This window comes from Lithobates pipiens, unplaced genomic scaffold (genome assembly GCF_037356315.1).
Source record: "Lithobates pipiens isolate NorthernLeopardFrog02 unplaced genomic scaffold, aLitPip1_a1.2 Scaffold_3, whole genome shotgun sequence".
NCBI classification, from domain to species: Eukaryota; Metazoa; Chordata; class Amphibia; order Anura; family Ranidae; genus Lithobates; species Lithobates pipiens.
Window position 1 is genome coordinate 272,931,194 of NW_027507790.1, and position 72,089 is coordinate 273,003,282.

Below are 72,089 nucleotides of genomic sequence, written 5' to 3' on the forward strand. Positions count from 1 at the left end.
GATTGGCGTTAATTCTGTCACGGAGTAGAAGTTGCATGAGACCTCTATTGACCTGAGTGACTGAGGGTGTGGAAGCAGATGTCCAGTTGGCTAATATGGCCCGTCGTGCCAGCAGGAGGCAGATCAAGGCCCATTCTTTGCCTTGTGGGCCAGGAACATTTGACCAAGGAAGTAGTGTAGGATCCCAATATCCGAAGATAAGTAGTAAAGGGTCTTTGGGTAGTTTTAGCAGTGTAATCCTAAAGATGAAGGCCAGGATCTGGTCCCAAAACACAGAGATAAAGGAGCAAGTCCAGTAACGGTGTGCGAGAGAGGGCTTAGGTTGGTGGCACAGAGGGCATAGTGAAGACGGGGTGGAGTGTGGTTGTTTGGCAGGAAGAAAGGGGATGTGCGCCCAGTGAGCGATTTTTAGTTGCGTTTCCCTCCAGGATTCATTTGGGACCAAGTTGTAGAGAGTGCGGAGGCCTTGAAGGATCTTGTCCACTATGTCTTCCTCCGGGAAGTCTTTTGCCCAATTGGACACCGATGAGGAATCCAAGGGAGGTGTCGTTTTTATGAGTAAAGGCTTATAGATATCCGAGATTTTGTAAGAATCTTTCTGTATAAGTATCTCGAGGAATGATGATGCGAATCTCGTGGATGCGACTCTGCAGGTTTTGTGGAGAAAGCTGAGACATTGGCCATAGTGGAAAGTGGAGGTAGTGGTGAGAGAGAATCGAGCAGCTAGAGTACGGAAAGGTAATGCTTGACCAGTATCAGGATCACAAAGGGAGAAGAAGGTGGTGAGACCCTTTTGCCGCCAGGATTCATAAGGCTTGTGTTCCAGACCTGTAGAAAAGCTCGGGTTGCCTTGTATCGGGAGGAATTTCGAGATGAAGGGGGAGAGTCAGAGGCTTTTCCTTACCTCCCTCCAGGCTATAGCAGTGTCTCTCAACAGAAGGTTACGTTGATATGGTGTTGGTAGAGATTTCCACTTACAGTGGAGAAGGGCTGTTAGGGAGTAGGGGTGGACCATTGCAGCCTCCAGTTGATAGTTAGAGCATTTGGACTTTTGGGTTATCCAGTCCAGACCTACCCTCAAAAGACAAGCAAGGTTATACATTCTAAGGCTCGGGAGACTAATACCGCCTTCGGTCCTGGGAAGATGAAGTTTCAAGAAGGCTATGCGTGGTCGCTTGTTTCGCCATATAAATTTTGATATCGCAGAATTCAACAATTTAGAGTCTTTGTGTCTTATAAGTAAAGGTATTGTCTGGAGAGGGTATAGCAGGCGTGCGAAACTGACCATTTTCACCAAATGGCATCTTCCCAGGAGCGAGAGGGGCAGATCCATCCAGTTATCTAATTCCTGGGTGATTTTGGCAAAAAGTGAGGGGTAATTCAGGTGGAGAGAGGATGGGAGTTTCCCTATTTTGACTCCCAGGTATGTGATATGGGACTTGGCAATAGTAAAGATGGAGTTTTGAACCCAGGTTGGTGGGGGGAGGGAGCCTAGGGGCAGAATCTCGCTTTTGGAGTCGTTTATGCGCAACCCTGAGCATTTTCTGAACAAATCAAAGGTGTATTTTATTGTGGGCATGTCTGCGGAAGGGTCAGCGGAGAAGATGAGGACATCATCCGCAAAGAGAGACGTCCTCAATTCCTGGTCCCCTATTCGTATGCCATGCATCGGGTCTACCGTTAACAGATATCTAGAGAGTGGTTCCAGAGCTAAATTAAAGAGGAGTGGGGATAGGGGGCAACCTTGTCTCGTGCCTTTGTGGAGGCGAAATTCGTTTGAAAGGAGGCCAGCGGCTACAAATCTAGCTGCTGGTGAGGTGTACATGGAATTGATTAGATGAAGGAAAGGGCCAGAGAATCCCATTTTATGTAAAACCATGGCGAGCCAGTCAAAGTTTACATTGTCAAAAGCCTTTTCAGCATCAAGAGTGACAATGGCATAGTCACCCTTTGGATGGCATCTGGCGTGTTCTAGCGCCATCATCACCTTTCTGATATTTATCGTTGCCGTTCTGCCTTTCACAAAGCCAGACTGGGCAGGATGGATCAGAAAAGGGATGATGTTGGCCAGTCTTGTGGCTACAATTTTAGAAAGAATCTTAACATCAAGGTTTAGGAGTGAGATAGGTCTGTACGATCCAGGTTCCTGGGGGTCTTTCCCTTTCTTTTCTAGTAATTTAATTATTGCCTGATTGCCCGTGGGAAGGTAGGGGCCACCAGACCACATACGTTGATAGACATTGTGAAGAGTGGGTGCCAGGAGAGGGTTCAGGGATTTGTAGAATTTGCCTGTTAGGCCATCTGGGCCAGGCGCTTTAGAGGAGGCTAAATTTCGTATCGTGGCAGTGATTTCCATAAGAGAGATAGGGGCATTAAGGGATTCTAATTGGGAGGGAGATATTTGTGTCAGAGTCACTTTGTCTAGGAAGTCGCACGCCGTGGGTTTGTCAATGGGATCGGCTGCATATAACGTAGAATAATAGCGCAACATGGCCGAGTTTATGCCTTTTTTGCGTGGTCGTGACAGAACCATCTGGCTCACGGATGGAGGGGATGATAGTCGGGCGATAGGTACCCTTGCTAAGACGGGCTAGGAGCTTACCTGCCTTGTTTCCAAATTTATGGAGTGTGGCGTCTAGGTATGCTCTCTTGGTAGATTCCAAGGTGTCTGCCCAGGTGTCAAAGGATTGTTTGGCCAGTTGCCAAGCAGCCCGGTTTTCAGGGGAGTCATGAGTGTATAGTGCTCGTTGAGCCATGTGAAGTCTGGAGCTGGAGGTGTTGTAGTGGAGGTGTGCATTTTTTTTAAAGGACGACGCATACAAAATGATGCGACCCCTGAGAAAAGCTTTCCCCGCATCCCAGAATAGATTTGGGTCGTCAGCGTGTGTCGCATTCGTTTGCGTGTAAAACTGCCATTCTTTAGTAATATAAGTTTGGAAATCCACATTGTGTTGGAGGAAGGAGGGGAAACGCCAAATTTTAGGGTTGGGGTGTATGTCCGGGGTCTCTAGGGACACAGATATGGGAGCGTGATCAGAGATGGCTATATCGTGTATCTCTGCTTCTGGGATTAGAGGAAGTAAATCATTGGAGCAGAATAGATAATCTATCCTGGTAAAGACATGATGTGGGTGCGAATAAAAGGAGAATTCTCTATCGGTCGGGTGGTGAAATCGCCATATGTCACGAAGGTGAAGGGTTTCCATTGTTGCTGCAAGCATTGTGGGGTTTAAAGATGTCGGGAGCGGGATGGGGCGTAGTCACGTGGATTTGTCATCTATCTGGTGAATAACAGAGTTGAAATCACCCCCAATGATCTGAGGGAGGTGTGGGTGTCGTAAGAGCCAAGTGGTCAGTGTATTGAAAAATTCCTTTGTGGGGCTGTTAGGGGCATAGATGTTAGATATTATTAGTTCCCTTGTCCCAATGAGGACACGGATAGAGATAAGTCTGCCCTGGTCATCTGAGTCCGTGGATAGGAGTTTACAGGGGAGATGTTTGTGAATGAGGACAAGGACTCCTGCTTTGCGGCCTAAAGCCTCAGATCCTACAACCGTACCCACCCAAAGTTTCCTCATCCGAGCAAAGTCGGGTGAGGAAAGGTGGGTTTCCTGAAGTAATGCTATATCTGTGTTCAGCCTTTTGAGATGTCGAAGGACCTTCATCCTTTTAAAAGGAGAACGAAGGCCCTTCACATTCCACGAGACTATCCGCAGCATGGTGGGAATGTACTGGGGAGATGTTGTACAAGTATTAGAGCTACTAAGACATTGGGGCCTGGGTAGGATAGATAGCTAAAAGCTGCAAATGAATTAGCTCGTCAGGCCCTAGGAAGCGGGGTAGTAAATGGTATCAAAACATTAGCGGGCCCTATGGGGAGAAGGAGAGACAGATGGGGAGAGGGGGAGGACTGGTATGTGTACCAAAGGTAGAGTATACAAAAGTGAACATATTCATTAACCAACTTCGCTTTTTTCCGCATGGGGGTCACCGTGAGGACCAGCTCCCATAACCAGCCCTGTGTCTGATGTGAGGGTTTCCGCCCTTCAAATAGAAAATATGGGGTATCATCAGTATCTGCAGGGAATTGGAGCGTGGTTATAGGTCCGCACAATAGCGCCCAGGGGAGGAAAACATGAGTACACGTATAATGGAATCAATATCTAGGGTATCATTAAAGACATAAGAAACCGTGCTATAAACTGTATCAAGGAAAATACCACAAAAGAGAAACAGAAGATAAAAGAACAAAAACGAACCGAGATGTCGCTGGTGACATCCCCATAACCGTTTAACTCTTATCGAGTAATACCTGAGAGGTGTGGACAGTCCAGGAAGGGGAGTCCAAGAACAGTTCACCTTGACCAGGTCGGGTGTGGGCCAGGTAAGGCCATCCGGAAAGCGGGCAGTTAGGCCATGTTGTGTTGGGCCCGAGGCCCTAAAGCTCTTGGGAGAGTCTTTCCGCGGGCTCCATTGATCCAAGGCTCGGTTGACTGGTGGGGCTTTAGGTGCGGGACTGAGGTGGGAGCCCGAGCGGGAAGATTTCAAGAAGGACGCCGCCTCCTCCGGATCTTGAAAAGAAAGTTGTTCCCCGGCGGGTGTTTTGATCCGCAGAACGGCCGGGAATGCCAGGGTGAACTTGAGTTGACGTTGGTGAAGTTCTGCGCAGATGTGCTGAAAGGCCTTGCATTTCTTGGAAACGTCCGCCGAGTAGTCAGCAAAGATTAGAATTTTGATACCATCAATCTGCAAAGATCTGGACTGTCGGTATTGTTGCAATATGGCGGCCTTGTCGGAGTAGTTGAGGTATTTGGCGATTATCGGGCGTGGTGTTTTGCGTTCAGAGTTAAAGGCTCCCACTAGGTGAGCACGTTCCACTGTGCAGGGGCCTCCCAGGCCCAGTGCCTCAGGAATGCGGCGGGCACAGAATTCTGAAAGAGCAGACTGGGGAAGCGATTCGGGGAGTCCTACAAACCGCAGGTTGCTCCTCCTGGACCTATTTTTGAGGTCATCGAGTTTTTCCAGTATGTATTTGTTCGTTCTGTCTTGGGCATGTTCAAGGGATTGCGTCTGGTAGAGTTCTTCTTCAAGATTTGATATACGGTGTTCTGCTTCATTCAATCTGGAGGCATGTTCCCCTAGCTGGACTTGAATCTTTTGCATGCCTGCGCTGACAGCCTTCTCCACTGATGCTGCAATCATAGGGGAGAGAAGAGCAGCCACAGCTTGAGCCAGAACCTCAGTGTGATGATCCTGCAGTGGTTGAGGTATGTGAGGCATATGCTGGGGTGTTGCAGGGCCGGAGATTTGTGGAGGGGCCTGGGGTTGTGGAGACATGGAGTCTCTCTGAGTAGGGTGTGTAGCTGGCTGATCGCCTACCTCCATAGCTGGGGCCGTCTCCGCTGGATAGGCCGCGCAGGCCGGTTCCGTGTAGGCCGAAGCCGGGGCCTCGATTTGCGGCAGGGCCGACCGCGCTGTAGCGGCCGCATATGATCGCGGCCCAGTTTTTTCCACGAACCAGTCCATCTCGCGATCGGATTCGTGGAGAGGGTAGCTGGGGTCGTTTCTAGTGAAAATGACGATTTTTTAGGCAGTTTTATAGGGCGGGAGCTGTGAGGAGAGACAGCTACTCCATGCAGCGCCGGAACCGGAAGTAGTATTCCCATTTAGATATAAATATATATCTCTCTTGGGGTTGTACTTGCTTAATCTGACAATCATCCAGATAGGCAGCGTGTGTATCTCGCCGCTCTATATCTAGGTCACTTCCCATATCTCGAGCTTATCCCAGTTGAAGTCACGAGGCACGTGACGTAACGCGTAGGACACCAGAAGTGATGTAGTACGCACGAGTGGACCGCTCTGCGTTTGTTTACATGTGCAATTACTTCTTTTAACTTGTGAGTAGCCTGTGTTTTTTAATAAACTATTCTGGTTTTAAAAAATACTACACTATGGCCGGCTCCCTTTCTGACTTCTGAGTACTCTCCCTTAGCCACCACGGACATTGTGTGTCATGATTAGAGGAACTGGACGTTGGTTTGTGTGTTCCCTTCTCTCCATCCATTCCAGGAGTTATTATTTATGCTGTTTAAACCTTACAGCTGTGAGGTAATTGTTGAATTCATACACTGGTTGGTAAACACTCTGGATATTTCTGGCACTAGTCACTTGGTTTGGCACAGATGAATAACTTCTAGCAACATTTAGAGGATTTTTCATTGATTGCGATATAATTTTATTTTTATTTTTTTTGCACTTTATGTGACACTGTGTTTCCTTTTCACTGATTGGGATATATATCACGATATATATTCACATTTTATTAATTCTACAGTTTTTTTTGTCTATTTATTCACTATTGCACTTTATATATATATATATTTTTTTAATATTGATTCCTGGTATTTCTAGTGTTATATATTTTATTTATTTATCACCATGTGTTTATTTATATTATAGATATTGTATAATTTTGGTATTCTGATATTTTTTATTCAATTGAATTTATGCCAGAGATGATCTTTGGATCCCCCTAAGCTTTCACCTTCACGGCAGAAGCGCAGCACCATTTCTATTCATAATGTATGCACTTTCTATGAGATTTGGTTTGGCTCATACGGTGTGTGCAGCATTTGCTTTACGTGATTACTTCACCCACTACTCCTATTAGCGCAGGAGCCACAATCATCACATTTAGTTGTGGGTCCCAGTGCCCAAAGATAAGGAGCAAAGGATCTTTAGGTAGTTTCAGCAACATTATCTCGAAGATATAGGCTAATATTTGGTCCCAGAAAGTGGAGATAAAAGAGCAGGTCCAGAAACGGTGTGTCAGCGAGAGGCTTGGGGTGTTGGCAAAGAGGACACGTCGAAGCTGATTTCAAATGGGGTGTGGAAAGGAAGGGGATATGGGCCTGATGAACAATTTTCAATTTTCAAACCACGTCGAGGTTTAAGAGCGAGATGGGCCTATAGGAGCCAGGGTCTTGTGGGTCTTTCCCTTTTTTTTCCAATAATTTAATGATGGTTTGATTTCATGTGGGTAGATAGGGGCCGCCTGACCACATGTAATGGTAGACGTCCTTAAGTGTAGGTTCTAGGAGTGGACCTAGCGTTTTGTAAAATTCGCCTGTCAAGCCATCCGGGCCTGGGGCTTTAGAGGGAGCGAGCCTACAAATGTCAGATGATATTTCAGAGAGGGAGATGGGTTCGTTTAAGGCATCCAATTGGGAGGGATTTGAGCAAGGGTCACTTTCTCAAGAAAAGTAAGTGCCATAGATTTTTCTTAGTCGATTCTAGGGTATCAGCCCAAGTGTCAAAGAACTGTTTAGCTACCTGCCAAGCTGTCCGGTTGTCAGGGGAGTCATTTGTGTATAGGGCACGTTGGGCATGGTGAAGTCTGGAACTGGCCGTTTTATAATTCTGTAGTGCATTCTTTTTGAAAGAAGCTGCATAGGAAAAGATGTGTCCCCTAATAAATGCTTTGCCCGCATCCCAGAATAAATTTGGGTTATCTGCATGGGCCACGTTAGACAGTGTGTATTCCGACCACGCTTTTTCCATATAAGCACAGAAGTCAGAGTTGTTTTGGAGGTAGGAGGGGAAGTGCCATATCTTAGGATTCGGGTGCAGATCAGGCGTCTCCAAGGTCGCCGAGATGGGTGCATGGTCTGAGATTAGATTAGATGTCATGTATGTCGGCGTCAGGAATCAGTGAGATCAGGTTATCTGAACAGAAAATATAGTCAATTCTGGTGAACACATTATGCGGGTAGGAGAAGAAAGAGAATTCTCGGTCAGTCGGGTGATGTAGGCGCCATACGTCATGTAGATAGAGAGACTCCATCGTTGAAGTCCCCGCCAAGTATGTGTGGGAGGTGAGGGTAGCGGAGTAACCAGCTAGTCAGTGTGCTGAACAACTTCTGTCTTGTGGGGCTGTTGGGAGCGTAAACATTAGAAATCATGAGTTCCTTGGTCCCTATTTGTACGCGTACAGATAGCAGGCGGCCCTGGGCATCTGAGTCAATAGAAAGGACCTTACAGGGGAGATTCTTGTGGATAAGAATAAGGACTCCTCCTTTGTCGGAGCCCACCACCATGCCCACCCAAAGTTTCTTCATCCGTTGAAGGTCGGATGAGGAATGGTGGGTTTCCTGCAGAAGGGCAATATCGGCCTTGAGCCTTTTGAGGTGTCTGAGAACCTTCATTCTTTTGAAAGGGGAATGAAGCCCCTTCACATTCCAGGAGACGATTCTCATATTAGTGGGCTATGTTAGGGATATGAGCTGATTTTACAGGGGAAAATTGAGCACGTGCATGTAAGGGTGATAAATGTAGGTGTGCTGAAACATAGGAGGCTATATGGACTGGGCATGGTGAACCAGCGATTGTTGATGCATCTAAGGTAGAGGGTGGGGGTGTGTGGGAAGAGTGTGGGGTGGGAAGGAAACCATACAAAAACAGTAGAAACCATACAAAAACAGTAAAGAACTTTGTTTTTTTCCGCATGGAGAGAGATCCCAGTACCAGGCCCCGTGATTGCAGCTTTTATATCCGCACATCAGGGGGTTAGAGTACGCTGTCGGCCTGGGCAAATGCGTGGGGAGTGCAAGTAGGTCCACACAGGGAGGCCATAGGAACATCTTACAACTCTAAAGAAGGAGAACAGAGCATAAATAAAACAAATATGGACACGAACACAGTTAACGGCATTTGGAATTCTAAAGCAGAATAAGTAACTAGCCTACCCATACTTGGTAGTTCCTGTGGGGAGTGGATTGCCGCAGGAAGGGGGCACAATTTCAGTCCACATCGCCCAATTCGGATCGTTAGGACGATCAGGCCTCAAGGGTGGCAAAGGTCTCAACAAACATTTAAATGGTGCCATCAACGGGGTACGGAGGCGTTTTGAATCAGGCCAGAGGCCCTGAAGTGTTTCGAGGGAGTCCTTTCGTGGGCTTCTTTGGTCCAGAGCTCGGTTGATGGTAGCCGTTTTGGACGTGGGGCTGAGATGGGGGCCTGAGCGCAGTGATCTCAGAAAAGCTGTTGCCTCAGACGGTTCTTGGAAGGAGAGCTGTTCGCCATTTGGGGCTTTGAGCCGAAGGACGGCAGGAAAAGCAAGAGTGAATTTAAGTTGTCATTGGTGGAGCTCCAAGCAGATTTGTTGGACTGCCTTTCTTTTTTTGGACACTTCCACCGAATAGTCAGCAAATATCAGGATTTTCACTCCATCGATCTGCAGGGATCTGGATTGTCTGTATTGCTGTAGGATGGACGCTTTGTCCGAGTAGTTCAGGTACTTAGCAATAATCGGGTGAGGCGATTTGCACTCCGAGTTGAAAGCTCCCACGCGGTGGGCACGCTCTACGGTACAGGAGCCTGTGATGCCTAGTGCTTCAGGTATGCGTCTGGTGCATAGCTCTGTGAGGACAGATTGTTGTAGCGATTCCAGGACTCCCACAAATTGCAGATTGCTCCTCCTGGACCTGTTTCCGAGGTCATCTAGTTTCTCCAGCACATATCTGTTTATTCTGTCTTGAGCCTGTTATAAAGATTGTGCCTGGTAGAGTTCTCCTTCAATGTTGGATATACGGAGCTCAGCCTCATTCAATCTGGAGGTGTGCTCCCCTAGTTGGGCCTGGATTTTTTGCATTCCTGAGCTGACAGCCTTCTCCACTGATGCAGCTATCATAGGGGAGAGGAGAGCAGCTACTGCCTGGGGCAAGAGCTCCATGTGGTGGTCCTGTGCCAACTGTGGCATAATGATCTGCTGTATAGGCAGGGTTTGGGGGGGGCAGTGCTCTGTGGTGGGGCAGGGGTCAGCTGCTGGGTGGTGTCCTGCTGTGATGTGTGGGGTGAAGTGCTGTCCCCTACCTCCATCTCTGGAGCTGCTTCTGCGGGAGGAGCCGTGTAGGCCGAGGCTGGGGCTTTGATTTGCGGCTGTGTCGACACCGCCATAGTGGCCCGTTCCATAATGCGACCGGTAACGCGGGGAGAGGCTGCTGGTTTTCGTCGGGCGGATTTACAGTTTTTTTAGGCCGATTTTGGGGTCGGTCTGTGGGAGCTGTGCGGAGGGACAGCTACTCCATGCGGCGCCGGAACCGGATTCTAGTTTAAAAATTTTGTCTGTAATTTCTCGTAATCTTTTTTGCTGCTGGCTCTTCGCCCTGGCCCCCAGTTTTATGAAGATCCCTCTCACATATGCCTTATGGGCATTCCATAAAGTAAATTTGTTTTCCACAGAGGAGTTATTAATAGAAAATAATTATTTTAAATGGTCCTCAATAATTTGTTTAGTTTCTGGTTGTTGCATGAGAAATGAGTAAGCTTTCCACAATGGGGCTGAATTGACTGTTGAAGCATTGGATAGAGAGAGTATTATGGAGGCATGATCAGACCACCTGATGTTATTAATGGATAAGGAAACAGTTCTAGTCAAAGTTTGTTGGTCTACTAGAAATAAGTCAATTCTTGTGTATATACAATGTGGAGCGGAGAAGAATGTAAAGTCTTTTTCTCCAGGGTGTAAGCACCAACCCACATCATATAGATCCTCTTTGTAGAAGGTTTGTTGAAGAGCTGTAGTTGGACGTTTCATTTTTGTCGTAGTATCTATGGTAGGGTCTGGCACTACATTAAAGTCTCTGCAGGGCACCAAAATGCCTTTTCTGTGAGTATTTTTTTTTCATCAGTTTATGATAGAAGCATGTGTATTTGGAGCGTACACATTCCCAATGGTGTACGTTACCATGTTAATGTCACATACTAGGATCAGGTAGTGGCCGTGATGATCTTTGTATTCTGTATGTAAAGCAAATGCTACAGTATCACGTATTGCAGCTAGCACTCCTCTAGTTTTAGAATCTGCATTGGCAGTAAAAGTGTATGGGAAGCTCCTGTGCTTACATGATGGAGGGGACACTTTACCAAAGTGGGTTTCCTGAGCACACAGAATATCACTTTTATATAGAAACAGGGCCTCTTTCCACAATGATTTCCTTTTTATAGGGTGATTAAGACCCTTGGCATTTACAGATAGGAAATTTATAGCCATGGTGATAAGAGTTGTAGATGTGGTAGACTTGATCTTTGCATGAGAATATATAGCAGTCATGGCGAACCTTGGCACCCCAGATGTTTTGGAACTACATTTCCCATAATGCTCCATTACACTGCAAAGTGCATGAGGATCATGGGAAATGTAGTTCCAAAACATCTGGGGTGCCAAGGTTTGCCATCACTGATATATAGTGTTTGTGCTCCCTCTTGTGGTTGTTGTGAGAAAGGTAATGCCATTTGTGTGTTATGTTTACTCACTGTGGTTTTGAATCCACATCTGGGCATATAACATTTCCTCCATATCTTGGCTCTGTCTGGTTTCCACGTTTTGTAAAATCTGCGATAATTTCTACTTTGAGGTTTGACACTCGTGCAGTTCCAGAAATAAAAAAGAGAAAAAAGAAAAAGGACCTAAAAAGATAAAACATAGTTTGTTAGGTAACATTTCAACTTTCCTTTAACCATATTGTGTCCCATATGGAGAAACTCCTCTAAGTGGGTTCAAAGGGTTTTTACCCGTGTGTAGCTAACGGCTACTCAAGTGGGTTGGAGGTGAGTTCAAGCCTAACGGCTGTTCCAGGTCCCCTCGTAGGGACACATAGTAACTCCTGTTCATTAATGGAGATTAATTATGTGATTTGGCGATCCTTTGTGTTACTGTTTTCCAATCAGGAGTGGGCGTTCGTCTGTTGGTTTTGTCATTGTTGTCATCACTGGGATCCGGAAGAATTTTCCAATCCTTCCGCAGGGAAACACCTTTTCCAGAGAATCTACAACATATGTTTGATCATGTTTGGTGATGGTGATTTTGGTATGATAACCCCATCTGTAGGGTATGTTATGGTTCCTGAGCACTTTTGTGATTGTATTTAGATTTCTTCTCTTTTGCATAGAGTAGCATAAAATTGCAGGTTTTGATATTGGGATGGGATTTGTTCCTGTTTGCGCATCACTTGCATTAATTGTACTTTTACATGAAAAAAGATACAATGGTTTTGGTAAGAGGTGTATTCTATCAATGGGGACTTCCGTGACAGAAATATCAGGTAAGAGGGATGTGAATAAATCGGTCGCATAAGATTGCAGGTCTGATTGCTGTACAGATTCAGGGATCCCCCTTATTTTTAGATTGTTTCATCTAGACCTGTCTTCAATATCCGCTAATTTGTTTTTAATCCGTGCTGACTCCTCTTCTTGTTCCTCATTGACCTCCACCAATTCATTTATGGTGGAGGCATACTCCCCATCTTGCCTTCAATGTGGTCCACTCAGGTCTCCACTGTTCTTAATTCACAGCTGAATCTGTGCATACAGTTCAGCATGTCTGTTTGCAGTGTACTTCTCAGTGATACTAGCATATATTTGAGGACAGTGTCCATAAAAGGCTGGTTCATAGTTGGGAATGAGGTGATTGCATTGGGCAGTTCTCTGGTGTTATCCCCTGAATCTTTTACAGGACTCATTCCTGGGCTGCATCCGGCGCCATCCAGCCTTAATTTGGCTTTGGCTGGGCTCCCTGATGGTGAGGAGGAAGGGAGGGATTGCTGACTGCTATGGGACTCAGTATGTTGAGGTGATGTGGCCATTGTGTGTGATTTAGGCTGATGTTTGGGTGTCGGGGTAGATGAGAATCCGCCGCCATTTTGCCTACCTTCATGCCACGGCTGTGTGAAATAGACCGTCAGCCGTTGGGGTTCGGATGACCCTTTTCGCTTGTTGGTCATGGTCTCCAGAGATGTCAGAGTCAGATCGCCAGCTGGGATTATCAAAAACCGAGTTTTTTCTGGCGTTTTAAGCCACTGTGTCATTGAGGATACCGGAGCTCTCGAGTTATGCTGTAATCTGGCTCCGCTGCAGGCCACGCCCCCTAGAGACTAATTTTTCATGGTTAATTTTCAATGGTTTATTAGCGCTGCACCCTCTTTTATATGTTTGTTTTTATGGTACATAATCAGCCATTGGTGCTGGCTGCTATCATATCTTTATCCAAGCACAGATTACTTTTTGCAATTTGGCACTGCATAGCTTTAACTGACAATTGCGTGGTCATGCGACGTGGCTCCCAAACAAATTGACGTCCTTTTTTCCCACAAATATAGCTTTCTTTTGGTGGTATTTGATCATCTCTGCAGTTTTTATTTGTTGTGCTATAAACAAACAAAGAGTGACAATTTTGAAAAAAAAGCTATATTTTTTACTTTTTGCTATAATAAATATCCCCAAAAAATATATACAAACATTTTTTTCTCAGTTTAGGCCGGTATATTTTTATATATTTTTGGTCAAAAAAATCGCAATAAGCGTTTGATTTGTTTGCGCAAAAGTTATAGCGTCTACAAAATAGGGGATAGTCTTATGGCATTTTTATTATTATTTTTTTTACTAGCAATGGTGGCGATCTCTGCAATTTTTCTCATAACTGTGATATTGCAGTAGACACATCGGACACTTTTGATACTATTTTGGGACCATTGATAATTATAATAATTATTATAATTATGATCAGTGCTATAAATATGCTCTGATTGCTGTATAAATATCACTGGCAGGGGAAGGGGTTAACACTAGGGAGCGATCAAGAGGTTAAATGTGTTACCTAGGGAGTGATTCTAACTGTGGGGGAGGGAACTGACTGGGAGGAAGTGACCGATCGGTGTCCCTACATACAAGGAACACACAATCTGTCTTCTCTCCCCTGACAGGACATGGATTTGTGTGTTTACGTACACAGATCCACGTCCCTGCTCTGTGACAAGGTTTTTATCGTGACTGTGACATTATGGCTGACAGATCAGACACTTTCGGTGCTATTTTGGGACCATTCACATTTATACAGCGATCAGCGAAAAATGCACTGATTACTGTGTAAATGTGACTGGAAGTGAAGGGGTTAACCAGGAGAGGGAGCTGCGGGGCTTAAGTGTGTCCTAGGGAGCGATTCTAACTGTGGGGGATAGGCTACGTGTAACACGACACTGATCACCGCTCCCAATTACAAGGAGCTGTGATCAGTGTCCTGTCACTAGGCAGAATGGAGAAATGCTTGTTACATTAGCATTTCATGTTCTTCAGCTGCATGAGACGATCATGGGTATCCCCGCGGACATCGAGTCCGCGGGACCTGCAATCACACTCACGGAGCTTGCAGCAGGGTCTCACTTGCACGTGCCCACATGGCGGCAAATTCAAAGGGATGTACAGGTACGCCCATTTGCGCTGCCATGCCTTTCTGCCGATGTATATGTACATGCCGCGGTTGGCAATCGGTTAACAGTATTCATCAAACACAATCATTGAATTCTGACTGCAGGGTTTGTTCAGCCAAAAGGGTATTCAACACATTTTGTTGTCAGGGCTCGTCTCAGCCCTTCCTTCTCAGAGCTCTGTGCTCAGCTGACGATTAATTGCCAAAGACTCTTCATTCCACAGTGACTCACCTGGTCGTCATTTTCTGATCATCAGCTAGAGCTGCTGGTTATATAAACTTCCTGAACCAGATCACCTGTGCCTTTGCCTTGGTTAACATATCCGGACTCTCTCTGCTGTGTTTTCCTGTGATAGACTTTTGCTTGGCTGATTTCCCTTTTGGTTCCTGATCCTGTTTGCTGCACCCCGCTATGCTGATCTCCTGACCCCTGTTTCTCTGGCTTGTTCTGACTACCGGTCCTGGTTACTGAACTCTGGCTATGTTTTGACTGTTTCCTCTGTTCATACCATTTTACCATTTTATTAAATAGTGTGATTTTTCTGCACTTCTGTCTCAGTCTGATTCATGGTTCCTGAGATTAGGCAAAGGCTATGAATTCAGAAGTTGTAGGCAATCCACTTGTTGGTAATATTTTTTTCAGATTGGATGAGCAGGATCACAGCATGGATCAGTTTGCCATAGTGTTAAAGATGCTCACCTGGAATCTCCCACTGTGGCTACTCTGGTGCAACCTGTTTGCAGGCCATCCCTGCTGCTGCTCCAGTCTCTGTGCAGGCACCCGCCTTGAGTATTACATTTATAATAGGCATGTCTGGTTCTGCTCTACTTCCCCAGCGATTCAGGGACAATCCAGTTCAATGCAGAGAGTTTCTCAACAAGGTTGAGGTATACGTTGAGATGCTGCCCAATGCGTTTCCCATGGACAGAGGCAAAGTAGGCTTTGTGATATCTTTGCTTTCTGAGAAAGCTTTGGCCTTGGCAAACCCTCTATTGGAGATGCGAAAACCTGTCGCCCTGAGTTATGCAGAGTTTGTGGCTTCCTTTAAAAGGGTATTTTACATTCCGCAATGCTCCACTTCTGCTGCCAAAAGCCTCATGTCCATCAAACAGGGTACGAGAATGTTTGCCAGTTGCGCCATTGACTTCCGTACTCTGGCAGGAGAGATTGCTTGGAACAATGAGGCCCACATGGCTGCTTTTTCTCATGGTCTCTCAAATAACATCAAAGATGAGATAGCAGTCCGAGACATACCCACGGAGCTGGAGAAGTTGGTCACGTTTGCCATTATTATTGCTTCCAGACTCCTAGAGAGACCTTCCTTTAAGGAGACCTTCTTTTGCAGAAACCTCCTGTACGTTTGGCTCTGGGCTTTGTAGTCCCACCCTAGCCTCCCTCACCTCCCCTACCTCCTGGTACCGAGTTTACTAGTGAGGTAAAACCCTGTCAGGACTGAGCTCAGCCCTTCCTTCTCTGAGCTGGATACTCAGCTGTCGGGTAATTGCCAGCTCCTATCTCTTCACAGTGACTCACCTGTTGATGATATCCTGCTCGTCAATCCGGCCTACTTAAGCAGTCCAGTCCCAATGATTTCTGCCTTTGCCTTGGTCACATCTCTATATACGCTCTCATGTGTTCCTGTTAAGACTTGCTTGGCTGACATTTCTTCTGGCTCCAGATCCTGCTTCCTATTCTACTATACTGTTCTCTGGCTCCCTGATGTTTTGGCTTGTTGGACTATCCATTCCGGTTCCTGAACGCTGGCTATGATTTAACTGTGTTTACTCTGTTTACATTTTCTTATTATTATTAAACTAGTGTGATTTAGCTGTACATCTGTCTCAGTCTGATTTATGGTGTCTGACAGTAGGCGAGGCCATGAATTCAGAAGATGCAGTCAATCCACTTGTTGGTATTATTTTTTACAGATTGGATGAGCAGGATCACCACATGGATCAGTTTGCCATGGCATTACAAATGCTCCTCACTAACCTGGAATCTCCCACTGTGGGTACAAACTGTGTTGCAGGCCATCCCTGCTGCTTCTCCAGTCTCTGTGCAGGCACCCGTCCTTGAGTATTATCTCTATAAGAGTTATGTCTGGTTCCGCTCCGCTTCCCCAGTAATTTGGGGGCGATCCAGTCCAGTGCAGAGGGCTTCTCAACCAGGTTGAGATATATTTTGGGATGCTGCCCCAGGTGTTTCCTATGGATAGAAGCAAAGTAGGTTTTGGGATATCTTTGCTTTCTGAGGGAGCCTTGGCTTGGGCAAACCCTCTATGGGAGACGTATAAACCTGTTGTTCTTGAGTTACCCAGAGTTAGTGGCTTCTTTTAAAAGGGAATTTGATGTCCCCGTATGCTCTGCTTCTGCTGCCAAGTCCCTCATGTCCATCAAACAGAGTACAAGAACTGTTGCCGATTATGCTATTGAATTCCGTACTCTGGCAGCAGAGGTTGCATGGAATAATGAGGCCCTCATGGCTGCTTTTCCTCATGGTTTCTCAGATAGCATCAAGGATGAAATAGCAGCCCGAGATATACACACTGAGCTGGAGAAGTTGATCACGTTTGTCATCCTCATAGACTCTCTTTTAAGGAGTACTTAAGGAGTACTTGCCTCCCTCACCTTCCATGCCTCCTGGTACCGAGTTGGTCAGTGAAGATGAACCTATGCACTTGGGCTTCACGAGTCTCTCTGCAGATGACAGAACCCTTAGGAGAAGGGAAAGATTGTGCCTTTATTGTGACCAGGCAGGCCACTTTTTGAAGTCTTGTCTTACTCGTCCAGGGAACGGCCAAACCTTGAGGTCCTGTCAAAGACAGACTTTAGGTGGTGTTTTTTCATCCCCAGTTATCCTCAAGGATAAGCCCCTGGTTTTGGTAAACCTTTCTTGGACTGAGTCGTCCATCGAGATAGAGGCTCTGATGGAATCTAGGGCTGCAGGCCTGTTCATTGATGCTGCCTTTGTATCAAAGAACTCAATTCATCTGCAGCTGCCGTTGTCCATGACCGTAGGGGCTCTTTACCATGAGATAATCCAATTCCAAGTTATTTCCTCACCTAAGTTTCTGCTGGTTATTCTTTATCCTTGGTATCCTTGGTATCCTTGGTATCCTTGGTTTATCCTTGGTTACAGAGTCAAAATCCCTCTTTTTATTGGCTCCATGCTGAGGTTCTCTCCACAATGCAGTCAGACATGCTTCTAGAAGGTAGTCAAGGTCCTGTGCACCTGGAGGAGTACTGCGATTTTAGTGATGTCTTTGACAAAGTTAAAGCTGGTAGTTTGCCTCTAAACCAGTTGCACGATTGCACAATTGACCTTCAACCTTGTGCCATACTCCCTCGTGGCTGAGTTTACCCTTTGTTGATCTTCGAGGATGGAGGCACTTTCTTGAGGTTTCATACCCAAATCCTTGTCCCCTACTGGTGCTGGTTACTTTTTTGTGAAGAATAAGAGCGGTGAACTGAGACCTTGTATTGATTATAGGGGTCTCAATCTTTCACGATTAAGAATGTTGATTCGCCTCAAGGGAGCAACGGTTTTGACAAAGCTTGATTTGACAGGGGCATAAAATGTCGTGAGGATTAAGGAGGGTGGCGAGTGGAAAAACTGTGTTTAATACCAGAAAAGGCCATTATGAGTACCTGATAATGCCTTTTGGCCTTTGTAACGCCCAGCAGTTTTTCAGGAATGTCTTCCGAGATTTGTTACAGTTATGTGCAGTGTTTTATTTCAATTATATCCTCATATTTTCCAAGTCCTTGGAGTGCCACCACACAGATGTCTGTCATGTGCTTCAGAACAAAGAGAGAGAAATCTCTATTGTAAACTGGAGAAGTGTGAATTCCATTGTGAACATGTTAAATCCCTGGGTTATGTCATTTCCACTGCTGGTTTTTCGATGGACCCAGAGAAACTTTCAGCAGTCCTACAGTAGCCCCGACCCGTGAGTTTATGTGCTCTGCAGCATTTTCTTGGCTTTGACAACTATTATTGGAAGTTTATTGGTAACTTCTCATCTCCGGTCAAGCCCCTGACTGATATGACCAGAAAGGATGGTAACCTACAGAGTTGGTCTACGGAGTCCATTATGGCCTTTGAGAGTCTCAAGGCTGTCTTTGTTTCTGCTCCAGTGTTGGTACATCCTGATCCTATGGTACCTTTCATCCTTACATAGTTACATAGTAGGTGAGGTAAAAAAAAAAAAGACACAAGTCCAACCTATTTGTGTGATTATATGTCAGTATTACCTTGTATATCCCTGTATGTTGTGGTCGTTCAGGTGCATATCTAATAGTTTCTTGGCAACAGTGGCTGCAATTGATAGACACAGTGGCTACATTTGATGGCACAGTGGCAGCAATTTATGTAAACAGTGGCTGTATTTGATGGGCACAGTGGCTGCTGTTGATGGCACAGTGACTGCTGTTGATGGCACCGTGGCTGTATTTGATGGGCACATAGGCTGAATTTGATGGGCACAGTGGCTGCTGTTGATGGGCACAGTGGCTGCTGTTGATGGACACAGTGGCTGCTGTTGATAGGCACAGTGGCTGCAATTGATGGCACAGTGGCTACACTTGATGGGCACAGTGAGGCTGCAATTGATGGTTTATTTTCAGTATTTTTCAGTTTGCTTGTGCCTCCTCCCAAAAATGTTGAGCACCAGCCACCACTGCTCTGGGCTGTGATTGCACAAAGCTGATCATCAGGTTCCAGCAGTGAATCATTGGCAGGGACTTCCTGACAGGCTCCCGCTGTGTAAAATCACAGTAAGAGTCAGCATGCATGCTCGTGCACTAAACCCAGATGTAGACAGCGACTTACAGGTATGTTGCTCTGCCTACAGCCACCACTTGCACACTGTACATTGCAGGCTGGCAGTTGGCAAGTGGATACACTGTAGTGAAAGATCATTTTTATTATGATATTGGTACATGCTACCACCCCCATGGCAGTGCCCAGTTCCCATGCCTCTTTTTTGACAATAGCTTGCCTTTTAGTCCTTATAATGGACAGAAAAACAAACAAAATTGACTCCTATGGAGTTAACAGACAGTTCACAAGCACAAAATTTGAACAAGATTTGAGAAACTTTTCACATACTAAACTCATGAGAATTTTCTTACCACTTACCCCAGTCTCTAACCCTCTCTTCTAGTAAGTATGCATTCTCTGACCTTCTTCTGTAGCATTTGCATATACTGAATATTATTGAGGTTGATTTACTAAAGACAAATTGACTGTACACTTTGCAAAGTGCATTTGCATGCTGCAAGTGCAGTTGCTCCAGAGCTTAGTAAATGAGCAGAAACTCTGCTGACTTCAATCATCCAATCATGTGAAAGAAAGAATTATGTATTTTTAACCACTTGCCAATTGTCTCAAGTAGGAGTATGGTGACATGGTGGCTCTCCTCTGCCGGATCACATATCTAGTACGTGATCCGGAACTTCTGGGTAGAGGGCACGTGCCGGGTGTGCTGTGATTAGTCAGAGTTGATCAGCGGGTGCCAGCCAATGTATGACCAATGGCACCCACTGAACGGTGGGGGTGAAGACAAGACAGAGCTCTGTCAATGTAAAAAATACAGAGCTGTCCTGTCAGTGGTGATGTGCCGGATTTTTGTCTCCCAAAGCAGGGAATAAAAACTGGCACTTCCTTTAGTAAAAGTGCCTTATAGTACACAAATAAACACTGGTTAGGAACATATTTAACCCTTTGATTGCCCTAGATGCTAACCAAATGACCACCAGAAGGGAGGTTACCCTTCATGACCAGGACATTTTTTTGTGGTGTGTTGCTTTAACTGATTGCCGACCGCCACATACAGATGTATGTCGGCAGAATGGCACGGGAGGGCAAATGGGCGTACAGGTACATTCCTTTAAATTTGTTGCCTTTCAGGCATGCACACGCCTGCCGTGGTAGTGTGCCCGCGGGTCCCAGGAACTAGATGTTCTCCGGCGGCCCGCGATTGCGATGCGGAGAGATAGAATGAGGAGATGTAAACAAGGCATTTCCCCATTCTGCCTTGTGTAATGACAGAGATCTACTACTCCCTGTGATCGGGAGCAGTGATCACTGTCATGCCCTAGGTAGCCCACCCCCCCCCCCCCCCACAGTTAGAATCACTCCCTAGGACACACTTAACCCCTTCATTGCCCCCTAGTGGTTAACCCCTTACCCATCAGTGTTATTTACACAGTAATCAGTGCATTTTTATAGCACTGAACGCTGTATAAATGACAACGGTCCTAAAACAGTGTCAAAAGTGTCCGATGACGGCCACTTTTGACACTTTCTTGAGCACCAGTGACATTATTACAGTGATCAGTGCTAAAAATATACACTGTCACTGCACTAATGACACTAGCAAGGAAGGGGTTAAAATCACGGGTGATTAAAGAGTTACATGTATGCCTAGGGAGTGGTTACTAACTGTGGGGAGGTGCTTTGACTGCTTGAAGAAATGGATCGGTGTTCCTGCTTCACAGAAACACAGGATTGCCGTCTCATGTACTCGTAGAATGACAGTCTGCCTTGTTTACGTACTGTAGGCAGACTGTCATTCTGCCAGAGTACCAAATGATTAATGAGTTCGGTGAACATTGGCTCCCGCTGTGTAAAATCACAGTGGGAGTGAGCCGGCATCGCACGCTTGCGCTCAAAACCCGGAAGTGCAGAATCACTTACAGTATATATACACGTGATTCTGCACAGAGCGGCCACCCTGTCGCAGTAAATCTAGTGTAAGAGGTTAACTCCTGCCCAGCCAGTGTATATTCTCAGCATTGATTATTGTTTTGATGTTACTGGATCCCACAAAGTCTCGCAGGCTAGCAGAGGTTAAAAGTACCTCTAAAACAACGGTAATGCGTCACTAAAACTAGCGGCACTTTACCGCCAGCACCCCCGCGCTGTCAGTGTGAAAGGGCTCTTAGCACATCTCATTATACATCACATCATGGACTACTGAGGAAGGGACAGGGGCTGTGCATCCTATGTAATCTATCATGACATAAACCATCTCTCGGAGCAGGGGCAGCCTAGAGCACATGTAAAGGGATGCCAATCTCCAGCACACAGCACACAGAACACTGTGACTTACCTCGTTCTCTCTCCGTGCAGCCCGAGATGGAGATGGGTGGGGGAGGCATTCCTACTGGAGTTGGTAGAGTCAGTGTGGATGTCTCAGACTCCCAGTGTGAGGAATTCATTCCCACACTCAGCAACTGAAAACGAGAACCCTCGTATCAGGAAGAGGAATGGCCCCTCCGCCGAGCACTGCCAGGCTGTATGAGTCGGCTGCCCTATACTCACACACATTGTTGTTCTGGATGGACACAGAGTAGGGGGGGATAAATCTGGCACTTCGGCACCCCCACCTATGCAGGCGCCCAGGTGCAAAGCATCTGCCTAGGATCGGCCCCGCCACTGCCTCCCCTGGCTGGCAGCCGGGAGATTGTGCTGCACTCGCGGGTGTCTGTGAACCCGCCGTCAAATGCGGGAGGCTCTCCTGAGTTGCAGGAGACTTGAGATGTCTGCCATTGTGTACTTAAAAGTGCGGTATGCCTGTACACTTTGCAAAGTGCACCAGTCTATTTGCCTTTAGTAAATCAACTCCTATGTTCGATCACTTGGTGATGTCAGGGATTGCTGTCCCCTATTCCTCCTAAATTGACAAATATTGCTCTAACCCATATATATGCAAGAATGGTTGAATGTCACTACTGTATATGTTTCACGGAGCAATTTCCAGGGCCTCCAATCCCATCGTAAATCTGAAGTTGAAATATGTTGTACATTTTGCTATAGAGCATTTCTGCTTCAATCCTTGTACTGTACAATATCTGCAGGGTTTACCGGAGAGAATACAGACATCTTCTTGCTTTTATATTTGCTATTGATGAGATAAACAGCAGTCCAGATATTCTACCCAACGTGACCCTGGGATACCATGTGTATGATTCGTGTGGACATGTGAATAAAGCTATAAAAGATGTTCTACAGATATTGTCTGGACATACAAAGGAAGCTCCAAATTATTCCTGTATGGAGCGGGGTGCCCTGGCTGGTTTCATTGGAGATCTCAATTCTGACACCTCTCTCCAAATGGCCCAGCTGCTGAATCTATATGGTTACACCCAGGTAAGAGAAGTTGAATTTTATATTTTACGTAAGGTTAGAACAGCGCTGTCATCTTACGGTGAGCTGGGTCAAAAGGGAACAAAAAACCCTTGTGGAAAAGTGTAGTAAAGTATAACATTGTTCTAAAAAAAGAAAGCAGTACTGTGCAGAAATAGACCAATGGGTAAGTCCAAGTTGTGGAGAGAAGTACTATCTATGGGAGGAGCTTAAAATCCACATATAACTGAAAGAGGAAATTTGTTTTGTTATTGGATTATTTTATTATATTTATTACATTTACATATTACATTTATTATACCATATTTCCTTGAGTATAAAAAGGTGGTGTTGCGCACCTAGCTACAATTAATATAGATGTGACTGTTCCTATATGGAGTTCACAATTGCATATATATATAAAATAGCCAAAAATAAGGTGCAAATCCAATACAATAAGTGTATAAAGTGCTCACGTGCTAATAAATATCATACGTAAAGACAAATTCCAAACATTGAAGTGCAAAAATTTAAAGCAAAATATAAATATGAATCAAAGTCCATAGTGCAAAGGTGCAATTTTAGTGCAAATTCTCGTGAGAGCATGCAGTGAAGATTTCTTAAATAGATTACATCTGGTGACGGTGTGAGAAAGAAAATTTGTGATATCTTCAATGTCAGTGACACCCGTGAAGTATGATGGGCAATTACCTTACTGCTGTAAGGTAAACAGCGTATAGGAATGGAATAGGGTTCTTCTTGTGTAGTAATAACTGGTGTCAGCAGGATTTGCTCCTATTCCTTTCCGGGGATGGGTACATTCAATTAAAAACAGCAGGGGGCGTGGCCTATCCAGACTGGAAAATGGATGCTTAGATCCTGAGCTCCCGCTACCTCACGGCCTTTTATTTGACTATCGGAGGTTTTAACCCACTCTGCCTCGATCCTTAATGGGGACTGCCTCGCGGACATCCTCCACATCCAAATCCCGCTCCCCCCGAGGGAATTCGAGAAGTTCTAACAATACAATCCCCAAATTATTCCGGGCTAATAGAGGAAACATGGCGACCACACACAATAGACATCACCAGGCCGCGGCACCCTCGCTGAGCGGGAATCCAAGAGATACAGCTTCCACAATGTCTGTCAGTGAGGAGTGCCTAGATCGAGCTACACCGCAATCACAACCACAGCTCAGCATTCAGGATCTTAGAACCATAGCAGCCGACATAAAGGACACCCTATCAGCAGCCATCTCAGAGCTTCAATTAGATATCCGCTCCCTGACTGACAGAGTGGTCGAGATGGAAGACACCATTCACAAACAAGAATTGCAGTTGCGGAAGATGACTCACCATGTTGATACGCACACCCTCCAACTAAGGGCTATTCATGTTCACCTGGAAGACCTCAACAATAGGGGGAGAAGACATAACCTAAGAGTCAGAGGTCTTCCAGAAACGATTGAGGGAGAGCAGCTGTTACAATCCCTGATGACTATTTTTAATAACTTACTCAACAGGCCCCCTCAGACCCACATTGATATGGCCAGGATTCACCGAGCCCTCAAGCCCAAAGGGAGGGATACAGACCCTCCACGTGATATAGTTGCTTTCTGACTGATTTCAAACGTAAAGAAGAAATCCTCAAACAAGCTAGAGGCATCCCTCAAATCACTCATGCTGGGACTACAATTCAGATCTACTAAGATCTCTCCAGTATTATGCTGCAACACCGCAGAGATCTCAGACCATTACTGGATGCCCTTCGTTCCCATGGAATTACCTATAAATGGAAATTTCCATTTTGCCTCTCGGCTTCAGCAATGGGGCAAACCGCAATTCTAAGGCCGCGTACACACGGGCGGACTGTTCGCCCAACTTTGTCCGCTGAACAGTGTTTGGGCGGACAGTCCGCTCGTGTGTGGGCTTTCAGCGGACAGTTTCAGCGGACAGTTGGACGGACAAGGTTTTTCGGAAATTCCGAAAAACTGTCCGCTGAAACCTTGTTTGAGCGAACAGTCCGCCCGTGTGTAGGCTTGTTCGTCAAACAAAGTTGCGCGCATGCTCAGAAAGGATTTTCACGCCGAAAGCTATAATGCAGTGTATAGGACGTCGTATTTTTTGTCCCGTCGTACGTGCCGTTCACGTCATCGCGCACGGTTTCCGCAAACTGTTCGTCCGTCGTGTGTGGCCATGTCCGTCCATGCTAAGTTTGAGCGGACTGTTTGCCGAAACTGTTGGACGGACAAAGTTGGGCGAACAGTCCGCGCGTGTGTACGCGGCCTAAAAGTTCTTGAAGATTTACCTCACTTTTGTCGCTCATTAAATATCCCCTTAGTGGAAGTGCCTAACTGGTTTGCAGATTTCCGTCGGTCAGCGGTGCACAAGAACCTTCCTGCCACCGAACCTATGGATGCACAAGACCACAGTCTGAGATGACGCAGATCACCATCCACCACAGACAACCACGGTGCCCGCCGGAGCCACTACCGTAATCGCAGCCCGTTTCATCCACCCAGCTTCCAGAGGGCTAGAAGGGATCGCTAATTTTAAAACCACACTTCTGGAGACAGTGAAATATTTCTGATATCCTGCCTACAAGTTATAGTTTATTCTAGTTCAGGACTGTGAGTCTAATATCTGGTTTATTCTGTGGTGTAACACAACCTTGGCGCTGTAATCACATCATTAGTTGTCTTGCCAAAGGGCCGCTTTTGTGGATGTTCCACTTGTCTCTGTTCACGGTGCTTCTACTACAGTTTTTCAAAGTTTATTTTTTATTTTTGTTCTGTCCAAATTTTATGGTGCCTCTGCTTTCTGACAAGCCTCTTACTGATGTTGGTCTTCACTGACTTTTACTACAAATCCCATAACACTCTGCGAATGACTCCTCCCGCTAACAAGATGGTACTAGCGTCACCACCGCAATCCGGAAGTGCAATGATGCATGATTTTAGTTTCGCTTCCTCCAGTCCGATCTGGAGGCTTCTACACTTACCACGCATACTCTGCACTGTATGGTTTTAAACCCCCTCTTCATGGAGCACCCCCACGAACTGCACCGCCATTTACTACCCCGACCACCGAAGCTGCCTTGCTGTGTACTTCTGTTAACCATTTATGCTCATCCATCTGGCTTTGCTCTTGACGCAAAAGTTACACAACCCACCCTCTCCCATTGCATTTAGAGACTCGGACACCTTCGGTGGTAGCAATGGACCGTCCTCTGATTGATCTTCATATTATAATGCTCTTATAAACCACCTGTTTATAAAGAAGGTACACAATACATAAACTACTGAAATTGAGTAACTTCTCTGTTGATGAATGTTCCTACCAGTTGATCTGCAATACCTCTTCCTACTGGGAGAGGATTATGGGATTTTTTCCTTTAAGCACTAAAGCTGTGTTATATATTGTGGGGGGTCCTTTTTTTTTTTTTTTACCTTCTACTGAACCCTTTACATGCAACCTTCCACCCAATGGTAATGTGTGCCGTTTGCCTGTAAAATGATTTTGTCTTAACCTGTACCTTGTCACATACTTTTGTTTACGAGCCACTATCACAATAATCCCCACATCTAGATAGCCCACTTGACCTTTCCCACTATACCAGCAGCACCCCAACAGAATGCCTTATCACCCCCTTGGGTGACACTCCTCCATCATTCACTATCACTAGAGTCGGGAGTTAGCCGACTCATTGTAGTTTATACACATCTTCCTCAGTCTGGTTACAGCCAACCCCCACACAGCAGTGGCGACCGGTGACCTAACTTAGTATTGAGTGGGCTCGCCGTTACCACACTGTACCTATACCAATTTTCACACCCCCGAGCTAGTGGGGCATCTCTTCCCCACTGCCTCATCGGTCCTAAGCCCTTGTACACACGGTCAGGGAGTCTGTCGGAATGAGTCTTATCGGACCGTGTCGTCAGATAATCCGACTGTGTGTGGTATGCATCGGACTGATTCCGTCCGAATCTCCGTCCGACCCAATTTTCCAACATGTTGGAAATATTTCCCGACCAACTGGGCCGGACGGACCTAATCCGATCATGTGTACAGCATTTTCATCGGACCAAGTGCCACGCATGCTCAGATCAAATTCCTACATCAAAGCTATTGGCTACTAGCCTGAATGTAGTCCCATCGTAACGAAATTACGTCATCACGTTCTGAAAGATCTGATTTTTCGCCAACTTGGCCCGACCGTGTGTATGCAACAGTTTCGGACACAATCCGTCGGACTAAATCCGACGGGCAAAATCCGAAGGATTTGGTTGGCAAAATCTCCGACCGTGTGTACGTGGGCTTAGAGATATTCTTCCACACATATCTTTGTCTTTAATTGGTGATACTGCCTTAAACGTTCGTATACCCACGCGTCCCTTTTTATAGTACACGTCCAACATACGAGCGACAATCGGAACCATGTCCACGACCACACCCTGTTCGGCTCAGCCTCACACACATCTTAAAATATGCTCCATTAATATGCATGGTCTCAACATACCCTAAAAAAGAACAAAATTGCTTTCTTCACTACGACATTCCAAAGCCCATATTGCTCTCATACAAGAAACACACTTCAGAACTGATACTGTCCCAAAGTTACATAACAAACACTTTCTGACAGTCTACCATTCACCCAATGTCAATGCTAAATCCAAAGGAGTATCCATCTTGATCTCCCGCAACTGCCCAATCCAAATTACAGAATCTCAGATAGACGCACAAGGCAGATTTCTCTTTTTGAAAGGCACGCTTTACAATAGACACATCACTATCGCCAACATATATGCGCCAAATTCCCATCAAGTTACATTTTTTTGCAACACCCTCCAACAATTGACCATGTTCAAAGCTGGCTTCCTTATCGTAGGCGGAGACTTCAACGTTGCCTTGAACCCTTCTCTAGACACATCCAATGGCTTCACCACTTTAACATATCGGGCCCTCCGTGTGATTAAAACACAATTTCATGATCTCTTATTACATGACTCATGGCTTACCTTTTTTATTTTTATTTTTGCCACGTCAGTATTTTTATACCAGAGACTACATTCAGCTTACCGCTCATCCGTATCTCATTCATAAATCCACATCATCGTGGCATTATTTATATTCATAAATTTTCTCTAGAATTCCTTGTAGTCACATAAAAATTTCATATTATTTAGAAAGTGTATACAAGAGAAAGAAAATAAACAAAATAGTGGAAAACCTCCCCACCCCTGATATTCTCAAAATATATACCATAACTATGTCTATTACCCTGGCATCCTATACCTAAATTAAATGTATCTCCCCCACTCCCCCCCTCCTCACCCCCCTATCCCCACAGGGTCACATCGTACACTCAATTTAGATATAGCCTCCTTCCTCCTCTCTCCAGTTCTATAACAGTATCATTCGCTAGTTGAGAAGTAGAGTCATGAAGAGGCCAGCAGGGAAGTCCTAAAAAAAAAAAAAAAAAAATACAAAAAAAAAAACAGAAGGAAGGACCCTCCCTTCATATAAGGAGAGAGACGCTCATGAAACTATAAGAAGAAATAAAATACAAAAATAGTAAAAGAGTCCCAACCCAAGGGAAAAAACACCAGACACTCATGACGAAAGTCAATTCTCCGTGCAAAAACGGCATCCCGTCTACCTATGGTAGAATCCCCAACTTCCCCAAACTAGACCCCCATAAACTCATAAACTTCTTATTGTTACCCTGTTTTCATTGCCAATTGTCGTTTTGATGTTTGCCATCCAAGTTTCAACTGACGGGCCCGAATGTGAATGCCATTGTTGAGCAATTAACTTCCTTGCTTGGAAGAGACATCTGATCACCGGAATTTTAGTGACGTTGGGGATTATAAAACCCTCAGGTATAGTCAGGAGACAAGTCCTGACCATTGCTTTTAATGTTAAATTAAAGATTCTATTAATCTGATCTATAACCTGCGTCCAATACCTAAATAACTTCGGGCATCTCCAAAACATATGGATGAAGTCGCCAGTCAAACCGCATCTAGGACAGTGGTCGTTATTTCTCCAGCCTAGTTTGAACATTTTCTTAGGGGTACGATATACCCAATAAAAAAAGAAAAGGTGGGAAGCTTTCTGGGAAGGGGAGATGGAGAATCTAGTTCCATAGTAAATTATCCGATCCCAATCGGAATTTGACAGGGGGCCAACATCATTCTCCCATCTTTTCCTACTTTTGAGCAAGGCTTCGTGATCCAACATTTTATCCCCTAGTCTAGCATACATATAGGAAATCAGTCCCTTAAGCGTGTCCTGGGACATAATTTGTAATAACACAGGCATCTGGATCCACTGAACCTTGTGAGGTCCAAATTGTGACTGGAGCGCATGTCTGATCTGGAGATATTTATAGAATGAACGGTTCGACAGCGAAAACTCCAATTTTAAACTATTAAATGATTTAATTTCTGAGCCCTGAAACATTTGAATTAGTTGATTTATACCTTGGTTCACCCATTCTCTGCATCCTTCAACTTTAGCTAATTCGGCCAGATTTCTATTGTTCCATAAAGGGGCCAATACAGATATCCCCTGGTATCCTAGTATAACCTTGGCTGTTTTCCAGAGTTTAACAATCTGATTGATTGTTGGGCAACTTATACCAAACGAGTTTGCCTCAAGAGCCTCGACAAGTGTATTGTGGGGGCATCCCAACATTAACAGGCTATGGCGAGGCTTAGCCTCGCTTAATATTGCTGCTCCTGCTAGATGCTGCATCTGTGCCGCCAAATAATAGAGCCTAGGATGTGGAACCGTGGCGTACCTTACATCCCAACACAAAAGACTTTACTTTCTATTCCCCACCTCATACCAAATATTCACGACTTGACTATCTCTTCATATCCCAATCTGAACTACCTTATCTGTCTAAAGCCACTATTGACCCAATGGTCTTGTCTGACCATAACCCAATCTCTTTGATACTCTCTTTTCCCGCGATAGTACCACGTTCCCATATTTGGCGTCTTGACAACTCACTCCTCACCGATCCGGACAATGTTCAGAAAATATCCAAATGCCTATCCGATTATTTTTCTGAAAACTCTCAAGCTGACTCAGCACCAGACCTGCTGTGGGCTGCCCATAAATGCGTACTCAGGGGAGAATTTATATCCCTAGCGGCTAAACGTCACAAACTCAGGAAAGCACACATTGACGACCCAACTAAGCGCATACAATCCCTAGAAAAGAAACACAAAGCCTCCCAAGCCGTAGAGAAGCTAACAGAATTAACATTAGCCAGAGAAGCACTTTTGGAAGAGCTCCATAAAAAAATGAAACGTAATTATACACTGTCACAAAAAGTTTTTTACGAATATGGAAATAAATCCGGTAAACTGTTATTTAGAGCCTTGCAAACCCAGAAAGCACAACTTAATATTCGCTATATCAAGGACACCTCAGGTGCTACACTTTCTGTGACAGACGACATTGCGAACCAATTTGTACAATATTTTTCAAACCTATATAACCTCCCTGAAAAGGTTAATCTAGACTATACTAAACTAAAATAAGGTGCCTTATGCTTATATATATATTACCAGTGTTACTAAATAACACACTCCCGAGAGCAATGTCTCCTCCTATTAAGTGATGTCTCCTCCTATTAGGTGAATGTGATAAAAAAACACCCGATACTATACAATTATATATCGGGTGTTTTTTATCACATTCACCTAATAGGAGGAGACATCACTTAATAGGAGGAGACATTGCTCTCGGGAGTGTGTTATTTAGTAACACTGGTAATATATATATAAGCATAAGGCACCTTATTTTAGTTTAGTATAATCTAGCTTAACCTTTTCAGCTAGCGCAACACCATTTATTTGATTTTTAAGAATACACTATTGGGGGTTAGGGCTTATACCCCTGCTGGTGGTCTGCTGCAAACTATCCTTATTATACCCTAATCTACTATATAACCTCCCTACCTCACACCCGATCTCCACACCGACAGATCTTAAGACTGCTATTCGGACATTCCTACAACAATACTCACCTAACCCTATTGATGCTAATGACTTCACAGGTCTAAATTCCCCACTATCAGTAGAAGAAACCCTAAACGCCCTGAAAACGATGAAACCCGGAAAAAGCCCAGGCCCTGACGGTCTTATGGTCAGCTACTATAAATCATTTCCGGACATTTTAATCCCACATCTGGTCGATGCCTTTAATGCAATTACACCCTCCAATGCGACTCATAAAGAACTCCTGGAGGTGCACATCACCCTCATACCAAAGCCAGATAAGGATCCCATGCTAGTTAATAATTATCGTCCAATATCACTCCTCAATGTTGACGTAAAGTTGTATGCCAAAGTAATTGTGAACCGTATTGCACCCCTCTTACCGTCCTTGATTAGTCTAGACCAAGTTGGGTTTTTCCCTGGCAGGGAAGCCAGGGACAATACCATTAAAGCACTTCATATTCACCATTGGCTTTCTAATACTTCTACCCTTGGATTCTTCTTATCCCTTGACGCAGAGAAGGCGTTTGACAAGGTGGCCTGGGACTATATGGAGGCAGTGCTACAAGCTGTGGGCATACCCCCACACCTACTACAGATGATAATGCTCCTCTATTCAGCACCCACAGCCAAAATTAGGGTCAATGGCCACCTGTCGAACGCCTTCTCCATTTCCAATGGAACCCGTCAGGGATGCTCTCTTTCACCTTTAATCTTCCTTCTTACCATGAAACCTCTTCTCTGTAAGTTGAGAGCCAATCCGGACATCAAGGGTATTACCATAAAAAAACAAATCTATAAAGTTGCAGCTTACGCTGACGATGTATTGCTCTTTCTTTCAGATCCCATTACCACTATTCCCAATCTCCTTACAGATTTCTCGATGTTTCATGTTTTATCCAACCTAAAAAAATTATTTTACAAATCAACCGCTTTAAACATCTCTCTACCACACCCATTAGTGCAATGTAAACAGAATTTCCCATTCGGCTGGGAACACAATGCTATAAAATACCTTAGCATTCTAATCCCCTCCGATCTAAAAGACCTATATATAAAAAACTTTCAACCTCTCCTTCATACGATCCAAACCAACCTACTTAAATGGATTAAAGGCCCTTTCTCCTGGTTCGGCAGACTAGCCATCTTGAAAATGAACATACTACCCAGGCTTCTCTACTTACTTCAAGCCATCCCTATTAATCTTCCACCGACATTTTTTCTCTCGTACAAGCGCATGTGCAGACATTTTATCTGGCTATCCAAATCACCCAGAATCAGCTGGGAATGATTGACACTTCCTAAACCATTAGGGGGATTGGGAGTACCGGATATCCAAAAGTACCACTTAGCATTTCATTTGACCAGACTAGTAGATTGGCACTCTCACGAACCCAATAAGGATTGGGTCAAACTTGAACAGGCTCTCATACAGTACCCACTGACACATCTGCTTTGGACGCACAAATCACACTTTCCGAACACCGATTCAGGGAAGCGTGCACCTATCTAAACCTGAATTCAACCTCTGGTCCCATGACGCCGCTAGACAATAACCCTGAATTCCCACCGGGCCTCCAACTGCGCAACCCACAAACAAGGTCACGCGGTCCCATACCTAGAGCCTGCAGCTTCTTTCAAAATGGGAAGTTGTTGTCACATCAAGCTATGGTCTCTTCATTCCCCAACTATCACATTCCATTCTACAAATACCTACAACTCCGACACTTTTTTCAAGACTCCACACATAATTCTAACTGATATAGAGAATACGCTCCTCTAGAATCCATGTGCAACAACAATGATCCCCAAAGACATATCATATCATTGACCTACGCACTCCTCTTTTCCACACATGACATTCGATGGGAAGCCGACCTTAAGGTCATTTTATCCACTAAAGATTGGCACTGCATATTTCACATTATACACAAAGGTTCTATGAATGTTTCCACTCAGGAAAGTAGATACAAGATATTCTCAGGCTGGTATAGGACTCCTGATAAAATTCATAAATTCTCCCCTGGTGTCCCTCCTACTTGTTGGCGGTGCAATAAAGCATTGGGAACTCTACATTTGGTGGGAATGCCCCCTTCTGCAACCGTTCTGGAGGGATATTCACCAGCACATCTCCAGAATTACGACCTACACCCCAGACTTTACCCCTGCCCAGTTCCTACTACATTACTCCCCCACCCCCAAAAGAAAATACGCCAAATCTCTTACTATGCATCTAATTAATGCTGCCAATCAATGTATTCCTGTACACTGGAGAAGCCCTTCACCTCCCACGATATCTGAATGGGTTACAAGAGTAGACCGTATCGCTGAAATGGAATGCCTCATATGTCAGGCTAAAGATGACCCAACCAAACATGGGAAAATATGGACGTGCTGTGAACTTTTCAGAGACTCCTTCAATTCTGTAGACGAGGAGGATACGAGCTGATCTGTGCAAATCCATTGCAACAGAGGGGGTAAGTATAACATGTTTGTTATTTGTATTAAAGAAAAAAAAAATGAGACTTTACAATCACTTTAACTAAACAAGATGAAGATGGAGGCTGATTGGTTGCCTTGCACAGCTTCTCCAGATTCTGGCTGCTCCAGTTTTGATAAATTCCCACCTTCATTTCCTATTATCCGCTTTTACTGATGGCTGTAATAATTCATGTAATACATTTATTCTTGCATATATTATTTATCTTATCCAGTGAAATAAAACCACTACTAAGGCCTTTTATAGATCTATTATACACAAGTTACACATTATTTATACATATGGTTTTCTTTCTCTTAAGATTAGTTATGGAGCCAAAGATATTTTACTAAGTAATAGAAAGATGTATCCAAACTTTTTCCGGACCGTTCCGGATGATGAGATGCAATATGTGGCCATAGTGAAATTGCTGGAAAGGTTGAAGTGGAACTGGGTCGGGATCCTTACATCTGATGATGAATACGGAGAGAGGGAGATCCGACAACTCAGCAAACATTTATCTAATCATGAAATTTGTATTGAATTCAAGATTCTGGTGTCCAAAGAAAATTATGATAAAATTCCTCCAGAGCTGCGGACCTCAACTACGGAAGTTCTTATTATTTGTGGCTCAGTTAGTCTGACTTATTACAAGTTTTTGATGAATAATGCCCCTTATTACACGGAGAAAACATTTATTCTACCAGATTCTTGGTCAATGAGTGAAGGGTTTAATATTTTTAGCAACTGCAACTTGGTGTTTACGTACCCCCATTTCTACATAAAGGGATTACAGGAATATTTTGATAATTTTAATCCATTCAACCATTTAAATGACCCACTTATGGAGGATATTATTATAACTGAATATAGATGCTTTTCAAAAAACCAAATGAAAAATTCCCTTATTCCACTCACAACCGGATTACCTCTTAGGAACTGCAATTTAGAGACACTTTCAACTGGTTTACTTTTTATTGATGAGAAACCATCCTATAGAGTGTTTATTGCAGTCTACATTTTGGCCCAAGCATTACATGACATGTATTTCTCTTTTAAATTGAATAACAAAAAAGCTGAAATAAATTCACACACACTAAAGTATAAGGTGAGAGCGTTCAATACAAGTATACCTGTATCTTTTAAACTCAGTCTAGTACTGGGATGGGCTGTGCCTAGACATGTCTTTCAGTCACACAAAAATTACTCAGGATTTAGATTTGTTTTTAGTTTGGAAGTGTTTTATCCTTTTCCTGCTGAAGCAGTTTTTTTTTTTTTTTCGTTTTTTGGACATGTTTAAAAAATTATTTTGGGCCCCCAAACAGTATAACAGAAAATTTATATCAAATACTTACCATAATTTTCCTTTCCTGATAGGCTCCATAACAGCATACATGTGGGTTGGCCCCTCCTACACAACTATCCAATAGGACCCCTCTCCCATAAATTTCAGCTCTGCACTCCTAGCCATGTTTCGTAACTAGCCCACTCCAAGCATTAGGAGGGACTCCTGCTGCCACGGAGCCTATCAGGAAAGGAAAATTATGGTAAGTATTTGATATAAATTTTCAGTTTTCCTGACAGGCCCCATGGCAGCATACGTGTGGGAAATAACTCTCCAAGCACACCCAGGTGGGACCAATTCTGAGCAAAGAAAATACATTTATTTACACCATCAACTGACAGCACTTGCAAACCAAAATTAACGGATGACTAGGTGGCTGGTTCAACACAATAGTGAGACACAAAAGTATTAATAGAAGACCAAGAGGCCACTCTACATATAACTTTAGGCGCAACATGACGAGAAGCCGCCCAGGAGGTTGAGATGCTCTGAGTTGAGTGTGCAGTCACTGCCTCTGGAAGAGCCAGGCCCTTTGCTTTATAAGCCTTTTGAATGGTCTGTACTATCCAAGCAGGAATGGATCTAATTGAGGCCCATTTCCCTTTGTTTTTCCAACGTAGAAGAATGAAAAGAAAGTCTGTTTGTCTAAAAGGTTCCGTAACTTCCAAATATTGACTCAAAGTATGACCCACATCGAGAGGATGGACATCTTGACCCTCTGTTGTCCCAAAAGTAGGCAACACAATTTCTTGATTTTCGTGAAAAATAGATGTTACTTTAGGATTTGAGCCCAGCATGGGAATTAACACTGCTCTATCTGGAAAAAAGGTCAGGAAAGGCTCTTTTGAATCTAAATTTCTTATTTCAGACACTTTTGGCTGAAGTTACTGCCACCAGGAAGATGGTCTTGAGTGTGAGGTCTTTGACTGATAGAGGTTTGTCAGGATCTGTTCCAAGCGTGGAAAGGAAATCTAGAACTAGAGGAGGACCCCATTTGGGAAACCTCAGATTTCTTTGAGGTCTAAGTCTGATAGCACCCTTAAAGAACTGACAAACCAGAGAGTGATTAGCCCATGAAACTCCTGTAAATGCTGAGATGGCTGATATTTGTACACAAAGTAAACTTACTGCTAGAGACAAATCCAAACCTCTTTGCAGAAAGGTAAGGATATCCTGGCTGGAAGTCTCTCCTGTACAGACTCTAATGCCGCGTACACATGATCAGACTATCCGGCGGACTTGGTCCAGCGGACCAGAGTCCGCCAGACAATCCGCCCGTGTGTGGGCATACTTTTTTTTACCCAAAAGTCCGGCGGAAAGTAGAAAGCAGTTTAGACTCAAAAATAGTCCAGCGGACTACGAGTCTGGCGGACAATCCGGGCGTCTGAAAAGTCTGTTCATTTTGAATGCGGCTCCAGGTAGCCAGGACTAGCGAAGGAGGTCAATGTCGCCGCCTTCGGCGGCGAGATTGGCACGCCACTGGCCCCGTCACCTGGTATGGATTTAAAGGGGAAGCCCTACGCCAAAAAAAGGCGTGGGGGTCCCCCCAAAGTTCATATCAGACCCTTATTTAAGCATGCAGCTCGGCCTGTCAGGAAAGGGGGTGTGGACAAGCGAGTACTCCCCTTCCTGAGCCATACCAGGCCGCGTGCCCTCAACATGGGGGGGTGCTTTGGGGAAGGGGGGCCCTGCGACCCCCCACCCCAAAGCACCTTGTCCCCATGTTGATGAGGACAAGGGCCTCTTCCCGACAACCCTAGCCATTGGTTGTCTGGGTCTGTGGGCGGGGGGCTTATCAGAATCCGGGAGCCCCCTTTAATAAGGGGGACCCAGATACCGGCCCCCCACCCTATGTGAATGAGTATGGGGTATAATGTACCCCTACCCATTCACCTGGTGAAAAAAATGTAAAAAAAAAAAAACACAACACAAGGGTTTAAAATAATTTATTGCACAGCTCCGGAGGTCTTCTTCCATCTTGGGGGGTCTTTTCGCCAGACTCCTCCGCTATCTTCTGCTAGCTCTTTTACTAGTGGAGGAGCCTGGCTTTCTTCTTCGTTGCCGCCCGGGGTCTTCTTCCGACTTCGGGGGTCTTGTCCCCTTCTTCGGTTCTTCTTGCCGGGCCTCCGCTTTCTTCTTCCAGCTCTTTTACTAGCGGTGGCCCGGTCTTCTGTAACTGCCACCTCTTTTGGACTTTGGATTTTCAAAAGTACGGTGGATTCCCGCCAAAAGACCGGTTGTGCGTGGGCAGGTCTGCTCATTCAGAAAGTCTGGCGGACCTCCGCTTCAAAGTCCGGCGGTTTGTCCGCCAGGCTAAGTCCGCCGGACAGTCTGATCATGTGTACGCGGCATTAAGGAGCTCCTATGGAGAGAACCCCAATCTGGTGATCTCAGGGGCACATTCTGGCATATTACAAGCTTTAAAGAAGCTTAAAGTTACTGCAGTGACTTCCTACCTGTCTTCTATTCCAAGGTAATGATTTGACTTTTTTTTCTCCTCTCTTTTTTTTTACAAGGGCTTGGCTGAGCTCTGTAGTTTCACAGCTCGGCGTTTGTTCCATTATGACTATTGCATCCTTCTCTTGGCTCCACACAGGGCTGGAGGAAGTGAGGTAGAGCAGCAGGTCATTCTGCCCTTTTCCAATATGTCACAGATGCCGACGGAGCGCTTCTGCACATGTTGCGGTAATGTCATTTCCATTTTTAAGGTCCACAGCTTGTTTGAATTTTGCTGATGGCTGCAGACTGCTTATAAAGATTGTTTCTTTTGTTTATTTCTGCCCTCAGTCTCTGGTAGGCTGCTTTCTTGTTTTTACCTGGTTATTTGCAACTCTGTATGTTTTTCTTGCATTGGCTGTTGTTTCTCATGAGGTATTACCTTTTCTGTGCATTATTTTCATGGAGGTCACCACCCAAGCAGACCACCCTCATCATATAAGGTAAGAGGAGCTCAGGATGTTTGGTAAGTATGGAAGAGGAAAAATAGTGTGTGACCTTCCTAATTCTGCTATTTCTGGCAAGTTCGTCAATATCCAGGCATCAAGGTCGTTCAAGCCATACCTCAAGCCATAAAAAATCTGGGAGAAGTCGCTCAAAATAGGCATATCGACATCGCCACTCTGGTCACAGCCATTCTCGCCATAGCCGTTAGAGGCATTGCCGCTCACGCAGGAAGTCTCCTTCTCCTCATCGTGAAAAGAGCTATCTCACTTGCCTGGCAGCAAATGCTTACTGGGTGTGTGAAGCTCCAGCTTTGCCAGACAAGTTAGTGTTCCGCACATGCTTTAATGAAACAACCAGGGAGAAGGAGTCGGACACAAGAGAGGTATCTGACCTCATCAGAGAATCTGTGCGGGAATCTATTCTGGAATCATCAGCTCCTGAACAAGACAAAATGGGCCCAAGCACATCTACTGGAACTCATAATACTCCCATTGATTTTTATACAACTTCTAACAATGATGAATCAGAGATTCAATTTCACCTTAGTGGAACTCTTTATAAGCTCAGTTAAGGAGGCTCCTGATCAGCTCCTTGCTGCTCTGTCACAAAGTACATCTGCCTTTTGCAGACATGCATGTATTGACTGCACCCATGCAGCCTCTGATTTAGAGGAATGGGAGTCCATCTGACTCCCATGCAAGACTTTCTGTCTGTTGGGTGGGGCCCTGAGCCATAGTCAGGTCACAACTAAATAGCCCAGCACACAGCTGTGCAATCAGCGTGCCTGTCCCTGAGGGAAGATGATTGAAAAAGGAGCTATCTCTACACCAATAGCAAGCAAGCTCGGAAACGCGTCACACAGTTGTGACGTCACAGCCCGGCGCCATGCTGTGTTTGCTTCCCAAGCCTGGTTTTGGCTCTGATCACATGGCCGTGTCGTTACCATACTGCGGATGCCGGAAGAGCCTTGTGGACACCATAGCATGGCCAGCTACAGGCTCTGGCATCTGACCTCCCCATACTACCACTCCCGGAACCCACATCTGGCGTGACGGTCTCTTCACTGACCCCATCGAATCTTGATGTGTCATCTGGATAGCTGAAGGAGAATCTGCTGTGCTCAGCCATCTCACCCTATCCTTGTTGGATGTGATGTGGTGCCAGCACCACATGGACTCGCTGTGACCTGTAGGCTTCCGCCTTCTCTTCAGCCCAGAGATGCATCTGAACTCAGCTCTACAGTTTCCCATTTGAGTGGATGTTGTTTTCTTAATAAACGTTTTTTTATATATACTCAGAGGAACACCTTTCCTTGTTTTTTTCATCTATATAATTCTCAAACAGAAGGTGGAGGAGCGCACCAGCTCTGTAATATCGTCATGGAGGAGTGGAAGAGGATTCCAGTGGCAAACTGTGAAGCTCTTATGAACTCCATGCCCAAGAGGGTAAAGGCAGTGATGGAGAATAATGGTGGCCTTACAAAATATTGACACTTTGGGCCCAATTTGGACATTTTCACTTAGGGGTGTACTCACTTTGTTGCCAGCGGTTTAGACATTAATGGCTGTGTGTTGAGTTATTTTGAGGGGACAGTAAATTTACACTGTTATACAAGCTGTACCCTCACTACTTTACATTGTAGCAAAGTGTCATTACTTCAGTGTTGTCACATGAAAATATATAATAAAATATTTCAAAAAATGTGAGGGGTTCATTCACTTTTGTGAGATACTATATATATATATATATATATATATATATATATATATATATATATATATATATATATATATATATACATATATATATATGGTTCAGAGCCCTCTGACCGATACGGATAAGGATGACAAACAAGGTTAACATAAACTCGCTTACTTGAAATGGACCTGAAAGTGTGCCCTGGTCTAACGTACGGTATACCAAAATAAGGGGGCATACCCTAGATTGAGAAATGAGTGTTAAATGAGATGAATATGAAATGGATTGAAATGAGTACTCTCATGAGGAGTATAATGCTTGAGAAATGCCCTAAAAAGGGGATGGGTGGGTGGGTATCGCGCGCCGGAACCGACAAGGAAGACAGGCGAACGGGCTGGTTATATACCCCACCGGGCTCCTCCCATAATTCCAGGCCACCATACTGGCCTTTTTATTTATGGTTCAGAGCCCTCTGACTGATATGGATAAGGATGAGAAACAAGGTTAACATAAACTCGCTTACTTGAAATGGACCTGAAAGTGTGCCCTGGTCTAACGTACGGTATACCAAAATAAGGGGGCAAAAACATTCAGGTAGGGGTTGTACTTTATTGTTTCAAGTTTGTTACTGGGTGAGCTTGACAAAGGCCTGGGCCATCTCCACTTGTGGATTGGGTATGTAACGGGCAAAACAGGTGGACTTCCATCTGCCCAACTTCTTGATGACATGGTCCGGGACCCCTTGGCGGGAGGCTGTTGAGGCTGCTCCGATACGGAATGAATGTCCGGAGTAGTGAGTAGGATTGAGCTGAAGGATACTCAGGAGTATCCTGACATGTTCCATAAACCGGGCAGCGTTCAGAGGTTTAGTATGAAATGGCAGAAGCGGGCTAGTTTCTGGTTGATCGGCCAGAAGGGTCAACAAGCGGGTGAGAGTGGCGACCGGGCACCAGCGGTTGTTGGTCTTATAGAAATGTATGTCCGTACCCGAGCCAAGCTGCTGCGTTTTGGAGACTTCTAAGTGTAAGATGAAATGGTCTTCGTATCGGACCAGGTGGCGTTTGCACAGCATGCGTGCTGTGGGGCTGTTACAAGTAAACTCGCTTGGCCGTAAGAAGCCGTAGAAGGCCAGATGTATGGCTGCTTGTAAGATGACACTAAGGCGGAGACCGAAAGGTGATGTGGCCAGGATATCCGACATGTTTCTAAAAATGTCTCCTGTGATAGGCAGCCGTCTGGTGCTAGCCACTGGCTGGCGCTTCTGGACGCCGCGCATGATAGCCCGAACGGCGTGGTAAGAAAATAAGGAAGGTTCGGTAGGGTCCTGGAGGGACGTGAAATGTTGTACACCGGCCAGGTATAGCCGGATCGTATTATAGGATAATGCCATCTCCGAGTGGCAGTAGGAAATGAAGGCCAGGACTTGCTTGACACGGGACGTCTCTGTGCTGTGACGTGTCATAAAGTGGTTAAAGGCCCTCCAGGCCGTTTGGTAGGCCTTGAGGGTATTACGTGAGAGGGAGAGATCGATGAGCTGGGTTGCCGCTAGGAGGTTTGTGGCTAGTCCAGGGTCAGCTGAGACCAGTGCGGGATAGCTGCTGACGTTGGTCCGGCTCCGGGCACCTGATTGAAAAATGAGACAAAGTTAAAGCGGGAGAGGGCGTCCGCTGCCTGATTGAATTTACCGGGGATAAAGGAACAGTGGATGTTGAACTGAAATAATAACGAGAGCTGGACCAGCCGACGTAGGAAGGACATCATCGCTGCCTTTATTAATGACCTCTGCAGTGGCTAAATTATCTGTTGAAAAGGTCACAGTTTGACCCGACCAACTACGGCCCCATGTGTGTGCTACAGCTACGATGGGGTATAATTCAAACAGGGAGGATGTCTCAGCGAAGCCAGGTATCGCCAGTATCTGGGGAGGCCAGGGAGCTGCGAGCCAGAGGTGGCCAAAAATTGCCGCAAAGCCTCTGGAGGCCGCTGCGTCGGTCACCACCTGGGGTGAAAGGGAAGACACGGAGGGAATGAACAGGGACACGCCATTCCAAGACGATAGGAATTCCTCCCACATAGCGAGGTCCGCTATCGCCGCGGGATCCAGGCTGAGGACTTGCTCCGGGTCCTGTGAGAGGGACAGTAAGACCAATAGGCATGATACAAAGGCGCGACCCTGAGGGATGATGCGCATGGCGAAATTAAACATGCCGAGTAGGGATTGTAGCTGTTTTTTGGTGCAAGTTCTGGCGCGGGTGAAGTCCCTCAGGACCGTCCTGATGCGGGCCAGTTTATCCGGGGGGAGGCTGGCCCTGAATGGTGTTGGTGTCTAGGTTAACCCCGAGAAAGGTGATGGACTGCGTTGGACCATCCACCTTGTGCTCGGCAATGGGGACGTTGAGGTTACTGAAGACCACCCTTAACTTATCCAGATCTCCTGGCGGTGAGCCGGGGGGCTCGATCAGCAGGAAGTCATCCAGATAGTGTATGACTACCCGACACCGGGCTACTTGCAGCAAGATCCACGTGAGTGACTGCGCGAAAGTGTCAAAGAGCCAGGGGCTGCTTTTGGACCCGAATGTCAGTTTGGTGGCAAAATAGTACAGCTCCCTCCACTTGATGCCATGCCAGTACCAGAGAGATGGATGGATGGGAAGGAGCTTGAAAGCATCCGAGATGTCGGCCTTGGAGAGCCAGGTGCCCGTGCCTGTTTCGAGAATAGCCTGGATGGCCGTGTCTACGGATGCATACTTAAGAGAGAACTCCTCGGAGGGGATAAGAGAATTAAGACTGGGGACAGAAGAGGAATGAGGCGCTGACAAATCGTACACCAATCTGAGTTTATTTGAGAACTTGCCCTTGACAAACCCAATAGGGCTGACTCTCCAGGTGTTGAATGGGGGCTGTGTGAAAGGGCCTATGATAAAGTTCTGGTCTAACTCTGTCTGTAGGAGTTGGTCAATGGCTCGTTCATCCATAGCTGCTGACCGCAGGTTCCGGCATTCATGCGTGAGGTGAGGGAGAGAGATAAGTCCAGTGTGAAAGCCTTGAGTGAAGCCCTGAACAAGGTAGATGGATAGTGAGGGAGTAGGATGAGCTGAAAGGTAGATGCTGAGCCATGAGACGTTGGCCCGGCTCAGTCAAGATTTCTTAATCTGTTTGACCTCGCACATAAGCCTGGGATGAGCCCTATGACACTGCGTGCATATGTGGAGCAGCCTGCATTGACTAAAATTGCATGACCCGCTATTGTAGTTGTTGCAGATTGCTGCACCTCCCATGGTCTTGACCGGGCGCCCAAATTTATCTGTCTGCGGCAGGCGTGCCGGCGCCTGTGGGCCCTGAGCAGTACCTGAGGCAGAAGGATTGTCTGAGGGCCGGGCTGTCACTGAGTTAGCGCACCAGGTCACGGTATGAGTAGCCGACTGGCAAATCGCACAGAGGGGAGACCGTAGATCCGCGAAGTGGCGGCAAAATAGCTCGGTATCCATGACGCTCCAGTCAGTAGGCGTCTGGAATTGGAAGAGCCTGGTGGCCGCTTTAGCGGAGAAGGAACGGTGGTAGTCGTAAAACGAAAAACCGCCGTATTTGTAACCTAGATCTACTATTACATGGAGGTAGCGATCCAGCTCCTCCCTCCTGTTGGGGGGGGCTGAGCAGATGATATCCCTCAACATGCCGAAGGCCAACGTAAACTCGGTGACCGAAAGCTTTCTGTCCAGCCTGGGGTCTTTGGCTTTGAGGATCACTGACACGTCCCCCCACGTATAAGCCTTGTTCTCCGCAAGCTCGTGGATGGAGATGAGTAGAGAAGCCAGATTGATGTCCTTGCCCTCTAGGATGTCCTTCCTGATGCTAGCCGATACCAGATGAGAAGGGTACATAACTGACGTACACCCGGTGATACCTGCGAGTGGGCTAGTCACTGCCTGGGCTGCTGGTACTGGAGGAGAAACGGGCGGGTGGGTCTCGAGGAGGGCCACCCGATTCTGGACCTCTGACATTGAGGTCGCCAGGGAAGATACCAGGGTATGTAGCTGCGAAATTGAAGAGACGATAGAGCCCAGGGAGGCCTGCTGGGTACTAGCTTCTGCCACAGCTGGGGGAGGAAAGAGGAGCCTGAAAAGCTCGGCCTTTCTGGCTGTTGCCGGAAAGGGTACACCTCTGCGCCTCAGCTCAGCTGTCAGTCTGGGAATGGTCCATGCTCTGCGGGACCGCTGGCTGCCACTCTCTGAGACTAGAGATGGAGATAATGGGGCTGTGAGATCCTCACTGCCGGCCCGGGACATGGTGGCGTAATCCAGGCCTAGGCGAGCCTACTTGTCCTCGGGTTTGGGTTTTCTTCTAAGCGGAACCTACATAAGGGTGACATGGATTACAAGACTCGTTGGTGACTCCTGAAGAAATACATGCTTGACGAGAAGGATGCTTCCGCTCATGTGCGTTTCCTTCACAGATGTGTTTTTTTCTTTTTTTTTTCTTACCTAAGGAGGCACCGTCCGACCAGGTGCAGGGTGGACCTACTGAAAACTCGACAGACCTGAGGACATGAAGGTGAAGTTTGTTTGAGAGTTCAATACCTAAACAGAGATGGCTAGCTAAATAGTGACTTCATGGAGGTGAGATTTAGAAATGAAAATGAAATGAAATAAATGAAATGAGACAAACAAACAAATGAAATGTTGCTTTTTGAATGAAACGCCTACCATGACAGAGATGTGATTTGGTCGCGTCGCAGATGCAACTGATAGTGAACCGAACTCTGGAGCATGTATTGAATTTTTGAGGCAACCTTAGTGAAATGAGGCCGATGAGCAAGGCCCCCCGGCCGGAATCAAAACATTGAAAAAACAACTGGATTCAAACCGGGAAGCGGTACGTGACAGTGAAATGAGTGAATCTGCCATGCCAGAGGTCCGGATCGTCATGCCGCAATCTTGCGACCGAGCACGAAACGGGTTATGGAGCATGTACTGAAATGAGGCCTGTCCTAGGGCATGCCGGGACGAATTTGGTACACAGGTGTGACTATTCGTACTGGAGCGTGATAGGTGAGATGAAATGATACCCATGACAAAGACAAAAATCAGAGGGTGAGCCCATGAAATGAAAAATGAATCCTGTCTTTGGAGCATGTACAGAAATGAGGCGTAAGCAGCTGGGCACACCGGAACAAATCGGTGCATTAAATAAATGCAACAGGATTCGAATCGGAGCGTGATAAGTGACAAAAATGACCTGCCATGACAGAGACAAGAATCAACGACTGGACTGATGGTTGTAACAAAGAATCCGTCTCTGGAGCATGTACTGAAATGAGGCGTGAACAGCTGGGCACACCGGAACAAATCGGTGCATCAATGAATGCGACAGGATTCGAATCGGAGCGTAATAAGTGAAAGAAATGATATGCCATGACAAAGACTGGAATCAGGGACTGTGCCTGAACCTGCGAGTGACTCCGTCTCTGGAGCATGTATCGAAATGAGGCTGAAACCTGGGGCACTTCGGAGCGAATCGGTGCATCGGGGATGCGACAGGATTCGAACCAGAGCGTGGTAAGTGACAGAAATGAGCGAATGATTCGAAATGATATGAAATGATTTGAAATGATTCGGAAAAAGACGTGACATTATTTGAAATGATTCGAAATGACATGACACTGATTGAACTGATTTGAAATGCTATGAAATGATCAAAATGATTCAAACGAAAAGATTGAAATGATTCAAATTATATGAAACGATACGAAATGATTTGAAATGACCCGACAAGGTTTGAGACGACTCGTAACGATATGAGACGATTCGAAATAAATTTGAACCGGACTGCTTGATTTTGACATGACGAGCAGTCGGTTGTGTTTTCGAAATGATTCGAACGATTTAAACACTTTGAAATGGTTGGGGAGTCGTTTCGACTAGAAATGTAAGCCTACGATATGAAGTGCCTGATGTGGCATGACCGACATGTCACGAATAGGTGATAACGACTTCTCTTCGAAAGGAGAAGGAGTAGTGACATGAGGTAACAAGTAAGGGTGACATGATTTAAAACATTTGTGAAATGTAAAGTGAGAGGTTCGTGAGTTCAGGACATCGTGTTTAAGTGACATAGAAAACATGAAATGAAAAATGGGTGCTGAAGCCCTACCTGCGACAGCCTGCCCAGATGTGTTGTATGACAACGGAAATTTCTTTGAGTATGCGACACTCAGACGGGAAAACACACAAACGCTTTAGAAAGACGAGACAATTGACAACACGGACACGATCGGGACTAACAAACACGGGACTCACGAACACAACTCACTGCGAATGGTCTCGAACAGTCGGCCCTTGATCTCTGACGTATCAGATATCGTGCACCGGAACCAACAAGGAAGACAGGCGAACGGGCTGGTTATATACCCCACCGGGCTCCTCCCATAATTCCAGGCCACCATACTGGCCTTTTATATATATATATATATATATATATATATATATATATATATTGTGAGGGGGTTAGCTCGGTAGTGGGTGTGTGTGACCCCCTGGATGGGTTCACAACACAAAGTCAGGCACAGCAGACAGCGGTGTAGGTGCAAAAAAACAAAAGATCCGGTTTATTTAGGCTACATGCAGTGATACATATAACAGCCAAACAAAATAAAAAAAGAAAATAAATCCTGGTCAGCTTGACCTCTAACTACACACGTAGACTCCCTGTCTAACAACTGGGTGCAGCCTTGTGCTGTACCAGTCCCTGCCTTTGTTGTAAAGGTTTTGCCACACAGGCGTTAACTCACCGCACAGTACAGGTGACACACTCCCCAGTCTATACAACACAAAACTGGTTCCAGGATGGAGCATCTCCCTATGCATGCTGGGGTTTTTTGTAGAGGCCTTAATGAGCCCACTTACTTCAGCTGGGCTCATTAACTCTTCCCCTCTAATTGTAAAAGTCTGCATAAAGCCTGAATCTAGGACACACATATTTACCATCCTGGATACAACCAGGTGATTTTACCTGCCTGCTGCCACATACCCCCCCCTCTTGTTTCAACCTTGGGGTTGTAACACCAGCAGTCAGACACGCATGTATCCGAGACAAAGCATCCACATTCCCCATTTTAACACCAGGGCGATGCTTAACTGTAAAGTTAAATTCCTGTAGGGCTAGGAACCACCTATTTACCCTTCTATTGGTCTCCTTGTTCTGAGCCATCCACTTTAAAGGAGCGTGATCAGTCACCAGGTCAAAGTGCCTACCTAGTAGATAGTACCGAAGGGAATCTAGAGCCCACTTCACTGCTAAACATTCCTTCTCAATCGTGGAGTAATTTACCTCATGGGACTTTAACTTCCTGCTGAGGTAAATGACTGGGTGCTCTTCCCCGTTCCAGACCTGGGATAACACTGCTCCTAACCCAACGTCTGATGCATCAGTTTGTACAACAAAGTCCTTAGAGAAGTCTGGTGAGTACAACACTGGCTGGCTACATAAGGCTGTTTTTAAGGACTGAAATGCTTCCTCAGCCTCTGGGGACCATTTAACCATAACCGACTCTTTCCCTTTTGTCAGGTTGGTGAGGGGCACAGCCTGAGAAGCAAAATGGGGAATGAATCGTCGATAATAGCCAGCGATTCCCAGAAAGGCTCGTACCTGTTTCTTGCTGTTGGGACGTGGCCAACTCTGTATGGCCTCGACTTTATTGACTTGGGGTTTTATCACCCCCCTCCCAATAGTGTACCCAAGATATTTGGCCTCCTCCTGTCCAATGGTACACTTCTTTGGATTGGCCGTAAACCCAGCTTCCCAGATAGAGTCTAGGACTGCTTGTACTTTTGGCAAATGTGAGACCCAGTCTGTGCTATGGATAATCACATCATCCAGGTAAGCTGCAGCATATTTCTGATGGGGCCTCAGAATCTTATCCATTTTCCGCTGGAATGTTGCCGGTGCATTCTGTAACCCAAACGGCATTCTCTTATATTGGAATGCCCCATCTGGGGTTACAAACGCAGTTTTCTCCTTGGCCGACTCGGCCAGGGGAATTTGCCAATACCCTTTGGTGAGATCAAGAGTTGTCATATATCGGGCTGTTCCCAGCCGGTCAATCAACTCATCTATACGTGGCATGGGGTAGGTGTCAAATTTTGTAACTTTATTTAATTGTCTAAAATCGTTACAAAACCGCCAGCTCCCATCAGGTTTGGGCACTAGTACGATAGGACTGGACCAGTCACTCTGGGACTCCTCTATCACACTCAATTCCAGCATCCTTTGAACCTCCCCACGTATTGCCTCCCGTCGGGCCTCTGGTATTCTATAAGGTTTTAGTTTTACCCTTTCTCCTGGCGGGGTGATAATGTCATGCTCTACGCCAGATGTTTGTCCCGGAAGCTCAGAGAAAATCTCTTTGTTACGAAGTACAAACTCTTTAACCTCCTGTTGTTGGGGTTTCGATAAGGTGTCTGCTATTCCAACCTCAGGAACTAAGCAATCAGGCTGTACTTGTGACAAAGTCTCTGCGACTAGGGATTCCCTATCCCTCCAGGCTTTCAGCAGATTGACGTGATAGATCTGCTCCGGCTTTCGCCTTCCTGGCTGTCTAACCCTGTAGTTCACCTCACTAATTTTTTCAATTACTTCATATGGACCTTGCCATTTGGCCAGAAATTTGCTTTCAACCGTAGGGACTAGTACCAAGACCCTATCCCCCGGGGAAAAAGTACGGGTCTTGGCCCCACGGTTGTACACTCTCTGCTGTGCTAACTGCGCTTGGGTTAAATGTTCCTTTACAATTGGCATTACCTGTGCAATTCTATCTTGCATCAGGGCGACATGCTCAATCACACTCCTGTGAGGAGAACTCTCATTTTCCCAAGTTTCCTTGGCGATATCCAGCAGCCCTCTTGGGTGTCTCCCATAGAGCAACTCGAAGGGTGAGAAACCCGTAGAGGATTGGGGTACCTCCCTAATGGCAAACATCAGATAGGGTATTAGACAATCCCAATTCTTTCCATCTCTATCCACCACCTTCTTTAACATTTGTTTTAGGGTTTTGTTGAATCTTTCAACCAACCCATCTGTTTGGGGGTGATACACAGATGTACGCAATTGCTTCACTTTGTACAACTTGCATAATTCTTTCATAACCCGGGACATAAAGGGTGTACCTTGGTCCGTAAGCAGTTCCTTACAAATACCCACGCGGCTAAAAACAAGGGATAGCTCTTTGGCTATGGTTTTGGCCGAGGTATTTCGGAGAGGAATTGCTTCCGGATAACGGGTGGCATAGTCCAATATAACCAAAATGTACTGATGCCCCCTAGCAGACTTCATTATCGGACCTACCAAATCCATTGCGATCCTCTCAAAGGGGACCTCAATGATAGGAAGAGGTACCAGTGGGTTACGGAAATGTGGCATAGGTGCCGACTTCTGACACACAGGGCAGGAGGAACAATACTTTTCTATTTCCTTCATGACCCCAGGCCAATAGAATCTCTGCAATACCCTCTCTCTGGTTTTCTCTGTCCCCAGATGACCTCCCAGAATGTGTCCATGAGCCAATTCTAACACCAACTTCCTGTAAGGTTTGGGCACTACAAGTTGCTCAATGGTTTCTTCTGCCCTTTGAGCCACTCGATATAGCAGGTCCTTTTCCATAGTGAAGTAAGGATAAGGGCAAGTCTTATCTGGGTTCACTAACTCGCCATCTATTTTCACCACATTTTCCCGTGCCTTTATTAGGGTGGGGTCTTTTAACTGTTCTGTGGCAAAATTTTCCCTGTGAGCCTCAAGATCCGAAAACTCCACAGACGGCATGTTTTCATCTGAGGATGTTGGCTCCTCCCCAGTTTCTCGAGTTTCCCCCGCCAATACCGACAAGGGAAATTCAGGAGAGTCCTCACCACTCCCAGAGGAATTCTGGTCATCTTCCTGGTTTATAGGGGCACCAATGGGGGCCTCAGGACAATCCCAGAGTTCCCAGAATTTTGGAAAATCCCTTCCCACAATAGCATCATGTGGTAAGTGAGACACTAACCCCACCTGATGAGAGAGGTTACCTTTGGGGGTCTCAAAAAACACTGAAGTTACAGGATACTCTCGGGTGTCCCCATGCACACAAATAACAGCCACCCTGTTCTTCCCAGAGACCTCTGTAGTAACTAATTCAGCTTTTATCAATGTTACCAGGCTACCTGAATCTAGCAACACATCAACATGTCTACCATTAATACACATTTTACATAAATGTTTCTCAGGTCCCCGAATGGCAGTGCATGCAACTGTCGCAAACAGCGACTGACGTCTCTCCCTTATAAAGTCACATTGCATAGGCTCATCCACAACTGGGCAATTGGCTGCAATATGTCCCTCTTGGCGGCAGCGGTAGCAAATAATCTTTTTCGCTGCCTCTTGCAGCATGGGCTTCCTGGGCTGCTCCCGCCAGACCTTAGGTAGAACTCCCACCCTCTCACTCTCTCCACCCTCACCCCTTGGAGTCATCTTACCCGCCACTGGGGATGATCTGGTCTTAGGGGGGAAAGTCCGTGAGTCCCTGGAAGAGGTGGTCAAGTTCTCTGTAGCCAAGTACCTCTCAACCAGATCCACAAGTTTATCTGCATTTTCTGGGTCTCCATGGCTTACCCATTTTTGGATGGCAGTAGGAAGAGCTCTCAGGAAACGATCCATAACCACACGTTCCACAATGTTTGGTGCGGTCAAAATCTCTGGCTGCAGCCACTTCCTGCTCAGGTGAATGAGATCATACATTTGAGACCTGGGAGGTTTTCCAACCTGAAAAGTCCAGTTATGCACACGCTGAGCCCGGACTGCCAGGGTGACACCCAGCCGTGCCAATATTTCTGCTTTTAGCACCACATAGTCTTTTGCTTGTTCAGGCTCTAGGTCATAATAAGCTTTCTGCGATTCCCCAGTTAACAGAGGGGCCACCAGTCCAGCCCATTGCTCCTTAGGCCACTTTTCCCTTTCAGCAGTCCTTTCAAATGTGGTCAAAAACACCTCCGGATCATCCTCTCCAGTCATTTTTGTCAGTAAACGGCTCACACCAAAGGATGCGGTATTATTGTACCCACTTGCTTCATTGGTCTGCGGACGTTGCTGTATCAATGTCTCTATTTGCTGTTGAAAATTCTGCTCTTGCTTCTGCAACAGGTCTATGAAGCGGGCTTCAGATCGCTGCTGGGCTTGTTGCTGAGCTTCCAAACTCTGCTGCAAAGTTGCATTTGTCTGCTGCTGATTTGCATTTGCCTGCTGCTGGGCGGCAAGGCTCTGTTGTTGAGCTGCAAGGCTCTTTTGTAAACCTGCATTTGTTTGCTGCTGGTTTGCATTTGCTAGAGCCAGCTGTCTCAGTATCTCCTCCATGCTGGCCTTAACAACAAAAAAAAAAAACTGCCAAAATTCTCCACCAACTGTGAGGGGGTTAGCTCGGTAGCGGGTGTGTGTGACCCCCTGGATGGGTTCACAACACAAAGTCAGGCACAGCAGACAGCGGTGTAGGTGCAAAAAAACAAAAGATCCGGTTTATTTAGGCTACATGCAGTGATACATATAACAGCCAAACAAAATAAAACAAGAAAATAAATCCTGGTCAGCTTGACCTCTAACTACACACGTAGACTCCCTGTCTAACAACTGGGTGCAGCCTTGTGCTGTACCAGTCCCTGCCTTTGTTGTAAAGGTTTTGCCACACAGGCGTTAACTCACCGCACAGTACAGGTGACACACTCCCCAGTCTATACAACACAAAACTGGTTCCAGGATGGAGCATCTCCCTATGCATGCTGGGGTTTTTTGTAGAGGCCTTAATGAGCCCACTTACTTCAGCTGGGCTCATTAACTCTTCCCCTCTAATTGTAAAAGTCTGCATAAAGCCTGAATCTAGGACACACATATTTACCATCATGGATACAACCAGGTGATTTTACCTGCCTGCTGCCACAATATATATATATATATATATATATATATATATATATATATATATATATATATATATATATATATATATATATATATATATATATATATATATATACTGTAGCTAGACAGATATTATAGATAGATATGTTTTTAATGTTACATTTATATTTATTTATGCTTTTTTTTTTATACATATTGTCACCAGAGCAGAGCAGTGTCACCATAATGACTCTGTACTGCTTTGGGAAGTGGGTGATCGGGATTATTATTTTGTTTTCGTTATGATTGTTTATACAGCCATGAAACTGTATAAGCAAGCATTTCTAACTGTGTTTTGCATTATTCATGCAGACATTGTTTGCTACTTTAATAGCTGTGTTTGGCCCTGTACTATTTGATTGCTGTGACCAATCATGAATGACAGCCATTGTTTACTATTGCTGATTGTGATTGGTCACAGCAATTATATGGTACAGAGTGGCCCTGTACCCCGATCTGTGATCCACTGAAGCTACGCATGACATTGCAAACTTGGAGGATGTATGGGTACATCCTTCCAGAACAACACTTATCCTATCAGGCTGTATATATTTAGTGGCCAGGCAGACGATGGTTAAATTAAAGAAAAGCTTTTTTGGCCCTACTTCTCCTTTGAGTCACAAGAGTGCAGTTCGTTCTACAGCCTTGTGACCCATTTTCATCTGACAGCGGGTTAAAGTCTGCAGTCAGATTACATCACTCAGCCTGTCCCGGTGCTGGAACGATCCCCACTCAGGATCTATCCAGAAGCCTGGACTGGCAGCTGGCTCAACTGCACAGCAAGCTGCTGGAAGACCGACATTCCAATGCTCCAGTGAGCACTGACAGGGCAGAGCAGACAGCCTAACAATCATCACTGCTCAGGAGCGGAGGGGAGAACGAGGGATCAGCAGTGTTTGATTACTCAGTTCTCAATATAAAGGCAGAGGGGGGCAGATGCAATAAATCAATGCTGCAAAAACATAGGTGTGTATCTTTTTTTTTTTTGAGAAACCCAAACTTAAATAATTGTCTGGAACCCAAAAAGGTCAATTGAAACGCAGGAGATACACATTCTGTAATAAAAACTATAAGAAAACTAGACATTGTTAAAAAGAAGCTGAGCCTACTTGCTATACCTTGTACCCTTTTACTTGTTGCCACAAGACAAACCTAAGCACATTGAAATACAGGGGTTGATTTAGTAAAACTGAAGAGTGCAAAATCTGGTGCAGCTGTACAAGGTAGCCAATATGTTTAATTAATGTTTGATGAAAAAAAGTGGAAAGCTGATTGGAAACATTTTTTTTTTAATCATCAACACTCCCCACTAACACCACCAACTGTGGAAGGGAGTTCCACATTCTTACCTCTCCAACAGTAAAGAACCCCATTTAAGGTCAATCCACTTCTCCTCCAACTTCATTGAGTGGCTGTATGTCTTAAGAGACCTGAGACTGAATAGTATACTACCTATTGGATATTTGTATATTGCAATCATATCTGCTCTTAAGTGCCTCTTTTCTAGGGAGAATACATTTATTGTTTGTAGTCATGCCTCATACCTGAGGTCCCCCCCCAATAACTTTGTTACCTTTCTCTGGACTATTTACAGTTCCAGCACATTAATTTTCTAGGGACTGGTGACCAGAATTTGATGGCATACTCAATACTAGTGATGGGCCGAACACCCCTGGGTTCGGTTTGACACCAGGACTCCCGAAACAGGGAAAAAGTTTGGACCAGAAACCAGTAAAGTATATGGGATCTGAGCTTGAAAAATCAAAAGCCTCCATTTTGAAGGCTTAGATGCAAGTTATTGGGCATAAAACAGGGTATGGGCCAGTGCTGCCCTGAGGGACATGTATCAATGCAAAAAAAACTTCTATAAAATATTGTTTTTAAACGAGCAGTGATTTTAATGATGCGTATTGCTTAAAGTGAAACAATAAAAATGAAAAAATCCCCTAAATATAGTGCCTAGGGGGTCCCCTTAGTCTGCCTGTAAAGTGGTGCATATGTACCATGTATAGAACCTTCTGCAGCAAAACATATAAAGTAAAAAAAAATGACATTTAAATAGATTTTTGCTGCAATCTTTCTTTGTTGTGTAAACAACAGCTTCAGAAGCCAGTCTTTATGATGAGGTCACAGTTTAGTGCACTCAGAATAATATTAGAGATTGTATTTGGATAAGTTTTGGTGTCTCTTTGGTAGACTTTAGATGAAAATAACAACGTTTTGCACCACAGTGAGCATGTGAAGAAGCCAAACTATAGTACACTTAGGCCAAGATTAATGATTTTTTTAGATAAATTCTGTTGTCTCTTTTGCAGACTTTGGATAGAAGTAAGCCCTTGTACATACGGTCAGAGAATCCGTCGGAATGTGTCCTATCGGACCGTGTTGTCAGATAATCCAACTGTGTGTGGTATGCATCGGACTGATTCTGTCGGAATATCCGTCGGACCCAATTTTCCAACATGTTGGAAATATTTCCTGACCAACTGGTTCGATCGGACATACTCCGATCATGTGTAGAGAATTTTGATTGGATCAAGTGCCACGCATGCTCAGATCAAATTCCTACATCAAAGCTATTGGCTACTTACCTGAACGTAGTCCCATCGTAACAAAATTATGTCATCACGTTCTGAATGATCATATTTTTCGACAACTTAGTCAGACTGTGTGTATGCAACAGTTTCGGACAAGATCCGATGGACAAAATCCGACGGGCAAAATCCGACGGATCTGGTTGTGGAAATCTCCGACCGTATGAACAGGGGCTAACAGGTGCATACAAATCGGGCCCTGGGTGATGGTGGTGCCTTCACACCATAACCCTTCACAGTTATCCTTGACAAACACAGGATTGGACTCTGCTCCTAAAAATGATGTCTCACAGGTGCGGAAAACTCAGGCCTTAAATGTAGGCAGTGCATGCACATTGTAACCCAACACAGTTACACTTGGGGGATTTTTTTTTTAATTATATGCACTTGTTACACAGGTGCAGAAACATTTGGTGTTGGGGGTTATTTATGCCCATGAAACCTATACCAAAAAATTACTTAACCACTTCCCATCCCACGTATAGTAATATAACGGTCGCAAGGTGGCTCTCTCATCCTGGGTGGCTGTTATATGACGTCCTCAGCTTCCCAGCCATCTAGGGGGCGTGCCGCATCACTCGAGAGCCGATGTGTGTTTCCAGCGGCCACAATATCCACCGAGCATCCCTGCGAATACTGTGTATAGGCTTCTCTATAATGTACAGAATGTGCTGCAGATTTTTTTGCTTTGTAAAAGTTACTTTTGTTGTTGCATATTCAAAAAAATCTGATATTAAGAGTGAACTCAACAAAACAAGCAAAAATAAGTGTAACCATCCCACACTCCGCTTGAGTGCTTCCGTCAGTATACCGCTTCCTCCAGTCTGAACACTCAGAGATCTCATTCCAGGTCAGACTTGTCAGCATCAAGCTCACAAAGTACAATGCACATTATTACAAGTATAAACACATCCCCACAGTAGTTTCCAAGCAGACAATATGTGTGTTAATTAGCACAATTAACAATACACATAGTGACCCTCGTCAGACTAGTAGACAACAGGAGATCCAGGGCTTCCCAGATCTCATTAACCAACTTTCTTTTCACATACATTTGTCCACTGAGTCCCAAGTTGGCAAAGACCATCATGACCTACTTAATAATGTCCTTTTATATTACATAATAGGACATATTCCTAACTGTTTATAGAGCCCTCAGATGCCAGGGCCATAGAGAAGAGGCTAATATTCAGTCCCCTCCAAAAGCCTTTGTCCTGTGAGTCAGGCACCTTTCCTCCTCTGGCCATACCAGACCACATGCTCTCAACATGGGCAGTGTTTATTTTGGTAAAGACAAGATTCTCTTCCCCACAGCCCTGGCTAGTGATTGTTGGGGTCTGTGGGAGGGGTTTGATTATCACAATCTGGAAGCCCCATTTAAAAATTATATAGTGTCTCTACTCTAAAATGGCCATATTTGGGCAGCGATGCCACTTCTATCCCCACCCCTTTTCTTATGTGGCCAGGATTCCCAGGGATGTCAGCAGTTCCTACGGACACCATGGGTGCAAGAAATGTAGAAATATTGCTTCTGTATATGGACTCACACCGAAAAGGGGGTGGATGGGCAAAGGTTTGGCTGTTCTTCTGAATCTGAATGCCCAAACAGCTGAAGTTTATACCAAACCATTAACTAATCCTTAGTAAACATTGGTTCATCCATTGATTCTCCACAAACTGCACACAGTCCTGAATGTTTTCCTCATATTATTTCCCTGACTGGTCCAATGTTCTTAGCCTATAATGTTAGGGTATTTTCTCTATTGGTGAATGATAACTCTCATGGTCAAATGTTCCCATGGCCATTTTTTACCAAGTTTTAGAGAATGGTATATTCGCCTGGTGAAAGAGGACAACAAACAATTACACATATATTGCAAATATTATGTTGTTATTCATTATACCTACACAAATATTGAGATATTCAATATTTTACATAGTTTAAAAGGGTGAAAAAAGATACAGGTCTATCCATCTAAACTTATGTGTATACATTATGTGTGTGATTTTTTTATTCTCTAAAAGTTCCCCTAGCCCCATATATTCTGCTTTCTGAGGAAGATAGCTAAACGTTTTTTTTTAACTTGTCAGCACTCTCAGATAGTACCACTTCCTTGGGAAGGGAGCACATTTTTACTGATCTAATAGTAAAGAACCCTTTACAGAATCCAAGGTTAACCCATCTTTCTTCTAATCTAAAATCATGGCTCTGTATCCTCTTCAGGGACCTTAGAATAAACAGTTTATCAAAGTTACTAAAGAAATCTTTAATATATTTGTACATTGTAAACAAGTCCTCTTCTAAGTGCCCCATCTCCAGAGTGAATAACTTTAATCTATAACCAATAAGTCCTAATAGCTGAGCTCTTGCATCCTCATTTTTAATTTGGTTGCCTTTTTCAGAACTCTTTCTAATTTAACAACATCTTTCCTGAAGATTGGTGACCATATATTCACCATATATATTCCAGATCAATGTTTCTCAACCTTTTTTTCCGTCAAGGCACCCTTTAAAATTATGCACATCTCAAGGCACCCCATTCTAAAATGTACAAACTAAACTAATAGTTTTACATAATGCAGCAACATCCACACATGTAAAACACCCAATGCTAGTACTGACTAGTATTCCAATGTTTCTCTTTTCCATTACTCGGCTAATGTGACCCCAGCGCTAATGTAGAGGGGCAGAGGAGTGGCAAACAAAGATGCTGTGCAGGTACCCAATGTCCTCCTTATCAGATGCCAGTGGCTAGAAGGTTGTAATTTTACACAACCTGTGGCTATGTGTAACAAAAAGGAAACTTGATCCACCCGTTGGCTTGTATACAGTTTTTGAGCAAATTTTAGGCATTCTGCCAAGGCCCCCCTGAGCAAACCTGACGTCATCCTGGTTGAAAAAGGTTCTTCCAGATGAGGCAGAGCCAGTGTTCTGTAATGGGGTAAAATTATTGAATTATCTCTTGAATGTCAGCATTTGCAAAGCATATTCTTTATGAATATCCCCAAAACAATTTATCTGATTGTAAGTGCTCAGTAAATAGGTCATCTCATCATGATGCCATTTTGAAAATGAGAAATACTAAATAATCTATAGTTTAAAAAAAAGTATTGTATGTTCTGTATACTTTCTTACTTATAGTCAATTTTGTAATTTTTTTAAAGTTGTCCCGCTATGTAAAAGAAGTAAAGTACAAGGATCCGAATAGCAAAGTAATATTTTTTAATGATAAAGGAGAATTGCCCAGCCCACTGGAAATTATAAATTGGATAATGCAAACAGAGGGAGTCTATTGGATGCATGTGGGCCACTTTGATGGATCCCTTTCAGAGGATCAGCAATTTACACTAAAAACAAAGCTAATATCATGGAAAGGTGGAAAGGTGAGCTAAACTGGTGAAGCTGATCCAGAACAAAAAAAAATATAAAAACATACTCATTTTGAGCCTAAAACCCATCTCCAGACAAAACCTCACCCCCTCCCATCCTCCAATCCTGTTCTTAGACAGACAAAATTTGCAGTGACTCATTCCATGGTGATTAGATGAAGGCGTCAGGTCTAGCTGTGTGGATATTAATGCCGGGATATTTTCCCAACACTCTTTATAACTGAAGAAGTGGATAAACTACAAAACATCTTTTACATTACAGAACAAGACTTGTTGAATGTGACTGACCACTCCTAGCTAACCCCCTCCTCATCACACAGACCGGGACATAGACTCTCAAAGAAGGACCATGACTCCTGTGCACAGAAGAAGATATAAGACTTCAGAGCATAATGACCACTAGGATCATCCATGGCCAGATTTGTCCCAGTCCTTCTGAATTAATCTGACTGTAAAAAAAAAACAGTTGCAAATAGTAATTCTCCCAATCAGAAATTGACAGTTACTGTATTTTTTTTTTTAAATTGCAAACCATTTGCAAATACCTGGATGTCTCCATGAGTGGCTCCTAAAATGTGATAAAAAAAATCTAGTAACAAAATAAAACACACAACATTTTACATTGTCTTATATACTGGTGGACAAAGTCCTTCGTTGAAAAAACATAAAGAATGTCTGAAACTTTTAGATAGTGACTACCAGAAGAAACTGTGATTAAAAAAGTAAAAATAAGTAATTAGACTGCTTAATAAGGTCCTGTCCAATTAAGAGTAGAGTCTATCCTACTAAGAAAGTTCTGTCTGTTCATGTGACTCAATCCATTATCAACAGACAATGGAGAGAATTTTGGCTGAAGAATTGTAAAGATGCATGAAAACAAAAAGAGCCACAAAAGCAAATCTAAAGGAAGTGAGGAACTGAAGATAAAGGAAATTTGTTCACAGCAAGAACTAAGGATATCAGTAAAAGACCTGTAGATACAGTGGGGCTCATTTACTAAGATTAAGGTTTATGGTAGCCAATCATCTTCTAACTTCAGTTTGTTAAATTAAAGTGATATTAAAGATTTTTTTTTTTCTTTAAAAATAACAAACATGGCATACCTGCTCTGTGCAAAACCAACTGCACAGAGCAGGTATGCCATGTTTGTTATTTTACAGATCCTCCTCTTATCGGGTCCATCGCTGGCTCTATGGGCCTCTCTCTCCTGATGAGTGCCCCCACAGCTGGTGAGTGTGTACGATGATGCCACTTTTTCCTGCACTGGGAACAAGATTAGAGTTTTTTTGGATATATTCTGGTGTCAGTTTGACTTTGGATAGAAGTAACAGGTGCCTAAAAATTGATCTTTGGGTGTCGGTGGCGCCTTCCCACCGCAACCCCAAAGAGGTAATCTTGATGAAAGCAAGAATTGGCCTTGCTGTAAAACATTGCAATGATATGCACCTGTCAAACAGGTGCATAAAAATGGTCTTTGGGTGTCGGTGGAGCCTTCCCACCACTATAATATGCTATAATATAATGCGTCAAACATACAGTGATGCACAGAACTATATGGCGTTAAACTGGCAGTAACGCACACAGAAGTAAATGGTGTAAAACTGTCAGTAGCGCACAAGAAACTATATGGCTGTAAACTGGCAGTAATGCACACAGACCTATCTGGCTGTAAACTGGCAGTAACGCACACAGACCTATATGGGGTTAAACTGGCAGTAACACACGCAAAACTATATGGCGTTAAATGACTGCCATTGAAAGAATACTTTTATACAGTGGGCGGGAATGAGCCATGATTGGATAAAGTCATGATGACAGTGTTCAATCATGGCTCTGACAGTGCTCTGTGCCCTGAGTGGCTGAAGCTTTCGCTGGGTTTGGGGGGGGGGAGCGAACAAACGGTCAAATGACCCGTTTGTTCGAATGCTCGCCAAACGGCCAAACGGCCAAACGATGAAAGTTCAGCCCAAACTTATGCTCGGACCGTTCGCCCATCCCTACATATCACTACCAAAACTTTTCACCTTCTGTTAAGCATGGAGGAGGTAGTATCTTTGGGGTGCCTTTCCTATCTCTAGGCTTGGACTGTCTTGTGTCACAGAGAGAGTAATTTTTAAACTGCATGATGAACTTTTACTAGACCATATAATTTAGAGTTCATTAAATAATTTCTGAACCCAAGAACAAAAAAATGTATATAATGCACCTTGTCAGTCCTTAGATGGGATGGCTGCATTTGATTATTTATTTATTTTCCAGGCTAAGTACATTTTTTGAAAATACAATTTAATGGATGTTAAGCTGCAATGTATTACATTTTTGTTTTTGGATTTACAAGTTTAAATGTAGAGGGCTGGATGAGTGATGTTGATGTAAGTGATGAAACTGGTCTGTTTGGCAGCATGAAGGTAGGAACTGTCTTTTGGAGGGCAGATTTATATTGAGTGAAGTCAGGTATATGCCATAGTCACTGAAGAGATTTTTAGTGTCCTCTTTTTCCCAAGATTGTTTCTGTCGGGGCCTATTTTGGTATATGGTATGTATTGAGGGGGGCAGTGTTTCCAGGGATGGTGAATGTGAGCTGTTGTAGACAGAATTGGCAAGGTCAAGGCAGGATGTGGGTGAGATTTAGTAATAAAGATAGTCTGCTGTAGAGTAGATTAGAGAAGGGATAAATTGGTGAAGAAGAGTTCTTGAGGTTTGATGGTAGAAGGGATAAGAGTTTAAATATATGAAGAGTGTGAAAATGATACAGTTATGGTCAGAGAGTGGAAACATTTTTTGGGATGTAAAAGTCACTATTGGGCATTTCAAAGGAAAGAACATAGGGTGCCTGGGCAGAAAACTCAAGGAAAAGTAATACCAGCAATGGTCCAGTAGCAGATAAGCAAATGGGGATCAAGCAGAAGCATAGTCAGTAAACAAACCAAAGGTTTGTAATGAATGGTTGCAGGTTGGGATTAAGCAGAAGCATAATCGAGGAACAAGCCAAAGGCTAGTAAAAAATGGTATTGAAGATACGGCCGGCAGTAGGAGAGACAAGAGCAAGATATTGGCTGGAGAGAGCTCAATAATCTAGCAAATAGGAAGTGCAGAGACATGGCTTAAATCAGGAAGTGTATGGGAGGAGCAAAGAGTTTAAGGTTCAAGACTAGGGATGAGCTTCGAGTTCGATTTGAACTCATGTTCGACTCGAACATTGCCTGTTTGCCTATTCGGCGAACAGTGAACAATTTGGGGTGTTCGCGGCAAATTCGAAAAGCCAAGAACACCCTGTACAAGTCTATGGGAGAAATCTAAAAGTGCTAATTTTAAAGGCTAATATGCAAGTTACTGTCCTAAAAAGTGTTTGGGGACCTGGGTCCTGCCCCAGGCGACATGGATCAATGCAAAAAAAAGTTTTAAAAATGCCAGTTTTTTCAGGAGCAGTGATTTTAATAATGATTAAAGTGAAACAATAAAAGTGTAATATTCCTTTAAATTTCATACCTGTGGGGTGTCTATGGTATGCCTGTGAAGGGGCACGTGTTTCCTGTGCTTAGAACTGTCCCTGCACAAAGTGTAATTTCTGCAGAAAAAAAAAAGTCCTTTAAAATCACTTGCGGCTATAATGAATTGTCGGCTCTTTAGCACTTTAGATTTTGAACGTTCAAGTCCCATAGACTTTAATAGGGTTCTAAAGTTCACACGAAATTTAGGTCTGTTTGCAGGTTCTGGTGAGAACCGAACAGGGGGGTGTTCGGCTCATCCTTATTCAAGACAAACAAGGTTCAAGGCAGGATCATTGAAGGAATTGTCCAGGGAACTGCCCCGCATTCCAGGTGGCTCATCAAGAAGCGCCACTACCAGAGACAGCAGAGGTCCCAGGTTCAAGCTCATTTAAGGGGAGTATTTCTGATGTAATGGAGGTCTTATATTGTATTTATTGTATACTACAATAACAAATTGCCATTCGCCACTAAAATGTTTGGGTTTGGCTTACCTAGGTGGATGCAGCATCAGTCCGATGCTGCATCTGTCCCCTCCCAGCTCTAACACTGAAAACCAAACTATTTAACACTGCAGATCACTCGGTTCTAACAGCTTCCCGAGCAGAGAGCTGATGGCTGTCATTCACTACGGTCTGCTCAGCCTCCCCTCACTCACAGGAGTGCTGGGCTGTGAAGCAGGCTAGAGTTTCTGGCTCATTCTCTCAGTGGCTCACCAGATGCTGGTCTAAGGTTGTGGGAGGATCCCGACCCCAGTGTTGCAATCTTGCCTGAGCCTGGACCGGCTGAGTGATATAGGTAGACAGCAGGCTTCAGACAGCTAGCTAATTGCAAATGGGTCACATGAAAGCAAAATGAACTACATCTGTGATCCACAAGAGAAATATGGCTATACTTCTCTTTTAAAGAAAAGGTAGCAATCCTATACAGAACAAATGAGTGAAAGGGTCTTGCTACAGAGCTGTAGTAAAGGACCTTACAATGGGAGAAAAGGGCCCTGGGATCAGTGGAAAGGGTCCCATGCTCAGTGGGAAGGGCCCGGGGACCGAAGGAAAGGGAATTGGGACAGTGTTAAGAGAGCCCTTCATGGTTTCTTGTATCTGGGCCATGAAGGTTCTAATTACACCTCTGGTTTCAGCTCTTTAATTATCTCTCTTACCCCTTCTAGAGCTGGATTGCATGTGGCTATTAGAAATACATGGCTATTTGTTTTCTTCTCTTTTGTTTTGTAGGAGATTTTCTCTTTGTGTTTTTAAGGCAGCCTTTATTCTTATACTGATAGTTTTATTACTGTAACCTTTCTAATGAAATGATTCTGCTAGTACTCCTAGATGTTTATTTCTGTCTTCTGGTTCAGAGCATATGTTGTGTTTTCTAGGCTAATGAAAGGCCACCTTCTGGAATGGTTAATTATAAACATCAGAAGCTTGGCTTACTTGCACTATTATATTTGTAGTTTTGCCCTTGACTAGTTAATATTGTTCTATATTATCTCAGGTCCCAAGGGGTCGATGCTCCGAGGAGTGTCTTCCAGGGTTCAGAAAATCTGTAAGAGAAGGATATCACCCATGTTGTTATAATTGTGCTCCATGTTCAGAAGGAGAAATATCAAACCATTCTGGTGAGCTTTTTGTTTCTTTAAATATAAACTCTAATACTGAATCAGAAAATAAAAACTTGTAAAGTCCTTCAAAGTGATTCTGTAACCACGTTACCCTTTGCAGGTTGAACACATACCTACATATGATATTGTTGATTACTGATGGTGCCTTTCTGTCTTTTTTGATGGAGATTGTTGCACTTTTCTACCTCTTACACTTCTAGGAGTGTTGGACACTTTCTCCTTGTTCAAATGGTTTATTGGAGAGGAAATGAACACAATACCATGAACATGTTACAGAAAAAAAGATTGGTACAAATATCCTTCTGTAAAACTGAAATGAAAACAATCTTAAAAATAGTGCAATGTGGTAAAGAAATTGCTTTGTCCTGACATGGTCAAGGTTTCTTGGGCAAATTACGCCCTAGCTATGGTGTGGTACTAAGTTGTACTGAATAACATCATTTGAGCAGGTTGGACATTTTCTCAAGCAAGCAATGGGAAACCACTTCCTCCTACTGTCTGCTTGAGAATGCCTCCAACACTTTTTCGCACTTATCTAAGCCCTTGTACACACGGTCGGAGATTCCAACAGAATGTGTCCTATCGGACCGTTTTGTCGGATAATCCGACTGTGTGTGGTCTCCATCGGACTGTTTCCATCTGAGTATCCGACAGGCCAAGTTTTCCAACTTGTCCGTAAAATTTTCTGACAAAATGCTCCGATCGGACATACTCCAATCATGTGTAGCCTACTCCGACGGACAAAGTGCCAGGCATGCTCAGATCAAATTCCTAGACCAAAGCTATTGGCTACTAGCCTGAATGCACTCCCATCGTAACGAAATAACGTCATCACGTTATGTACAATCGGATTTTCCGACAACTTTGCCTGACCGTGTGTATGCAACAGTTTCGGACAAAATCTGTCAGACAAAATCCAACGGATTTGGTTGTCAGAATGTCCGACCGTGTGTACAAGGGCTAACAGAAATGGTCTGGAAAAGGATCACACTAAAGAGAACTAAAATGGTCAAACAAGGGAAATTCATTATTACATACATGATGAGGTTACAGATTGACTGTGTCATTGTCATTACTGAGGCGGAAGGTCATTTTATTTTCAGTAAGGCTTCATCACACTTTGTACTAAAGCTTTTTTGAGATATTCACCATATTGTACATCCATTTCAGCTCTGGGCCTTCTTTTGACACTTTTGTATAATCACTTGCCCACTGGGCACTTAAACCTCCTTCCTAACCAGTGCTCTCACAATTTGAATGGCAATTACTCAGTCAGGCAACACTGTACCCATATGAAATGTTTTTCCTTTTTTCCACACAATTAAATCCTTCTTTTGGTGGTTTTTAATCACCACTGGGTTTTTTTTTTGCACTATAAATAAATACCAACAATTGTTTAAAGAAATGCATTTTTCTTTGTTTCTGTTATAAAATTTTGCAAATTAGTATTTTTTCTTCATACATTTTGTTAAAAATTTACACTGCTACATATCTTTGATTAAAAATGGATGCCAAGCATGTCATGCTTTAAAATTGTGCATGCAATGGAGACAAACAATGCAAAATTTTAGAATCCAAAAGCTTTTACAGTTTACCACTTCAGATTTACAGAGGAGGTCTAGTGCTAGAATTGCTGCCCATGATCTTACATTCGTGGTGATAACTCACATGTGTGGGATGATTTGCATGCGTGCAGGACTGATCCATGCATAACCCAAGTGAGTTATTTTGTATTTTTTTTACACTGTTGAATATATATATATATATATATATATATATATATATATATATATATATATAGAAAGGCCAGTATGGTGGCCTGAAATTATGGGTGGAGCCCGGTGGTATATAAGCAGCCGTTCGCCCATCCTTCCTCGTCGGTTCCAGTGCGCGATACCTGATACGTCAGATATCAAGGGCCGACTATCCAGACCAGACGCAGTGAGCCGTTCGTCAGCTCCCGCGTTATTCGTCTCCAATTTTTTGACAAAACCGTCTCGTCCATCAGCATCCGTAGGTTTCGCCGTCGGAGTGTCATTGTACCCGTCGAATTCGTCGCTACGCCTCGGGCCGGCTGTCGCAGGTAGGGCTTCGGCACCCTCTTTTCATTATGTTTTTGATGTACCGTCATCATGCTTATACTCACGAGCCGCTCGGTCCTTTCATATCGAATGTTTCGGTGGCCTCATACGCATGTCACTATGTTCTACTTTCGATGTAGTCGTTATCATCGTTCGACACGTTCGATTACGCCACGTCAGGCGATTCATTCGCAGGTACGGCAGTCGAAATCGTTCGACTGCCCGAGCATTTCATTTGTAGCGGTCGAATCGTTCGACTCACAGCCGACTGCTTGTTACGACAAGGCAAACAGTCCGCACGTTTCGCTTGGTCTACTCCAGTTCGAATATGTCTCTTCATTCATGCAATTGTGTTATATGTCTCATTTTCATCTCGTTTCATTCATTTCAGTCCCAGTCATTTCTACTGTTTCAAAATCATTTCTGTCACTAGTCGCGCTCCGGCGCGAATCCTGTTGCACCTCCGGTGCACCGATTCGCTTTGAAGTGCCCCAGGGTTCGGCCTCATTTCTGTACATGCTCCAGAGACTGAATCACTCGCAGGATCACGCACGGTCCCCGATTCTGGTCTTTGTCATGGCATACCATTTCTGTCACTTATTACGCTCCAAATCGAGTCTTGTCGCATTCCTCTATGCACCGATTCGTCCTGGTGCGCCCAGCTGCTACGCCTCATTTCGGTACATGCTCCAGAGACGGATTCTCTTGTAAACCTACAGATCAGTCCTTGAATCCTGTCTCTGTCATGGGACATCATTTCTGTCACTTATTACACTCCAATTCGAATCCTGTCGCATATTGTTATGCACCGATTCATTCTGGTGTGCCCAGCTGCTACGCCTCATTTCAGTACATGCGCCAGAGACGGATTCTACCATCAGTCCAGTCGTTGATTCCTGTCTCTGTCATGGGATATCATTTCTGTCACTTATTACGCTCCGATTCGAATCTTGTTGCATTTATTGGATGCACCGATTCGTCCCGGTGTGCCCAGCTGCTACGCCTCATTTCAGTACATGCTCCAAAGACAGGATTCATCTGTTAGGTGCATGGGCTCGTCTTCTGATTCCAGTCTTTGTCATGGGTTTCATTTCATTTCACCTATCACGTTCCGGTACGAATAAATCACATTTACGATCCAATTCGTCCCGGCGTGCCCCAGGATTGGCCTCATTTCAGTACATGCTCCAGTTTCCGTTTCGTGCTCGGTCGCAAGTCTGTGGCATGGCGATTCGGATCTCTGTCATGGCAGATTTACTCATTTCACGGTCACGTATCGCTTCCCGCTTCTAGTCCAGTTGATTCTTCAATGTTGGATTCCTATCGGGGGGCCCTTGCTCGTCAGCCTCATTTCACGAAAGAAAAAAAAAAAAAAAAAGAGGGGGGAAAATATATATATAATAAAGGGGGTAGGGGGGAAGAGAAGAGAAATTTCATCTGTTTCTTTCATTGGTGTCATTTTTCATCTCATGTCTGAAGTCTCACCTCCACTGTTAGCTAGCCTTCATCAGGTGCGAGTCTCAAACAAAAAACTTCACCTTCATCTCCTCAGGTCAGTCGAGTTCAGTAGGTCCAGCCTGCACCTGGTCGGACGGTGCCTCCTTCGGTAAGCATAAATCATCTAGGGGGAAAACGCCCTTCAGCAAAGCATCCTTCCTTAAAACAGGTATTTCTGTAGGAGTCTCCAACCAGTTATAATCCATGTCACCCCTTGTAGGTCCGTATTAGGAGAAAACCCGGATCAGAGGGCGTAGCCTCATCAGACCCACGTTCTGTTACCATGTCCCAGGCTGACAGCGAGGACCTCACGGCTCCATTATCCCCATCCGTTTCAGAAAATGGCAGTCAAAGGGCCTTCAGAGCATGGACCATTCCCAGGCTGACAGCCGAGCTGAGACGCAGGGGCGTCCCCTTTCCAGCAACAGCCAGAAAGGCAGAGCTTTTCCGGCTCCTGTTTCCTCCCCCCGCGGTGGTGGAGGCTTCGGCTCAGCAGGCCTCATTGGGCTCCATCGCCTCCTCTATCTCGCAGCTCCACACCCTGGTGTCGTCCCTCACAACCTCGATGTCTGATCTACAGGGCCGAGTGGCCCTCCTCGAGACCCACCCCTCTGTTTCTCCGCCAGTGCCAGCATCCCAGCCAGCCGTTAGTCTTCCCGCAGGTATCTCTGGAGGTGCACCAATAGTGTACCCATCTCATTTGGTGTCAGCAAACATCAGAAAAGATATATTAGAGGGCAAGGACGTCAACTTGGCTTCTCTTCTGATCTCGATTCACGAGCTGGCAGAGAATAAGGCGTATACTTGGGGGGACGTATCAGTGGTCCTCAAGGCCAAGGATCCCAGACTAGACAGGAAACTCTCTATCACCGAGTTTTCCCTGGCCTTCGGCATGATGAGGGACATCATTTGCTCAGCCTCCCCTGGCAGAAGGGAGGAGCTAGATCGGTACCTCCATGTGGTAGTTGACCTGGGGTACAAGTACGGCGGGTTTTCATTCTATGACTATCACTGCTCCTTCTCCGCTAGAGCAGCTGCCAGGCTCTCCCAGTTCCAGACCCCTACGGACTGGAGCACCATGGACACCGAACTGTTTTGCCGCCACTTCGCGGGGCTACGGTCCCCTCTGTGTGCAATATGCCAGTCAGCAACACATACTGCGGCCTGGTGCGCTACCTCAGTGGCAGCCTCTCCCTTCGACGGTCCATCTACCTCGGGTACCGCTCAGGGCCTGCAAGCACCAGCTCGCCCGCCACAGACCGATAAGCTAGGGCGCCCAGTTAAGACCATGGGCGGTGCTCCGATCTGCAACAACTACAACAGCGGGTCGTGTAACTTCAGTCAGTGTAGGCTGCTCCATGTGTGCACCCAGTGCCATAGAGCTCACCCCCGGCTCATGTGTGAGGTCAAGCAGCTCAAAAGGTCCTGACTGAGCCGGCTCAATGTCGCATGGCTTAGTGTCTACCTTTCCAGTCATCCTACCCCCTCACTGTCCACCTTCCTCGTCCAGGGCTTCACAGAAGGTTTTCACACTGGACTTGTCTCTCTCCCTCACTGCACGCATGAATGCCAGAACCTACGGTCAGCAGCCACGGATGAACAAGCCATCGACCAACTGCTGCAATCTGAGCTAGATCAGGACTTTGTCATCGGCCCTTTTGAACAGCCCCCTTTCAGCACCTGGCGAGTCAGCCCTATTGGGCTTGTCAAGGGCAAGTTCTCTAATAAACTCAGATTGGTTTATGATTTGTCAGCGCCTCATTCCTCCACGGTTCCCAGCCTCAATTCTCTTATTCCCTCTGAGGAATTCTCCCTTAAATATGCATCAGTAGACATGGCCATCCAGGCCATTCTTAAAACAGGCACAGGTACCTGGCTTTCCAAGGCCGACATCTCAAACGCTTTTAAACTTCTTCCCATCCATCCGTCCCTCTGGTGCTGGCATGGAATCAAGTGAAGGCAGCGGTACTACTTTGCCACTAAACTCACGTTCGGGTCCAAAAGTAGTCCTTGGCTCTTCGACACCTTCGCGCAGGCTCTTGCTTGGATCCTGTTACACGTAGCCCAGTGTCAGGAAGTCATTCATTATCTGGATGACTTCCTGCTGATAGAGCCACCCGGCTCTCCTCCACGAGATCTGGGTAAGTTGAGGGTAGTCTTCAATAATCTTAATGTCCCCATCGCCGAGCACAAGGTGGAGGGTCCGTCGCAGGCTATCACCTTCCTCGGGGTCAGCCTAGACACCAACACTATGCAGGCCAGCCTTCCCCCGGATAAACTGACCCGCATCAGGACGGTCCTGAGGGACTTCACTCATGCCAGAACTTGTACCAAGAGACAACTTCAGTCCCTTCTTGGTATGCTTAATTTTGCTATGCGCATCATCCCCCAGGGGCGCTCGTTCGTGTCACGCCTGTTAGCCTTGTTATCCCACTCTCAGGACCCGGAGCAAGTACTCAGCCTGGATTCCGCGGCTATGGCAGACCTAGCCATGTGGGAGGAATTCTTATCTTCTTGGAACGGAGTGTCCCTGTTCGTCCCCTCCGTGTCCGCCCTTTCACCTCGGGTGGTGACCGACGCGGCGGCCTCCACGGGCTTTGCGGCGATCTTTGGCAACCTCTGGCTCGCAGCCCCCTGGCCTCCACAGATACTGGCTATTCCTGGCTTCACTGAGACGTCCTCCCTGTTTGAGCTATATCCCATTGTAGCCGCTGCACACACCTGGGGCCGCAGCTGGTCGGGCCAGACGGTGGTCTTTTCTACAGATAACCTGGCCACTGCGGAGATTGTTAATAAAGGCAGGTCCAGGTCTCTACAGATTATGTCCTTCCTGCGGCGACTGACCCAGCTCTCGTTATTGTTTCAGTTCAACCTTCATTGTTCCTTTGTTCCCGGCAAATTTAATCAGGCGGCGGATGCTCTCTCCCGCTTTAACTTTGTTTCATTTTTTAATCAGGTACCCGGAGCCGAACCAACATCAGCAGCTATCCCGGACTGGTCTCAACTGATCTTGGATTAGCCCCACACTTGTCAGCAGCAACGCAACTCATCGATCACTCCCTCTCAGACAATACCCGCAAGGCCTATCAGTCGGCCTGGAGGGCCTTTAGTCGCTTCACATCATCTCACAATACAGAGTCCTCCCGGGTCAAACAAGTCCTTGCCTTCCTTTCCTACTGCCATTCGGACTTGGCATTATCCTTTAACACAATCCGCTTGTACTTGGCCGGGGTACAACACTTCACGTCCCTCCAGGACCCTACCAAGCCCTCCTTATTTACCTTTCACGCCGTCCGGGCTCTCATGCGCGGCATTCAGAAACGTCGGCCAGTTTCCAGCGTCAAACGGCTGCCCATCACAGGCGAAGTGTTCAGGGACATGTCAGACATTTTGGCCTCTTCACCTTTCGGTCTCCATGTCAGTGTCGTCCTGCAAGCAGCCATACATCTGGCCTTCTACGGCTTCCTGCGGCCAGGCGAGTTTACCTGCAGTAGCCCCTCGGCACGTATGCTGTGCAAGCACCATCTAGTCAGGTTCGAGGACCACTTCATCTTGCACTTAGCGGTTTCCAAGACACAGCAGCTTGGCCCAGGGACGGACATACATTTCTATAAGACCTACAACCGCTGGTGTCCGGTTACTGTCCTCTCCCGCTTGTTGACCCTTTTGGCCGATCAACCAGGGACTGGCCCACTTCTACCCTTTCACTCAAAACCTCTCAACGCAGCCCAGTTCATGGAGCATGTCAGGATACTCCTGGGCATCCTTCACCTCAATCCTGCGCACTACTCAGGACATTCGTTTCGCATCGGGGCAGCTTCAATGGCCTCCCGCCAAGGGGTCCCGGTCCATGTTATTAAAAAGTTGGGTAGATGGAAGTCCTCCTGTTTTGCACGTTACGTACCCAATCCGCAGATTGAGATGGCCCAGGCCTTTGTCAAGCTTACCCAGTAACAGTCTGTGTTCAATAAAATGCTTCCCCTACCTGAGTGTTTTGCCCCCTTATTTTGGTATACCGTACGTTAGACCAAGGCACACTTTCAGGTCCATTTCAAGTAAGCGAGTTTATGTTATCCTTGTCTGTCATCCTTATCCGTATCGGTCAGAGGGCTCTACACCATAAATAGAAAGGCCAGTATGGTGGCCTGAAATTATGGGTGGAGCCCGATGGTATATAAGCAGCCGTTCGCCCATCCTTCCTCGTCGGTTCCAGTGCGCGATACCCGCCCACCCGCCCCTTTTATCAGGCCTTTACTCTAGCACACTCCTCATATGAGTACTCATTTCACCCATTTCATATTTATTTCATTTTAAGGTATGCCCCCTTATTTTGGTATACCGTACGTTAGACCAAGGCACACTTTCAGGTCCATTTCAAGTAAGCGAGTTTATGTTATCCTTGTCTGTCATCCTTATCCGTATCGGTCAGAGGGCTCTACACCATAAATATATATTTACTTTCATTGCTGTTACAGGGAATACAAACATTCTTTGTGACAGCAATAGACTTGTGACAGTTACTCTTTATGGAGAGATCCAGGGTCTCTAAAACCCCAAATCCCTCCTCTGCCCTTAAAAGCATTCAAAACTCCAAAATCAGTGTTTTTAAATGCTTTTCATTTTTTAAAATGGTGCCTTTGACATCCGGGTATACCAGAAATGATGTCATGTTATCGCTTCCAGGTCACTATAAAAAACAGCTGATAACAGCCAATCCCAGCTTTGTTTGGCTGCCTGGTCAGCTGACAGATGCACCGGCTGGTCACTCGGGTCTCCCGTGCCAGCCCGAGTAAGCCGTGGAAGGTGGCGGGAGGGGGGACTTCCCCTGCATCTGCTTGTGATAAGGATCGAACGGCTAGTTAGCTGCTTCGATTGCTATTACAAGAGAGCTAACCGCCAGAACTGTACTAGAAAATAGTGCCAGCTGCGGGCATCATGCCAGTATAACCTCTGAAAGTTTGTATGTCGCTGGTCACTAAAGCGGAGTTTCAGCTATTTTTGTGTTTATTAAAAGTCAGCAGCTGCAAAAAGTGTAGCTGCTGACTTTTAATAAACACACATTCACCTGTCCCATGATCCAGGGATGCGGGTGCCCGGAACCTTGGTTCTCTCCTCTGGTTCTCTCCCTCGCCTCTCCCTAGTGTCAGCATCACAAGTGTGGGCACCCAGCTGTGACAGCTTGCAGCTTCACAGCCGGGTGCGCACTGCGCATGCAGGATTCGCACTGTGTATGCACAGGGCACGCTGCACCTCCTTAACGGCTGGGCAATCTTCTGGGACCTGTGACATGTCCCAGAAGATTGCAGGGAGGGAGGGGGAGAGGAAAACTTCCTCTAGGGTTACCTAAGTGGCTCGAGCGAAAGTGGGAGCGGGTACCTGTCAAAAAATGGTACCCACTCCCCCCTAAAAAAATGACATGGCAAATGTGGCATGTAAGGGGGTGAAGAGTCCTTAAAGCTTAAAGAAATTCCACTTTTGGGTGGAACTATGCTTTAAGTTGATATATTGTTCCAACATTTTTTTTCTATTATTTTGTTTGGCTTTTAATTCAAATAAATACTGCATCCTAACTCCAAAAAAACTGTAATGTAAATTTAAGAAATGAATGAAAAGGTAGTTAGTATTATCAAATAGATACATTATTAGTATATCATGCTTACAGTTATTTTCCTTTACGTACTTTTACTCTACAGACAGTGAAAACTGTGAGAAGTGTCCAGAAAATGAATGGCCTAACGAAGCTAAAAATATTTGTATTGACAAGTTCATTGAATATTTATCATACAGTAAGGATATTCTAGTTTCATGTTTTTCTATAACGTCAGTAACATTTGCTGCAACAACTCTCTTTACACTTGGACAATTTTTTTGGTTTCGGAGCACTCCTATTGTTAGAGCCAATAACCGGAACCTCAGCTTCATTCTGCTCCTCTCCTTGATACTGAGCTTCCTTTCTGTTTTCTTGTTCCTTGGCCGTCCTGTGGATATTACCTGTATGCTGCAACAAGTCTCCTTCGGAATTCCCTTCACCATCTCAGCATCTTCTATCCTAGCCAAAACCATCATGGTCTTCATTGCTTTTAAAGCCACCAGACCTGGAAGCTCTTGTAGAAAATGGGTGGGAGTCAAACTTCCCAATACAGTCATGTTATTCTGCTCATCCATTCAGGTTATGAATTGCATTCTTTGGTTGTTCATCTCTCCGCCATTTCAAGAGTATGACATGGACTCCTATCCTGGGAAGATCATCATTCAGTGTAATGAAGGGTCAGTTATTGGATTCTACTTTATGTTGGGTTATATGGGGTTTCTGTCAGCTATGAGTTTTGTTCTGGCTTTCATGGTGAGGACATTACCGGACAATTTTAATGAGGCCAAGTACATCACCTTCAGCATGCTGGTGTTCTGCAGTGTCTGGATTGCCATGATCCCAGCCTATCTGAGCACCAGAGGGAAATACATGGTGGCTGTGGAGATATTCGCCATACTGACCTCCAGTGCTGGAATATTATTGTGTATGTTTTCTCCAAAACTCTACATTTTGCTTTTAAAACCTGAACTCAACACAA